At 54.6% G+C, this 72,089-nt stretch overlaps 1 protein-coding gene across 1 annotated transcript; it reads right to left on the reverse strand.

The window, feature by feature from the left end:
• Positions 1 to 1,248: 1,248 nt before the first annotated feature.
• Positions 1,249 to 48,368, reverse strand: LOC119103117 (monocarboxylate transporter 14). The gene is made up of 6 exons (XM_037226568.1): positions 48,277 to 48,368; positions 45,513 to 45,613; positions 13,211 to 13,281; positions 10,089 to 10,323; positions 1,986 to 2,154; positions 1,249 to 1,480 (listed from the first exon to the last, which is right to left on the reverse strand). Exons 4-6 carry the CDS (start codon positions 10,303 to 10,305, stop codon positions 1,249 to 1,251), a joined length of 618 nt encoding a protein of 205 aa, XP_037082463.1. The 5' UTR covers positions 10,306 to 10,323; positions 13,211 to 13,281; positions 45,513 to 45,613; positions 48,277 to 48,368.
• Positions 48,369 to 72,089: the final 23,721 nt, after the last annotated feature.

Raw genomic sequence — 72,089 nt, forward strand, 5'->3', positions numbered from 1 at the left:
CAGTCAAGAAAGGGCAATTTGTTGTGGTTTTATAATTGACTATTAAAATGGGATCTTCCAAGGAGTTCGTGCAACATCATTCAAGCCATTGCAGCTCCAAACAATATGTGTATTGCTCGATGGTTTGGGATGGGCGCAAAAAGTAATGAATTGTGATGAGGGACGGCTCCCCGGGTATATATGATGTGTGTTAGGCCCGCCTGATCCGAAGGCTGCCTCAGGAGGGATTTGGTCGGGTATGAGTGGGTCGGTGGATTGGGGTCAACTGCCCGAACCACGGCGTCTCCATCGTTTGCCTTCAGCGTTGTGCTCACGTTGGAGAGTTTGTAAATGTGTGACAATATTTCCTGGCGCTAAAATGTGTGTTATTTATAAGAGCCAAGGCGTTATGCAAGTATTTGTTATTTCACGGCTGGGGTGAGTTTGTGAAGTCTGTGCGAATGGGTGCGAGGCTGGCGGAACACTCATAACCAAAATTGTTCACAGAACGTGCGCCACATTGTAAATAAAAACGTAAAATCATAACCTCCAAATTTGTTGATATCTCAGGTCATGAACACTTTCTCCAATTGTGCCAAGGCTGTCAGTGCCAATTGCTTGCCTTTGGGTACGCCGATGACTGAACTTTGTGGCATTTTCAGAAATCCAAGTTTTATTGATTCCGAAGTGCCGATGACAGCTAAAAATCGTAAGTTACCCTGACACATTATAACGTTTCTTCGGCCATTGACAGTATAAAACAAATGCTACCCTTACAAGTAAAATTTCAAAATGAAAACTTATCTCACATATCTCACAACGTGCATCGAGTCGTGCTCCGTCGGCTAAATAATTGTTGCAGTTGTCTGACCGAAGGCAGATCGTCCAGTACAACAAGCAGCAAAGCACATCTTCGTAATGACGTACATGAAATCAAAAGCACGAAAATGAACACGCTCTAAAATTTGAGCACGTAATTAAAGCATACCTTGCTCGAACAAAGACGGAAGGCATAAGACGAGATCATATTTTGAAACTTCGAGGCGTTAGTAAAAATCACTGAAACAGCACTCACCGACTGTTAATATCGCGTTGCATACATGCATGCATGCTACTAGCTAATGATTGAAATATTATGCAGATTACTGAGCCAAAAACAGTGAACCGCTGGGAACTTGAGCTGGGACGCCAACCCATTCTGTGATGTACATCACTGAGGACAAATACAGCCTAAAAGGAGGACGAGGAACTGAGCGCCAGCATCAGACGTTAAGGTCCAGCGTACCCGCCCACTGCGTCAGCACCCAATGCTGATGTAGCAGCCAGGTCCACGTACCCCAAGCTGTACCGGAGGATGGTGGAGACCAGCGTGAGCCCGATGCCGGCGCCAGACTGGACGATGATCTCCACAAACTCGCGGCGCCGTTTGAAGTACTGGCCGGTCATCAGGTCAGACGTCTCCCGCGTCAGACCCACGCCGATGCCCATTACGACGCCGTAACTGGAACACAGCGCCGCGGGCTCAGCATCACTGACCGGCGGTACAGTATCACCCACTGCCGGCACAGCGTCACCCACCACGGCCAGGGCCCCTCACCGCGAATCACCGCGTGTTACTACGGTCACCGGTTGAACGGGGCCGGACCATGCTTAGACACCATCGCGCCGTCGAGCCTAACCGCAGCCCTATCCTGCCCAGCCGGTTTAGAGCCGCCTGATCTACTTTTCAAACTGATCACAGCGACTAACCAAGCGCAACCGCGGTTTTTTCGTCGCGTCTGTCTGTGTCCGTCGCCGGCAGCCATGACCGCCGGCAGTCATGAACGCTGGCAGCCATGGCCGCCGGCAGTCATGACCGCTGGCAGCCATGATCGCTGGCAGCCATGATCGCTGGCAGCCACGACCGCCGGCAGCCATGACCGCTGGCAGCCATGACCGCTGGCTGTCTCGGCCACCGGCTGACCTGAGGAAGACCCGACCACTGGCAGCCTCAGCCACCGGCTGACCTGAGGAAGACTTGATGCAGCTGCTGCGCGAACGAGGTGAAGAGACAAGCGAGGGCGGCCACCAGTCCGCCCAGCACGGCTGTCAGGCGGGTAGACTTGCGGCGGCACAAGCCGACCACGGCCGGCGTCACCAGCAGGCTGACGCTCAGGTTCAGACTGCCCAGCCAGACTGCGGGGCAGGGGAGGTGGAGTCAGACAACGGGGACACGGGGTCGGACCGACTAGCAACCCAGACCACTGTACGGGGTCGGACTGACTGGTCAGACTGCGGCGCACGGGAGACGGGGCCGGACTGGTCGGACTGCGGCGCGGGGGGCACAGAGACAGACTGCCCAGCCAAATTGCAGTGCATCGGAGACGGGGTCGGACCGGCCAGATAGACTGCGGCACATGGGCGTTCAAGATCATCGTGACGGGCCAGACTGCAGCACACGGACGTGCAGAGTTAGACTACCCCACCAGGATGCAACACAAAGGGTGCGAAGTCAGACCGCCCCGCCAGACTGGAACAAGACGCGCATACAGCTTAGCATGACGACACCGTGTAACAGGTGTAACAGGGCATCAAACATTCACGCACATTGCACCACAGGGATAAAGTGTCTCAGGGTACGTCCAACGCATCATAGTGTCAGACCACGCTGTCATGTGAGACGGGGAGCAGGATCACACAGAGTGACTTGGTGTTACAAACCACAGAGTTTTGAAGGAGGGTTTTCAGCTAGTCGGGAACGCTTTGTCTAGTCGCACATGTTAAACGGCGGGATATGGCGTTGGCTGTAATGCCAGGCCGCCATCGCTGTTGGACGGCGGCTGCGGATGGGGAGGGGAGGCATGTTTCCTCCGAGCTGGACTATTGCCACTTAGATTTCAGTGATAACATGCAGGAAGCTGATGCGACCTATCGATCGGCATTAACTTGTGTTATCCTAAGGGACCAAAATAGCTCGAAACACCGTAATGACGCATCGCATTGTTAATGCGGACTTACAGGATCGTGAGAAGCGTCATGAAATCGCCCATATGCACGGAGAGGCCTGCCCAGAGACAGGCGGCAATACAGAGCCGTAGGGCCGGCACTGCAGCGGGCTCGCGGTCGGCAAGAAAGGTCACGCAGTTGGCGAAGGTCACAAACTTGCTTCTCAATCCTAGCAATGCCACTAAACAACTGAATCATACCATACTCTCAATCATAGAGCGGTGTAGTTTCTGGATAACTGAACGTGTTCAAAATGTGGGACATCAACAACGAGGGTGTCGACAGTAGATGTTCAACAATACAGGTGTCGAAAAATGCTGCTCACGTGGGAGTAGATCTCGACACACTGTGCGGTTGAAAGCTGTCAAGTTTTGATGTTCGCAGGCCCCCAGGAACGTAGGCACTGTTATTGGCGTTCTGAATACGGCATTGAGGTCGAAGAAATGGGGTTGAACAAAGCGGAGTCAAATATGCCTGGTCCCCGAATAGCCGCGTTAGACGTTTCCAAAACGAGTCCAGGCTGTGGGCGTGCCTTTGGAATGGCCCATACAGCTTGACGGATGTCTCGTAATTGCAAAATTATGCGGGTCACAGTGTATCCGAGTCCTCGTCCGTTGATGTTGGTGATATACTGAGGATATAAAATGCAGACGATTCAGAAACGAGAACATTTTTGCAAAAATAAAGTGGCGCCGACCGACAATGGTGTCCAACTGTAATGCTGCAATATTTCACGCGATCACTTCAATCGCTTTCAACCGAACCACCGCACGCTATAAGCCCTGCCGAAATACCATAAAAAGAAAGGAGGTCAGATCTGCACCGTGCGGCAAGAGGGGCCCATGCTGCATTGGCGACGCTCTGCATATCAAGATGTGCGGCGGCAAGCGTGTCCTGATTGAACTCCTGATTCGTCTCCCGATTGGGCCCCTGATTTAACATTCAAAAACGCTTCGGTCGCCGATTCGGTCTCGTCACTTGCGCATAAGGACTCCGGGTGGTGCTTTTACTGCGCCCTGCGATTCCCTGAGCTCGGCGCACACGCTCACACGGCGCGCGCGCCCACACACGGGGGCGTAGTTTCGCCACATGAGTTAGGTGGCCAGCAGTGAAAAATGACCCAGTCTTCCCCAAAACATCCCAAAAACGGGTTTATTCCGGACTGTGCTTATTGTTTCCCAAGTGTTGGGGGGGGGGGGGGAATGAAACTCCCCAACTGAAAAAGAAACTACACCCCTGCCCAGACGAATGCCGTCGTGTGCATAGCGATCAAATTCCATCAGCCTATACCAGTGCTTCCCACGCACCTACCAAAGAGAGAATTCCCTAAATGAAGTCCGAGTACCAGCTACATTCTTCTGCTTTGCGGATTACTACCGCACTTGACGCTTCCTGGCCAATTGAATGACTGGTCCATCGATAGCTCTACAACGCCCGAAACTCCGGCGAAGCGGACTTCCTTTCGACGGACGGGACGGAGAAGAACAGTAGGCAGTGCTGACTGGCGGTTGACAGAGATGCGGGCAGTGTTGGGCGACGGCAGCTCGGCGCCGACGCTGCTGACGGTAACAGCGCCGAGCTCCACGCCGGGCTCGGGATCAGGCTCCCGGCCTGGCGCCACCCTCCAGCCGTCCGCCGAGCGTAACGTGACGTGGCGGGTGTTACGGAACCGGTCGGGTCCGCGTGCGAGTGTGGTCCGTCGAACCCGGCCCGGACTGACCCGGCCGCTGGGCCCTGAGGACCTCGACCGGCGGACGGGCCCTCACTGGACGGCACGCTTCCACGGACCGACTGATCCATGTGACGGACCACCGCCCGGTGAGTGATGCATGACGGCGGTTCGCACCGACGTGCGGGGACAACATCCAAACCCACATCCCATCAGCAGAATGACGGACGATCAAGACCAAAATGACTGCCGCTAAAATCATGTAACTGAAGGAATTCGGACAAATATCTTAGCGCATCCCAAGACATCCCTTCGACATGCCTCTGTTAAGTGGTGGTTGTCCATTTAAAACAACACAACTGCGCTGACCGTAAAATGAGCGGTGGTCAAACGGAGATTTTGAACGGCGCGCACTTCCGAACGTCTAAATCGAGTGGAAACTGCCGGAACCTCAGAAAGTCTGCACACCCTGTCGCGACTCTTTCAAGACTGCATGAGTTTGGAAGATCGATGTGGCGCAGGGAAGTGGAAACAAAGTGACATCTATCAGCGTCCTTTGGAGCCGTGGGCGCTGGTGAGTTACCGCCCGGCGCTTAACAGAGAGCTGGCTGCCGTTACTGGGGCGTGGACGCCGCGGCGTCCGACACGGTGTCGGCGCCTATGTACTGTCCAGACACACCCAGGGTGCCGCTGTCGTCCCACGCTGGAGCCACGGGAATGCTCGCAACGGCCTCAGCTCCGTCACGTAAACAACGGCCTCAGCTCCGTCACGTAAACCAACGGCCTCAGCTCCGTCACGTAAACCAACGGCCTACCGCCTCTGATCGGATGAGTCCAGCAAACCTGCAGCAAGCTTCAAGGAGATAAAAGAAGTCTTCAAAGACGTGGCGTAAACGCTCCATGAGTGCATCGCGGTGTCTGCTCACTGTTAGCCCGTGAGATAGCTTGTGGGACCCACACACATCCGGGTATTGGCAGCAGTTTTGAGTCAGGCGATACTCACCATCTGCACGTGACAGTTTTCTTCATCAGGGCTGAGAGCAAGCCTATTGCAACGGTCGCTTGGCATCGGCACGGCGCACCCGCACCATCCTTTCTCTGGGCTCGCACCATCGGCAGGGCGTGCGCGGTTTTACGCACGTCCTTCATTAATCTCGCGGGTAATGGTGACAGATTAATCAAGGCGCGCCCAGCCCAACAAAAAACCCACTGGCAATAACTCGGCGCTCATAAGCGCCACCGGGGACCCATGGGCGGCCTGGCGCGGAAGTCCCCGACACCCGCTGTTCCATCACGCGTCGGCCGGTGACACGAGCGGGCGCTGCAGAGGCGCGGGGCGCCGGGCGACACCAAGGCCCTGGAACAGGAGTGACACGGCCGCCGAGACCGGTCTGTCGGCGCCGCTCACCGGCCTCACGAGCCCGTCCCGGGCCGGCGTGCTGTAACCGAGAGCGGATTGTGGCATTCTGGGATGTGGACTCGAGCGAGTTGATTCAGTTTAGATCTAATCAGACTCGGAATCGGGTTCAGCAACAACAAATCGTGGACTCGGATTCACATTAAGTCTCAAGACATCAGGACTCGGACAATAACATGGGCTACTTGGTTCCAGAAGCCTTGGTCTCTGGTCGAATCTTCTATTTGAATTCAATTTCCAGACATAGGTTGAGGAAAAATTGGGTAATATCATGTTTACACAGCTGAAAATTCATAGAAGCATCACCAATGTGAAATATTAAAAAGCTTGTGGGACTAAAACTTAACGCAAACAACGGGATCAAAAGTAAGCAAATCAAGCAAAAAGCGTCCTCACTGGTAGCCACACGTACACCTACTACCCAGCATCACATGCGACAAAACAGATCAATGTTGTGAAAACGATGATCAAATTCGGCATATGGGCGCACACGACAGACTCGGCGTGCCTGCGGCCGGCGCCGTCAGAGCCGGCGGGCCGCGAACCAGCCGGTGGCGCCGCCCAGCGGCGTCGTGGTGTGAATAAGAAAGGCGCCGGGAGAGAGAAGGAGACCAGTGTCAGGACGGCGACGGTCTTTAACAGACATGGGTCAGACCCACAGCAGAAGGCAGAGTTTCATTACGGCACCTTTTGAGTCGTGCTGGCTTGGGCGCGTCAGGTTTATCTCGGTTTGCTTTCGGTTGGATGCAGCTCAGTCCGCGACTTAATTTTCTGTTTTTCTGTTGTTAATGTACGGTTCATTGCGTCGCTGGATGGCGGGAGGGGCACTCGTAGTTACCTGTTCTTGGGTAACGGTAAAGAAATAAACAAGGTTGGATAGGACTAATTAGGTTTGGCTAAGGTACGCAAGATTCCAGTTTTCTAGGCAACTTATATTTTTATACGCTGTGAACGTGGCGTGAGCCTTCTTTTCATGGTATTAATATACCCCTCAACTTCGATACGCATTCCAGTGGTGACCCGGCGCGGCGGCACGTGAGGTGACGGTCCAGTCAAGGTATGATCAGAAAGGGTCGAGATTCGTTTACCTTATTGCAATTACACCCGATGAGATTTCAGAATCTGACAGCTTGACATGAAGCTACCGTTATCTTGAGCGATCCCGTGACAAGCTATTGCACTTTGACTCTTACGTTTAAACTCAGACACGGACTCGGACTGAACATCGTACGACTCAAACTCGGACGCGGACGCATGAGCTCTGAAAATGATTGAACTCGCCCATAGATTCAAAAAAATGTGACAGATACGAACTAGGCTCTCGAGCCCGGCCCGAGGCTCGTAGCCAGGTCCTTGGACCCAGCCCAGACTCGTAGTCAGGTTACTGGTTTCGGCCCAGACTTGAAGTCAGTTTGCCGGACTCAGTCAGCTGCCTGACGCGGGCCGGCATCGGAGCCGTTTTTGCCGGCGGACCAGGAGAGCCGGCGGTGCACGTGCGGCCCGCTCCGGTGGCGACACCTGGTTTTGCCGCTTGGGTTGGCGGCTCGCCGCAGTCCAATTAGCGCGGTAATCGTGTTGGCATTAGGCGGAGCCCTACTGACAAAAAATGACGAGAGAGGGTGGCGAAGAGCGGTCGCGCTCAGCAGAAGTGCGGCGACGCCAGGTGCGTCATCACACAGAGTCCCAGCTGCCGTCGATTCATCACGCAGGCTCAGTACTGCTGAAGGATTAATCATAGAACAACATTATTTATGGGTTGCTTAATGGGGGGGATCTCCAAGGGCTTCTAGTGCTGTTGCCATGTAGCGATCACGCTATCCGAATGTCGCCCAAGTCAGAGAGTAGGGAAACTGTCCATTACGTTCAAGAAGTATTTCTTTGAAGATATATGCAATCAGCTGCTAGATAAAGATGTTGGGATACGATCAGGTATGACCTGTGCATAACTAGACGTCAACTAAATACCCTGCTAAGCATCTGACCTTAATAGAAATGTTGTTTGGTCCACGTATCTCAAGAGTGTTCTAACAGGATGCATCTAGGATCAGTGGTCAGTGACGACGATTCTACTGGATACAAAAATAGTTGCAAAGTTTATCGACGCTATCAGCATTTCCACATCCAGCTTCATTCTCAGAGTTGCACATTACCCGCTTGAACAGTGAGCCGACATCTATGTGTGCGGCATGAACGTTTGGAGCACGTTCTCGTCTTTACCCGGGACGACAAATAATTATCCGACCAGGGGTGGCCGGCTGGCCAGCCGCGAGCTATAATAATCAGTGGTGGCCGGCTGGCCAGCCGCGAGCTATCCTGATCAGTGGTGGCTGGCTGGCCAGCCGCGAGCTATCCTGATCAGGAGTGGCCGGCTGACCAGCGGGGCGGGCTCTCCTGATCGGTGGTGGCCGGCTGGCCAGCCGGAGACGCCTCAGCAGGGTCGGTCGCCGCCGGACCGGGTACCCCGTCAGCTCCCAGCCCGGGCATCTCTCAAGGACCGGGCCGGCGCTCCGGTCAGCAGCTGTCGCTCCGGTCAGCAGCTGGCGCTCCGGTCAGCAGCTGTCCACACCTGACGAGGCGGACCTATTCATTTGTCACTGCCAGATGTATTGACGCAACAGCTGGACGCGTCTATCTAAAGCGGCGACCGGCACGCCCGTCCGGTAAAAGCCCGCCACGAGCCGGCGCTCGATGCAGGGGCTGGCGCGCTCCCCGGCGGCTGTGATTGGTTGGCACCGGCTCGCCGGAGGGCCCGGATAGCTGGCCATCAGATCCAGCCTCTCACACGGTTCACCGAGTCATGATTGTGCTGGGCCTCGTTAACAAGCAACGCGTCGGGACTTTGGAGCAGCCAACTGATCTCGATACCATTGCTGGGGCTCATTAAAATCGGGGACGGAGTTTGACTGGCGCGTTGTTGACGACATGCTGACGCTGATAACAGACACGTGTGCTGCGGTCTGGGATAGAAGACTGAACCGCAGCGAAGTTCTCACATGAATAGGAGACGACGGAAACTCACTTATCTCTGCCCGTGACTTAAGTGCAACGTATAGCAAGCCAAGCAATTACTATGAATGAGAGAAAAGTACCCGATTTCGTATGAGTGCAACATCCACTTTGCAGCCCGCAGAGCCAACATCAGCAGCAGGAGGTAGCCTGCTTTTTCCTGCTGCTCTCAGCGCCGAGCCTCACGCCGGTGTACGCCCCGGCTGCAGCGTGCGCCACTTCCCGCCCGGCCCGGCGTCAGTGACCAATGACGGGTTCGTGACGACAGACCGAGCCGCAGATGGGAATCGACGATAGCCGGCGCCCCTGATGCGTGGTGGGCCGCGGCCCCGCCCCGCAGAGCTGACTCACCGACCCGGCTCCTCAAGCACGTCCCACGCCGCCGCCCGAGCCACGGGGAGCGGGCACGAGCAGCGACACGCGGAACGGACCGTGACCAGGCGTGTGCACAAAGAAACGGAGCGCGGCCGGGGTCAAGCGAAAACGGGCATCAGAGGAACACACGCGGGAACCGGACGTGACGCGGAACTGTAGGAATGAGGCATGACCAGCAGCACACAAGAGCGGTCATACCCTGACACTACAGGGGCGGAGCAGGAGCAACACAACAGAACACCATGAGCGGAGCAGGAGCCACAAAACAGAGCACCAGGAGCGGAGCAGGAGCCACGGAACAGAGCACCAGGAGCGGAGCAGAAGTCACAGAACAGAGCACCAGGAGCGGAGCAGGAGCCGCAGAATAAAGCACCAGGAGCGGAGTGGGAGCCACAGAACAGAGCACCAGGAGCGGAGCAGAAGCCACAGAACAGAGCACCAGGAACGGAGTAATAGCCACAGAACAGAGCACCAGGAGCGAACTGGGAGCCACAGAACACCACGCAACGAGACAGCGCCAAGGGACAAAATGTAACAGGACGACTCGGACATACAGGGACGGGGCGGGGTCAGAGGTCACGCCGGAGCGGCACAACGACCCGCTCACGTCCACGCCCCGACCGGGCACCGATCAGAGAACCAAGCGGCGTCACTCACCGGCCTTCATGTAGCTTTCGCGGCCCCAGGCGGCCAGCACGTGCAGCAGCAGGACGCCGTAGCTGAGCTGGAAGCCAGCGATCACCAGGTGGACGAGGAAGGCGCAGCCGCACACCACCCAGCCCCAGCCACCCTCCGGGTAGTAGTGTTGCCGGATGGTCGACGTCTTGGGGTCGTGCCGCCGCAGCCCAGGGATGCGCTTGTGTAGGCTGTTCATCTCGCGCTCGTTTATTCCCTGCGGGTGGTGGAAAGGTGAGTGGTGCGGAGGCTGCTGGGGGACCGGCAGGGCTGTCAGAAGGGAAGGCAGACGGCTTAGAGAGGCTGGCTGGGCCTAACGTGGTGGTCTACCCCTGTTGACGGAACAGTCAGGACGGCCAGGCGTAGCAGGTGGCGTTCCCAACCGTTGTACGGTCCAACGCCGGGGTGGTGTCAACGGCCAAGCGCTATAGCCAAATAGTCAGGGCCGGTTTCTGCATAGGAGTTCATTTACTTCCCGCGGAGCTGGGAATGTGTCGACCATCACTTCTGTCCCCGTGAGTCATCCTACAATATGTGCTGCATACGATAACACGACAAATAACACATGCCGTCATAGTACGTCTGCATGCTTCGCTGCAGCTATATATCATGTAAGTTTGAATTATATTATTTACGTCAGATCCCGATGCACGCAACAAGGTTACGTGCTATTTGCTGTTGCATGCTTTCTTGTGTGGCCACACAGTTATAAGAGATATATTACGCTATTTATACAAAGCTTTCTGCTGTGGATGAAGGGCAACAAGTATGGCTAATCTACCATACTATTTACCTGGGTTAAAACATAGCTCGCCATTTGAATCTTGTTATGAGAGCTGTTTCATTAATATATGACAGGCTCTCAGATAATATGGGTGGCCGTCGCTAGTTGAAAAGGCAACGGAACCCCATGGCTTTATCAGGCACTTTCCTGCAATGGACTTTCCATTTGTGGTAAAATCTGCGACCAGGTGCAGGCGACGAGCGGAATATATTGTTTTATGCAATGTATTTCCGCTGGGTGTTTGCATACATAATAATTGGCTAGCCTGCAAGACAATATGCAGATTTGTTGCAGAAAGACGCCGCGATGCCTGCTGACACCCTAAACCCTCACGAAAGACCATCATGCATCACGGTCAGATAATGTAGGCATCAGTAGCAACGTAATTGATTAGTAATCGGAAAGTCAGTCAATTGATAGGTATATATGCCAGGCATGCATTTATGAACACTTTTATCTCGAAACATGTGCTCACGGGGATGCACGTGAGTTGGTTCCATATGCAGCTAAAGCCAAAGCCAAGCCAAGCCAGAGCCAAAGCCAGCTAGGTGCAGGACAGCACCTGGAACAAACACATGCACCGTCTCCCATAAGTTGGCTATCTCACAGGTGATCCCATGGTGATTCGTCAGTGGAGCTATGAGCTACCCCTCTATATAGCTGCTTGGCACCTGTCCCTAAAAGTGCATGGTTAAGCAGTACCGCAGATTTATGGTTGAGAGCGCAAAAGTAGTCGTTTTGCCTTAACACAGAGCAGCTTGATGTTCCTCATGGTCCCCGGATGCCTTCTTCAAGTCCAGGAAAAGGTGTCGCACGCTCTGCCTTAGTCGTCGCATTTCAGCATGCCGATGGCAAAATCGCCAAAGATCGTGCCCGACAAGGCAGCCATTAGACGGTGCTTGTCAGCCGGTATGCGGGAAAATCGGACGGGTGGGTCACGCCACTTCGGAGCCACCACGAGCGAGCGAAGCGCGCACGTTAAAACAAGCCGGTGTGCGATTGGCGGGTATGCAATATATATATATATATATATATATATATATATATATATATATATATATATATATATATATATATATATATATATATATACCCCTGGGCTTGAAGCTGAAGGCGGGTCATTCCGTCCCACCCCGCGGTGATGACGGCAGTCAGCAGCGGCTGCAGGAGCTGAAGTCGGCGAGCCCAGCTCGTGACAGCGGCGGTGTGCGCGCTGGGGAGTCTGACGGCGGCGGCCCCCCGCGCGTCTGGCGCCCCCTGACCGGCGCGGCGGACGAGCCGGTACGGCAGTGATGGATGGGCCTCGGCCGGACCGCCGCCGCTGGCGGGGCCACACTGCCGGCAGCCGCAAAGGCCGCCGCCGCGACGCCAGTGCATGCCGGGCACGCGGCCCATGCAGCTGTCTCTCGAGCACGAACGGGGCACGATTAGCTATTCCATGAGCCAGCGAGCCTCTGCGATGTCAAGCTCGTCGACTGAGTAGGGAATCCCGACGGTTTAATAGAGGCCTCGGGTGCCAGCCAAGGGCTGGATAATTGTGCAATGTAAATCAGTACACAACATCAATAACACATATATGCTAATTTATTCGACATCTGCCTTAATGTGCTTCACCATAGGTTTATAGAAATAACACCGATAATGGGTGATTTTCTCAGAAGCTCAAGTGGAATCATCAAACTTAAAAAGTTGTTGCAGCTCGCACGTCACGTTGTTGATGCCTGCCAGTGGGGGGGGGAGGGGGGGGGGCGTCGTACTTTTCATGCAAAAACGGCCGTCATATCCTCGCAACGCAAATCACAAGACTGTGTGAAAAGCCAGTGGCGAGACTGCTGAGAAGTCCGGCCATGCGCCATCCGTCAGCGCTGAGTTAGGTGAAGTTAGCTTCTGTAACAGCCCATCCTGCCATCTTGGGCACCAATTAAGGCATGATAGCGCAATGAAGCATGCCATCAAAGCTTATGGAATACCAATCAATGTATTGGTACACGAAGACTGTGTGGCCTGGTAAGAACTGCGGCGTGGTTTAAGACAGAAGATTTGTCTACCATACCAGAAAATGCCATCAGTTCGTTCCGTTTGCCTTCCCGTTCTCTTCCTCTGCTTGCATATTTTACGCACCTCTCTCCTTGTCCCCCCCCCTCTCTCTCTCTCTCTCTCTCTCTCTCCTTCCCGTGCCTCTCCCCCTTCTCTCTCTCATCATCCTCTCCTCTGTCCTCCTCCTCTCCCCTCTCACTCTCCCTATACTTCTCCGTCCCCCTCCTCTCCATTCCTCTCCCTCGTTCCTATACCCTTCTATGCCGCTCCACCATCAACTGACCTGGTAGGCTTCGAAGCCGACGCTGTCTTCGCTCGGCTCATCGTAACGTCCCCGCGGAGGTGTCCGGACCTCTGTAACGAGAGAGACGGCGTTCAGGGGCGGGGCCGCACTCAGCGAGGAGGCCCCGAGGAGGATCTCAGGCAGCTTCGACCTCGGGCCCCCGCCGTTGGCCTGGCGCGGTCTGGGGGGTAGGACCCGCACTCAGCGTGGAGGCCTCGGAGGAGGCCTCCCAGCAGCTTCGACCTCGGGCCCCCCGCTGGCCTGACGCGTCTGGGTCGGACCGCTCTCAGTAAGGAGGCCCCGAGCGATACTGACGGTCCCAGCCAGGATCGATGAGGTGCACTGACTCAACAGGTGTTCATTAAGCCATAGCATGAGTCAAGCGGCACTACGTGGACTTGCTTGAATCGGACCAGATCAGGCCTGCTCAGGCCGGATCAGGCCTGCTCAGACCAGATCAGGCCTGCTCAGGCCGGATCAGGCCTGCTCAGGCCGGATCAGGTCTTGCTCTCTTGCTCTCAGATCTCTCTTGATCAGTTCTAATCAGAACAGGGCAGGGCCAAAGTTAAGGATAAGTGGTCAGGGGTCAGGGGTCAGGAGTCAGTGTCCAGCTCCGCTAGGCTGTGATGGCTCGACTGGACGGATCCCACCCTGTCAGCATGGGTCAAAACGTGTGAGCATGGGCCAGGCCATATCAGCATAGGCTAGGGCGTGTTTATATGGGTAAGGTCAGGTCAGTGAGGATCAGATCGTGTCAGTGTGGGTCAGGCCGCGTGAGTATGGACGAGGCCGTGTCAGTAAGGGTTTGCCGTGTCAGTATGGGTAAAGCCATGCCAGTACGGGTTAGATCGTGTCGACGTCGGTCAGGCCGTGTCAGTGCTAGTCAGGCTCCGTTAGGCACTAGAACTGGGATCTTGTAAAAGGCAAGTCCCCACCTCTTGACACAATCTTTCTGAAAGCATATGGCAGTCAAGTCAGTTTCCGACAGCGACTCGGTGCAGCCTCCATTACAAAGTGTCACCAACAGACTTTTCACTCTGCATCTCTTTCGCGAACGCGCCTCGAGTCATTTTGACTCTGTCTGGTCAAAATGCACTCGATTATTGATAATAAGCAAAAGATACAGCAGGTTTCAAATAGTGTTATTTTACCTCGATCTTGTTTTACTGTCTAGGTTCTGATGAAAGCATTTAGCGTGTATTCGTGGCGCACCAAGAATGATCTGTTCTACGTGACGTCACGTGTAATCTTCGCCAGGCGCGTTCGCAGCGCAACCCGTTTTTTGTTTTTGTTTTTTGTCTGTATCTTCGTAACTGTCGTGCCAATAACTGTGCAAAGACACAACATTTCCGTTTGTAGGTACTTTGAGCGCTTCTAAGAATTGATCTGCAAATCTGCTCTTTGCAACGTTGTGAACACCTTTACATCAGTCGTGGTCGGTCCTGGGCAGGCAATATTGATTTGGGCATCAACTTGTTTATAATTGAATGTGTTGCGCCATTTCTGTCTCACTCCCATCGAGTCACATCAAAATATTCTGCTCGTCCTGTAAAGACTACGTGACGTCGCATCGAATCCTTGTCGTCCGGGTCGCCGCGAACTCCAAACGGCGCAGAATCTATGGGGTATGACGTCACGAGTGACTGTGAGGTATAGATTTTGCGTCGTTCGGGCCGCTGCGAACACGCCCTTAGTGATTGCTGAGAAATAATTACTTTCCCGACAGGAGCACATCTGGCGCAGCATGAAGCTGGAGTCTGTGCACCTCTGGACGTCACGGTTCGGTGCAGGACAAGTGGCACCAAGTGTGTCAAGTCCACGAGCCCCGCGAGCGCCCGGCCCGCTCCAGTCGGGCCACGGGAGGCGGTGCATTTCACTGGCGACCGGAGCGATTTACGGCAGCTGACCGGCGCCTGACGCCGTGCGCTGATGAGATTTACAATGACAGCGGGACATGGGCTTGAGCCAAGGCGGTGATTGGTCGGTCGGTGGCGGTGTTTGACTCCAACCGTGGGATCGCATCTTATCACGCGGAACCCTGCGGCGTGACAACACGAGAATTTATGTCCGTGAATATAGATCCCTTCATCAGTGGATGTGTGATTATCAGGCAGCACGGCAAATCATGCCAGTGGCCCTGACCATACGGCATGGACACCGAACTGGGTCATGCTTTAAACGGGACCGATTACACCACGACGGTGCAGAAGTCCATGAAATGCAAATGGACCGTTCCGGCAGTCCAAGAAGACGCATTTTTCATGGGGAAGCCTATTCTGAAACGGCGGCAACCTATGCATCGAAGACCAACGCGCTCTGCCATTTTCCTAGATTATTCACGACCCAAGAGATCATGAATATCAGCCCAAGCTCCGCGAAAGGGCTACCCAAGCTCCGCGAAAGGGCCCCAGCCAACGGCGGCGGAATGTCCGTCGGCAAAACTGGACCTGGCACAGCATAGCAAACTATTGCTCTCCATCTCGCAAGGAAGCCACGCCTTTTCTAAGTGATCACCAAAAACTGTTGTGGTTTCCCCATTAGACGCGGCGTTTAAGGTGGGCTGAGGAAGAGAGCTTGGTGCGGCTCCGCCTAACGTCGACATGCATGCAGGGGTGCCGGTAGGCGTTAACCACTGCGCGTCTGGGAAACCGGAGGTACGGGGTTCGGTTCCCCGCGGTGCCCGTCCTTCCTGCCAGGGTGAGAGGCAGGAGACGTCATAAAGCCTCAGCAGCTGAGTGCGTCGTAGAGCCCCAATGACGCACACAACGTCGGCGTGCATTTACTTGGACCGCATATTGACTATGGTGTGGCATTGAGAGAAACCATTTTCAGACAGCGGCCCCGACTGGCCAGAGAGGTTCGTCGCCGTGGCTGATTGCCTTCCTTCCGCCCGTCCTGAGCTCGTTTCCGGGAGGCTCGGCTCTGGCTCTGGCTCTGGCTCTGGCTCTGGCTCTGGCTCTGGCTCTGGCTCTGACTCTGGCTCTGGCTCTGGCTCTGGCTCTGGCTCTGGCTCCGGCTCCGGCTCTGGTGCTGGCTCTGGTGCTGGCTCTGGCTCTGGCTCTGGCTCTGGCTCCGGCTCCGGCTCTGGTGCTGGCTCTGGCCCCGGCTCTGGCGCTGGCTCTGGCTCCAGCCCTGGCGCTGGCTCTGGCTCTGGGTCCGGCCCTGGCTCTGGCTCTGGCCCCGACACTGGCTCGGGTTTAGTCTGTGCTCGGGTCAGGCCGGTCCGATCGTGCCACACGCCACACCGCTGACGGCCGCCGCAGGAACGGACGGTCACGGCGCCGACGAGAGCCGGCCGGCGTGGTCTGAGGCGCCGCCAGCGCTCTCCGCTCCTGGGCTGTCGCCACGGTGACGCCTAACTCGGCCGGGGTCGCTGGCAGCAGAGGACACTAGAGCGGTGCCGCCGATGCCGCCGCGTCCCTGAGCCTCGGCGACGGCTCCTGTGGACGCCGGCCGGCAGCCGCCGGTGCCAGTGCCCCTCCCCGCAGAGGCGACAGGCGTCAGTGGGGCGTTCGGCGTGATCGGGCCGGCGCGCCCGACTGGTCCCGCCAGCGAGACCCGCTCCGCCCCGCCGCCGCATCTCCACGGCTGGCGCCGCTTCGCTGTGTTAACATGCGGAAACGTCACGCGACTGTGATCGATTCTGATTGATCCCAGCGGCTGACGTGACGGCATAGGCTCGTATCAGTGTGCTTTAACAAAATATGCAGACGCCGGCACCCCGGGCGTCTCGCGACACTACAAATACACGGGCTGTAGAGTCTGCCGGAGGACGCGCGTGATCGAAGTCAAACCACAGCTAAGTGCGTGCTTACCGTGTGCGAATCAGAGGCGTGGGATTGAACTTAAGCATCTTGGTGCCTCTAACCTGCACGACAGGAGGTTATCACAAACAACAGAGTTTGCCGTGGCACATTTCCGTATAATTTATCGCCTGAGATGCAATACGACGAATCCATTGAGAACGTGTGTAAATTGGTGCTTAGAAATGTCTGTAAGATGACATTACTATCAGAGACATTCGAAAAAGCATTGCAGTGCTTCAGTGAGCATGGACAGGAAAACTGGAATCTCCCAAGAAATGGGGTCCTCAAAACGGAACAAACAAATACCATATGAAGCACTTATCTAGCACACAACCCCTATGGAGTTCTACCGCAAACCGGAAGTCCTTGCAAGCACTGCAGAGGCTACATAAGGACATCTCCACCCGAGTGCCGCATAACTTTCCCAAGAATTCCGAAGGCAGCGGCTTTCACGGTGTCCACGATTCTCTCCGACCGCCTCGGCCAGGGAATACAGATAACGCAGTGACACAGTCCGTTAAACCTCCCCTCTCTGATTGTCATCAACTGCTAATCTCACCCGGCACCCAGCAAATTGGGTGACTGAGCGCTATTTGGGCAGAAGTATCATCCATCAGCACCACACAAGAGAGCCGGCGGCTCCGAAACTCCTCAACTTTGAACAACCTGGTAACATCCGGCCAGTGCAGTGTGTCCATCCGAGCCCACCGGCGTCGCCGGGCCGTCTCCGTCGTCAGCCTGGTCAGCCGTCACCCGCTACTGGCCCTCAGCCGGGGGTGCCGACTCGCTGCCCGCGCCCCGTCTCGCGGGCACCGCCCGGCCCGCCCGTCCCGTCCCGCGAGCACCGCCCGGCCCGTCCGTCCCGTCCCGCGAGCACCGGCCCGGCCCGTCCGTCCCGTCCCGCGAGGCACCGCCCGGTCCGTCCGTCCCGTCCCGCGGGCACCGGCCCGGCCCGCCCGTCCCGTCCCGAGAGCACCGCCCGGCCCGTCCGTCCCGTCCCGCGAGCACCGGCCCGGCCCGCCCGTCCCGTCCCGCGAGCACCGGCCCGGCCCGTCCGTCCCGTCCCGCGGGCACCGCCCGGCCCGCCGTCCCGTCCCGCGGGCACCGCCCGGCCCGTCCGTCCCGTCCCGCGAGCACCGCCCGGCCCGTCCGTCCCGTCCCGCGAGCACCGCCCGGCCCGCCCGTCCCGTCCCGCGAGCACCGCCCGGCCCGTCCGCCGAGTCGGCGTGACGGCATCGGAGGAGCACTGACTCGGCAAATCAGCTCGAGGGGTAATGGCGTGGTGCAAATCAGCGCCGCGCCGGCTGACCGATGGCAGCACGCGCTGTGACCTGATTGGCTGGGGCCGGCCGGCCAGCCGTGGACGTCACAGTGGCCGGCGATCGGCAGATCACACTGGCCCAGTTCGAGTCGTTTATCTGACATCGGTGGGTCAGTCATCCGGCCGCCGCCGCCGGCAGAGGTACCGGCGAAGGTGGCATCAAACGGCCGCCATATTGCAAAGGTTTGGTTGGTTTTTGTTATGGACGTCTCCAAGCCCATAGGGAAATGTTTGTAGAAGACCGCAAAGCTCTGTCCATAAACTGAGCCTATGGTATGAGATGAATCAGGGGTTTCTTCAAACACGACACAAGGCACGTTATGGACCACCAGCTCTGCTACAAAAACAAACCGTCGCCGACGTCTCGAAAACTCAAGGCACATATAGTTAGATGCATTGCTATGAAGTCCGAGAAGCTTGCAATGTGGTACCGGGAAGTTTCGCTGCTCCTCCCATTGGCGCAGTGATCGGCACATCTCCTGAGCTTTGTAGCACTGTCCAAATGACACCGAAACAGGCGTCCCAGAGAACTTTCAGCATCGGTTGCGACACCAATCCCATAAACCACTCTGCGGAGAGAGACCAATTTCATCCAGATGATCCACTCATCAGACCAGTGCCACGTCCTTAGATGTGATGATGTGTTTGAAGGAAGACTATCTCGACTGAAGACGTTAATATCTTCAATATCATGAATTCAGCACCCAGCTTTATGGTAACAGACATCTGCAAAAGTCATTTCGAGCCGTTTGCAATGATACCATTGCCCTTGCGCTAAGCTGTAAAGACCCAGTGGGGGTCTTCCGGGCAAGACCCCACAACAGCAGCCTGCGAGCAGCAACCTAGCGGCGGAGGCCTGACGGCGGAGGCCTGACGGCGGAGGCCTGACGGCGGAGGCCTGAAGGCGGAGGCCTGACGGCGGAGGCCCGGGAGTGTAAACCAGCAGCGGCCCGGAAACATAAACCCGTTAGTAGGGCTCCCGCAATGGTGTCAGGGGATCCACAGCTGTCATCCAAGACGGGGCGTCACTGGGGTCAGGCGGCGGGGTACGGACAGTAAAACACCAATAACAGGGAACCGACGGCAGAGACCCGTTAGCAGGGGTCAGGAGGGATACGAAGGTACCCGGTAGGCGACCGGTACCACCGCCCGTCGCGCTCTCGGCCGGTACCGCCGCCCGTCGGCCTCTCGGCCGGTACCGCCGCCCGTCGCCCTCTCAGCCGGTACCGTCGCCCTCTCAGCCGGTACCTTCGCCCTCCCGGCCGGAGCCGCCGGTGGCTGCGGCGCCGGCACCGAGTCAGTGCCATGCCGCGTTGGCTCGCGGCGTTTGATTAGCTGGCCGCTGATTGTGCCACCGAGTGTGTGTCGCGCAACGCAGTGATTGTGGCGCCAGCTGCGTGGAATGGTCACTAATGCGGCGTTAGTGACGCCGTGCCACCGCGTGGCTCCGACGGGAGAAAGGCGACAGAATGTCACCACAAAAAGACAACCCCACCACTGCTAACACCGGCCCGTCCACACAAAGTCGACGGGACCGATATGGCCGTGTCCGTCCTGTGGAAATTCTCAAAGATGTATCACCGGCCAAGCTCTCTGTGCCAAACATGCCAAGCGTATTCAGAACTACGTATCACAAAGAAGCCTGATCTTAGAGATATAATGAATAATTAAACTTCCCAATTGAGATGCACCGCATTAACTGCGAGGAAAACCCACGCATTACTTGACACTGACAACGTATCATTACCGCTCGAAATTATGCAAATGAGGAAAACCACGGGCCCGTGGCGCGAACTAGCCGGCACCCAAGCGGCGTGTGCCTCCTCCAATCGCCACGGCGTCGCGCCGGCGTGATGTCCGTCCTCCTGGAGGGGCTCTCGGCGGCGAGGGCGCTACCGCCAGCGCTCGCTGTCGGCTTCTCACAGCCGACGGCCCGGCGGCCGGAGGGTGATGAATCGGCTCCATTGTCGGAGCGCGTGTTCGCCTGAGAACGTGACGGAGGGCCCGCTGAGAGGCCACCGCGCAGATTAACAATTACGCGCTGGGCGACGCGGGAGTCGGAGTCCACCGCCGCGACCTCGGCCATCAGTTGACTCGATTGACGGGGCGCGGGTCAGCAGAATGTAGTCATGCTGAAGCTGATCATCGGACTGACTCCACACCGGGGCTGATCATCAGACTAACCCGTACCGGAGCTGATCTTCAGACTGACCCCGCACCGGAGCTAATCATCAGACTGATTCCACACCGGAGCTGATCATCAGACTGACCCCGCACCGGAGCTGATCATCAGACTGACCCCGCACCGGAGCTAATCATCAGACTGGCCCCGCACCGGAGCTGATCATCAGACTGACTCCATACCGGAGCTGATCATCAGACCGACCCCGCACCGGAGCTGATCATCAGACTGACCCCGCACCGGAGCTGATCGTCAGACTGACTCCCTACCGGAGCTGATCATCAGACTGACCCGCCAGTACACCTGATGAGAGATGCGTCGGCTGACCTGGTACACACAGTGATGTATGGTCGCCGGTGGGGAGCGCGCACAAACGCACGCCGTGGCCGCCTGTATGTTTTCCACGGTTTCGTCTGACTGACCCCTGAGCCGCGGCCGATACATCGTCTGACTGACCCCTGAGCCGCGGCCGATACATCATCTGACTGACCCCTGAGCCGCGGCCGATACATCGCCTGACTGACCTCTGAGCCGCGGCCGATACATCGTCTGACTGACCCCTGAGCCGCGGCCGATAGATCATCTGACTGACCCCTGAGCCGCGGCCGATAGATCATCTGACTGACCTCTGAGCCGCGGCCGATAGATCATCTGACTGACCCCTGAGCCGCGGCCGATAGATCATCCGGGTTTCATTAAGCTTTCCGGCCGATGGCTGCCGCTGTTATCACTGCCTGTGATTGGTGGGGCTCTAAAACTCGGCGCAGCAGTCGTCCGCTGAGTTACGACGGCCACGCGCTCTGTCTCGGTCGACTGGGCTCGTCTCATCGGGCGCTCACGCGGCTCGGGTCCCGCGGGAGCCGCGCACGACCGGCCGGGCCCGACGCCCCGCCGCCGGCCGGTCCGGCGCCCCGCCATCGGCCGGGCCCGACGCCCCACGACCGGCCGGGCCCGACGCCCCACGACCGGCCGGGCCCGACTCCCGCCATCGGCCGGGCCCGACGCCCCGCCGCCGGCCGACCGTCTCCCGGGCGGTGGTCGGCGCCGCTCCGGTCCCGGCTCGGGCGCCTCTCGAGCGGCGCGCGCGGTTGCGTCAGACGCGCTGCCAACAGGTCCTCCAGGTTGACATGAGATCACTTTCCCGGTAATGAGCGAAGGCCCGCGGCTCGGCCGCACAATGAATAAGAGGCCGGCGCAGGGCGCCGTGACCGGCGGGTCAACCAGTCATTAACCCGGCTGACTCGGGACGGCCCGAGGCTGACTGCCGGCTTCCGGATCCCAACCTCGGCTCCGGGTCAGGCCCAACCCCACGTCACGTCTCTGATAGGACTGGGGCGCCATGATCCAGCTGCAGCTGCTCCAGTCCTAGCGCAAGCCCGCGGCTTCATCTACGGTTTCTGCACGAGATTGGCCGGCAGCTCCAGCGGTACCTCTCGGAACTAGACTCCGGCTCCAGACCAAGCTGAGTATGACTGAGTCTATGACTCAGTTGCGCTGAGTATGACTCTGGATGCAGTCTCATGCAGAACATCTCATCATCATCATCATCATCTCCGACCTCCGTATCAGAGAAGCCTCCAGCTCCATCCCCGGCTTCCGCTGTGGCATCACCGCTCGCCGCTGACGGCCGGTTGGCGGGTCAGCAGCGCCTGCAGCGCCCCGACCCGAGCGGCGATTGGCTCCGCCGTCTGACCAGCACGCCCCGCCGAGCGCGTCGCTTCGACTGTTTAATGGCGGCGTCATCAGCCGGCTGACGGGCGGCGGCGTGCCGCTATCGCCCTGCCGATTGTGACGGCTGCCAGCCCGATAACGGCTCTAATAGGCAGGCGGTGAGCACGGCTCGGCCGGCATCGAATCCGGCTCGAGAGCCCATCACTCTGGCCAACAGCCGGCCAGGCAATCCACCGAACGACGGCTCCCAGCTTTCGCTGCCGCCGCCGACAGATCTGTGTTCGAGTGACGACGCCTCAAGAGCTTTCAATGGAACATCCGCGCTGGGAGTGGTGCTCGCGATGTGATGGAAGCCCCGCGGTGGAAGCTCCGGCCGTTGACATACATCAGCACTGACGACGGCCGTAGTTGCCTGGACGCCCTTTGAAATGCGGCACGACATTCAATTAATGTAGCAGTTATTCCAGTTTGCCATGTCATTAGGTTAGGGAGGGAGTTATGTCTTGTTTGCTGGTGTGTCAACTTTGCATTTTCTGTTACCACCACGTGATTACATTAGTTGGACTGTTTTCAAACACCATGTGTACACTTAGCCTCTAAGAAGATGTCTCGTCTTCCGCATTAACGATTAAGCACACGCGTAGGCATCCTGGACATCAATCGGACATGTCATTCGATGTTATTTTCGTCATGTTATTGCTATATCGTCATATTGTCGTATTTCGATTCGTACCGTTATTCCATATAGCCCGTCAGTACCAGGCATACTCAAGCAGTACAGTACAATTATTTCCATTGATAACCTACACGATATGTGTCGCCACGAACTCGGTTTAAGAATCGATGCCTATTTTAAGGTCAAGAGCACTGCAAGTGGGAAGCCCAGACAGGTTTTGTTTCGCAAGCCTTGCTGCATTTTATATACATTCACGGGGTTCCGAGCATGACTTGGTAGGGCTAAGCATTTGAATCACGCATGCCATATTGGCATCAATACTAGGTAATTGAAGAGCGCTCCACGTCTGCATAAAAACATCAGAAAGAAAGCATCAACCCAATTCCCAAACGCATAGCTTTTATGACTCAACTTAAACTACGAAGCGATCACTCTAAAGTAGGCCTATTGATATGAACGGCGTGGTTCGCGTTATGCCACTGTTTGCAGTTATGAGCTACTGTTTGCAGATTGTTACAAATGTCTGGTAACTTATCAAACTTTGCAGCCATGTCAAGATGGGTAAAGTTTGTCAGCAAATGTCTGCAAAGTTGGTCCCTCTGATGGGAACATTTCTGCCACCTTTCTATTGACAGACTGTAAACGCGGTCATCGCTGCTCATTCGCCACCTAGATTTCGAGTCCACACGTGCGGCAGAGTCGCCCGGTTGTCCCTGGCCCGGTTGTCCCTGGCTGGTCGCCACGAGCTGTTTCAGACTTTGCCTGCCAGTTTGGGTCCATGTGACCGATCTTTGTGGTCGGAGTCGGTTCAGAGTCCCTCGACTGTTTCGTCCGCGCGTTGACTATTTTCGAGACATTGCCTTCACATTGCTTTGATCGTACCGGCTCTATCACGCAGTCGTTGGCTGTCTGGCCGGCACCCTGTCTGCAACATGAGGTCACGGCTCATATCTCACCCTCTCGACTTTTTACGCACTCGATTGCCTGTTTGCTTTCGTCTGAACAGCCGCGAAGGTAATGGACAGCGCCCGTATCGGCGCAGGCTCGCCACCGCCTCGGAGGACTTCCAGCCGCTTCGGCGCCGACAAACGTCACGGCGTTACAAAGCGGCCCACGGCTATTGGACGGCGAGCTTCTGCAGATCCTATTGTCGGAGCCTGTTTTTGGCTGCGCCTTTAACCAGTGTCAGTCGTTTTACCAGCGCCGGTCTCACAGCGGTCTCATGAGGCCAAGTCTGCCACCCAGCAATAGGTGCGCCAGGCACAGCTCCTGGACAACTAGCTTCATAGACTGGCTGTAAGGGGGAGGAAGGCCCACTCGACCCCCTCCCCCTATATGCATAACCCAAGTATCTGTTGACTTGTCAAACATGGAAAGTGGGGTGCTCGCATGACGTTCATTTTGCATTTCTTCTGAAAACAGCGCTGGGAATCTGCGGGAATCTACAGTAAGCGGAGGATCCACAACTGGCGGAGCCTGTCGGCTAATATCTGATGGAAGCCGCACATCATCCCCAGCTGCACACGTCCACACGGGGGACCACGGCACTGTCTGATGGAGGCCGCACATCATCCCAGCTACACACGCCCACACGGGAGACCACGGCACTGTCTGATGGAGGCCGCACATCATCCTCAGCTGCACACATCCACACCACCGCGAATTAGCAAACGTGATTGGCAACTGGCTTGGAAAAGACACGCAGATTGTGTATTCCGCAAAAGCTAAGAAACCCCATCAGTTCTGGAGTTTTCTGATTACATTGCTGGAGACTTAGCTGACCAGATCAGCGGATCTCAAGACAATCCAGCGGTCAGCTGTTACGCCCATGTTCAATACACTTTAACGGATGTAATGCTTCCAAATCAACATCCACATCTGAACGGGCTATTCAGTTTCTTCGAGCCATTTCCAAGTCGTTCTACCGCATTACCTCATGTTGTTGATACATTACCCCCGTTATCATGGCCAATTACTAACGTCATTGAGGCGGAGCTATTTTAACAAGGTCTTAACTGCGGTGGTTTGGTAATGAAGCCCTTCTTCGATTAGAGAATCAATCACAGGTTATCGATCGCAGCTGCAGACCTTTTTTTGCTGGCATTCGTGCGAGTTCTAATGTATTGGTCTCGACACTCCACACACTTCTAATGTCGCTTCGTGGTGTAGCGGACTTTAAAATATTATCTCGCCTCTTAAGTGATACCGGAGGACGAACTACGCTGTCCCGCCTTCTCAGGGTGCCCACCTAAACATTCCGACTCCGTGAACTGGGCCTGTGAACTGGAATGTTGGCTGGAATGTGGGCTGGAGCCTCCACTGGCGTCCCAGTGTGGCCCGCGAGCTGGACCGGCGGCACGGGCCACTGTCCGGCACGTGCACTCTGCAGCGGGGCTTCTCCGGGCAGGCCGAGGCCGCCCGCGGGCCCGAGCCGCAGCTGGCCGCTCGGCCCACTTCATCGCACACTTATTCAAACGACGTTTATCTCGCTCAGCATCTGCACCGTTATTGGCACTGATTACACGTGTAGAGTGGCATCGTTATCGATACGATGGCAGTTTATGTTCGTCGATGCGCCAGCGGCCAGGTGCAGCGCTTCGTCAGGCGACGATAGCACGGAGACGGCGGGGCAGTACCTGGACAGTGGGCAGCAGCTGCCCACTACCCACTGCATGTGTCTGAAGACGGGCGCCACCGCGACGCGCAGCAGAGCGAGCTGCAGCCGCACAGAGATGTCAGCAGCAGGCAGCAGCGACGGCCGCGTAGCCGCGCTGTTTTACGACGCTTCTCCGCATGTGGTCAGCAGTTAATGTCTCCGGTGAGGAGCACTGGCAATTTTGTTGCGAAGTATTCGCACTTTTCCGGCGCGGGTTTCATTGATGTAAGCCAGTTGTGATGAGCCGGCAATCTTGATGTGGGGATCTAATTTTAATTACTGCAGCGTTTCGAAGAAGCAGTACATAATGGGCATCACATGGATTGATCAGCTGAGACAAAAGGTTGATGTTCCCGGCAGTTTTACATGAAAGCCAAATTTCCCCATGCACATCCATTCGCCTTGTTGATCCTATTAATACGTAAACATTTGTCCGAAACCATATCCTGGGCAAACAATGTGGACCATACTCAGCAGAAAGAACTGTACCGACACTGCCTGTCGTCCCTCTACAACGGCGAAAGATATCATATGCAGCGCATTCGCCCGACCTGGCGCCGGCTATGCAGAACAGACATGACTTGACGATCACACGCCCACGGATCAGCTGCGGGGTGTATATTCAGCGGGCGAAGACCAACAATCAGCGGCGCGTCGACGGGCCGCCGGCTCGAGCGCCGATGCAGATGAGGCCGCGATCAGATCGAGAACGCGGGAGCACTGGCGCACAAGTCACGGCCAGGAGCACTGGCGCACAAGTCACGGCCACCACTGAAAAATCCGTGCCAAGGGCCGGGGCGAAGACAAACCTGCCCTCTGGAGATGACGGATCCTCACGCTTTTCATGGCATGCCTTCGTTAGACGACAGCTTGGACTGTCAGCTCGAGCAAGGCTCTATAAGCACGGCCAAGCTCGTGACGAAAGAAAAGGTGCTCGTCAATAGGCTGAGAACCCATCCGTCGCCCTCGTTTCAAGCACAATAGGAATCATCGCGCCCAGACGTGACCTGGCCTGATTGGTACAATCTGAAAGCTTTTAGACAGGGCATGGTGAAGACGGGATACGGTGCGATCAGGAGCGCATCGAACACATGGTCAGGGCTCGTTCGTCTTACAGTTATGCTCGTCCGGACTGCCCCGGAAAAAGGGCTGCGATCCCCTGGCGCTCAGCTCGTCGATTTCGCTCAGTGTTAGCTGCCCTTTGCGACGCGGGGATTCGGACGGCATGGACTGTCCAACCATGACTCTGCACAAATTGGGGCTTTCAAAAGAAGGTTCCTCGCCTTATTGGTCCAGACTGGATTGAGTGTGTCATCTAATCAGCACTTGGTCAGTACCAACAAATCGTGAACAAATAAAACGTTGGTATTTTTCTGCATCAGCCATGACACCGCTGACTTTTGTCTGTTGACCGCTGGCTGACTGCAAAACTATCCTGAACGTGCCCCTTAAGTGACGTTTGCTCTCCCAACCAGTACTTGCTTCCCGTAAGGCCCATGTCAAAACTATTTGTGGGGTTATAAAATACGAAAGGGGAAGAAAACAAGCAGAAAGAAGACTGCATAGCTTGGACGGAAAAGCTTTCAACGAAGGGACTGATGACAAATAGATCAGAGACGTCACCCAAAATGTTTTATTTTTAGCTATACGCGCAACAAAGACAAGGGCACAAATTGCCGTGGCATCTGCACATACGACGGGCTCAGTGTTCGTGACCCGCTGTCAGTCACGGCGCACTTCAGCGAGCACAAAGTTTGACGTTTAGCAGGAGGCGTTTTTCGTGTAGATAGGAGAGACGAGATAAGACCTTGCGTCAAAAAAACGTCGCAAGCCTGGAGCAGCGATGAATGTGGTGCTCCCGCACTCAAGGAATGCCAGTTGACACTAGCATTGACGTTTTAGCAAACATTAATTCAGAACGGCTATGCACCGCTGAAACGAGAAACTATGCTGAAGGTGGAGGCATCAAGGTGCAAGCAGTGCTTTACCGACGGCAACAGCGTCGGTCCTTCGCCAAGCAATGCGAACGCAAACTACAACAAAATAATATCGATTTGATATCCGGATTGCACAGAGCAGCAGTTACACAGACAAAGGGTCCGAGGGATCCATGAGTGTTAGGCAGCTTACGAACGTCAACTCAGGAACCCAGCCAAAGGGGCCGCGGGCGCCATGGCTCTCTCGAACAATGAGACTTACACTAGATACTGGGTAAGTTGGCAAGGATGCGGTCCAAATTAGCAGGAGTTCGAAGAAAATTTCGCCTTCGTTTCTCCCTGAAAAATGTAACCTTGCGCCTGTATCAGCTGAGATCCATTTCATACCATTGAGAGCCGAGTCCACGCTATGTCGTTGGGATGGACTTATCTGTGCTGACAGCGCTACCTCTTCACACAGCAATCCATGACCTGCTGTTAATTACTTGGGCTCCCGCTAAAAAAGTACCCCTATGCTTCATTTGAACGGTGGCACCTGTTTTATGCCGTGCAGGCCTCTAAACATTGATGCAGCATGAATTAAGACACATTCAATGCACCAAAAATACTCAGCACAAAACATCGTTAACGCATTGGTGGGACAACAGTTTCAATGTAACCTCTGAAGCGGTGTCGTGGAGGTAATTCCAAGCCATGTGTAAACTGGACGTGTAAACTGTAATTAAGGACGAGGTGCCTTAACGTCTTGTGTCTGAAAATGCACGCATTAGTTATGGAGATGTATATAATTTACCGGCCTCAATAAATCTAAATCATATTGTGCATTTCAACGCCACTCAGACACAATGAGAGTTCGCAACATTCGTGCGTAGAGCAGCCGTCGACCCGGGCAATGTGGCGTGACTCTCGCACCGGGACAATAACGCGTCACGATCGCAAGACGCTGACAGCGTGCGTCTGTTACGTGCATTACTGGTTGATGCTTAAATGATGCCTGGCGGGAATTGCCGCGGTAGCAGGCAACTTCCAACCAGGCATGAATTTCGGCTGCGCCGCCGTGAGGTGCTTGGAGCCTTGTCGGCTACTCTGCCATCACGATCCCGTTTAATGCCGCTGCGACGGAGCTTCACACCACCGTTGCCTTGTCCACCGCAGTATTTTTCAGCCCACTCCGCTATAGTTCAATTATGAAAGATGCCGTCGCGTGTGGAGGCCTTTTTGGGATAAGCGCGATAACGTCTGAGACGGCCGAAAATGAAGAACATGCCCGCGATCCCCACGTCAATACGGATTTAGCCACACAGAAGCGACACACAGGTAAATGTGTGCACGAAAGACAAATGCAGGACGGTTGCGAAGATAAAAGGTCTTTTCGGTTCGGTATCCACGTACCCGAGCCAGGAACCACGCGCAGAGAATCGTGAAGTGCTGCTTAGTGCGATAGACTTGGACATCGCCCCAAATATCCGAATGCAGCCCATAAGCAAACGCATTCCGAGTTGGATCGACCTACCTCGGGACGCAGCTCTGGCGCGTAAGCCGCCACGTGACGCAACGTTCCTGTCACCTCGCCAGCCACCGTGAGACGACGGCCGTCCAGGCCTCCCTCACCGTCCTCACTAGTGCACGCCAGGTGACGTAGGTGACGCTCCCAATCGCCCCTCACAGCCCCCGACGGCGCACCGGTCACCTCGCTGGCCGAGTGCGGTGAGCCTCGGCCCGTGTCCCGCGCTCAAACGGGCGCCGTGCCGGTCCCGCCCTGCTGAGGCCGCTGACCAGCCGAGGCCGAGACGGCCTGCACGCGCTGGTCCGGCACTGCTGAGGGGACAGCTGACCAGCCGAGGTCGAGACGGCCTGCACGCGCTGGTCCGGCACTGCTGCGGGGACGGCTGACCAGCCGAGGCCGAGCTGCCCTGCACGCGCTGGTCCGGCACTGCTGAGGGGACAGCTGACCAGCCGAGGCCGAGCTGCACTGCACGCGCTGGTCCGGCACTGCTGGGGGTACAGCTGACCAGCCGAGGCCGAGCTGCACTGCACGCGCTGGCCCGACACTGCTGAGGGGACAGCTGACCAGCCGAGGCCGAGCTGCCCTGCACGCGCGCCGCGGCTGCTCAGTCCGGGGCGGCGCGGAGGGACCGACTGTCGGCGGTGGCGGCCGCCTCCGCCGCCGTCCGTCCGGTGACGCGGCGGCGGGAGCGGGAGCACAGTCTGCCGGCTCGCCGCCGAGTCGGGAGCGGGGGCGGCGGGAGCGGGAGCACAGTCTGCCGGCCCACCGCCGCGCCGGGAGCGGGGGCGGCGGGAGCGAGAGCACAGTCTGCTGGCCCGCCGTCGAGCCGGGAGCGGGGGCGGCGGGAGCGAGAGCACAGTCTGCCGAGCTGGGAGCGGGAGCACAGTCTGCCGGCCCGCCGCCGTGCCGGGAGCGGGGGCGGCGGGAGCGGGAGAGCAATTTTTCGGCCCGCCGCTGAGCCGGGAGCGGGGGTGGCGGGGGCGGGAGTGCAGCCTGCCGTGCCCGGTCACGGAAGCAGCGGCGGGTCCGGCCTCTGCGCAAGCCTCTAAGCGGCGGATGCGTGCCCGCAGCGCCATCAGAGGCGGCACCACACCACCTCCCTACACCGGACTGGCTAGCCTTTCTGGTAGGACTGGCGATGCACCAAATAAACTATGCGACATACAGTAAACTGCGCAGCCAAAGTAAAACGAATGTCAGATTGATTGCGCGAAAGATACGGTGTAGTAGCATAAGACCTGCTTTCCTACTGGGCACGGGGTCAACAGAAAACATACAAGGATGAAAGAGCCTGCTACCAAATGCGTAGACTTAAGCTTGACTTTAGACGATAAACTGATGACTCCACTGAGATGTAGTCATTAGGGTGCACATGTATTACGCCGCAGCAAAAAAAGAACAGGCGTGATATGGTGCGTTTCACTTGTTCGCTAATTTGTTCACGTTTCAACGCTATTTTGGTTGGCAGCTGAACTTTTCATTCCTGACTCTTGTCATCGTTTCGAATCATGCTCAGCGCAAAAGCCACATGATGGGACCAAACGCCTGAAAAGGTAGCAACTTACACTATATCTGCTTGATGCCATTCATCTTTCTTTCAGTCCCTCAAAAAGTCGCCGACACTGTCTTAAAATGTGGTTGCTTTGATTTGACATTAGACGTTTCCAAGTTTCGGATAGCCACATGGCTTGGCGATCTATATGTAATTTTGACTTTGAGTGGGCCTAGTATACACAAACCTGTGCAGATGTATGCAAACTGTGGGTAAATTGATCACGACTCTACCACAAAAACTGGATTGGCATCTGCAGACTGGTAGCCTAAAACCCATACATCTAAGTCTAGTTATACATCACGAACACGCCCGGCCCTCTTAATTAGAACCCTCGTTGCGAATCCCAGCACTGCACTTTTTTCTAGTTACCGGCATAATAACTGAGGACAACGTAAAACTTACGCAATGTTCATCTCTAGATAACGACACAGCCCAAAAGCGAGCTAAAAGGCTCGCTTTACATTCTGGAATGTTCCCTGCAAAAACGGCATCACATCCGTAATGGTCAGCAGAGGCTAGCGGCCATGCCGTTCAGCTCGCCTGCAGTTAACTCTCCGCATCATCAGCGTTGCCGTGACTATAGCCGGCGAGAAGCGATGTCCTCTTTGAGACACATCCGGCTTCAAGTCCGTCATTTGCCAAAAGGCTAACTGCTCGTCAGTGCTGATACCATACCAATGTGGCGACCTGGCCTTCACTTTGACATTCGGCGTGGTGGGCGCGGCAGAAACACAACACTTGTTTTTCACACGGATAGTTGAAACTAAAATGCGTGCTGCCAAGCGGCAAATGCTTGCTTATTTGGCCTCAGCGCGTCATGGAAAGTTTGAGCGGACAGTTTTTGCCGGCTGAAGCAGGCCTTTTAGCATGCTATCCGTTATCAGGGCCCGGCAAAACTTCGCCATCGAGGCCATCACGGCGTCGTAAAAATTCAAGCGTATCCGGGCCTTTCGCCAGGACCCGCTCAGCGCCTGGGCAGTCTACGACACCGTAAAGACCACTGGTAAATTAGCGGCGGGCCTGAGCGCGGCCTGAGGCGTTTCCTGTGAGCGGCGCCTGAGGGGCCCCGCCCTCGTCTCGCCCCGCTCCACACCGCCCACCGGCACGGACACCGGCCGCCCAGTCCTGACCGCCAGACCTGCCGCCAGTCGCGTCGGCGACGCTGCGGGGTCACGGATCACGAATCACGAACCACGGATCGCGATTCACGGATCACGCCTCTCGGATCAAGCCTCACGGATCACAGAACACGGATCACGCTGCCGCCCCTCTGTTCCCGGTGCCCCGCGCCAGCCGGCCGGTCGGCCCCGGCGGCGGGCCTAACGCGGCCGTGAGTCACGGGTCGCCGCCTCCCGAGCCGTGCAGTCCTCAGCCGGTGAAGCCGTCGGAGCCGTCGCAGTGCTAGGGCAGGACGTTAAACGCATTCCTGGCCGGCTTTTTGCTGCCGGGTCGGAGCTTCGCCAGTTCACGGCGCGCGCGCGCCCGAGCTTTTTGCCGGCGACAGCGGGCAGGGCGGCACGACCGCGCCTGTCGACGGACATGGATTCGCGACAGCGGACCATGAGCCGGTTTCTGACAGCCGAGCGATACACATGAATAAATTTTGCATTGTCCTAACATAACAAGCTCAGCTATGGAGCGCACACGTCGTTTGAAATATTGGACGTGTGCGACCCATGTCGTTCCAATTTGCCGGCGGAGCGTCGTCAGTTTTTGTGAAGACAGCGCTGGAAAAGCGAGTGCGGAGAGAGAGAGAGAGAGAGAGAGAGAGAGAGAGAGAGAGAGAGAGAGAGAGAGAGAGAGAGAGAGAGAGAGAGAGAGAGAGAGAGAGAGAGAGAGGGAGGGAGAGAGAGAGAGAGGGAGAGAGGGAATGAGGTGCACTCTTCAACCTTGCGCTCGTCGCCCCGTGTAAGCGTTAGACCTTGCTGACTGGGAGTGCTCAAATCACTTGCAATGTCCATCGCATTAACGCATAGTTGCCACCGCCACGCACCGTCACGCGGTTCCGGTCGCGTATTATGCTGCTGGTGAGCGCTGGTCTCAGACGAGCGCGTGCCATCGCCAGCTGACGCCACAGGGGGACCAGCCCTGTCCAAGATGACCGCGGGTCATTGTCAGCTGACACCCTGGTCAACGCCGGTCCAAGGCAAGCGTGTTTCATTATCTACTGACACTACACACGGGCCCACACTACTCAGACGAGCACGTGATAATGCCAAACGAAACATAAAAGGCTATCATGGCTTCATAAACGCAAACTTTAAAAGGTTATAGCTGTCGGGACAAATGGCCCTTGGTGCTAGTGAATAGTTACGACAAATCAAGACCATACATTTCAAACGGCAATAGTCTCCCTGTAGTTTCAGTGTAACGATTACCGAAGCGCATAATCAAGCACAGAATATCTTTACACATGCCAAATATGCACTTGTTAGTTACGAGCAAAGTATCCCGACTTCGATCTCCTTATAAACACATGCATGTCCTCGTAAGCAAATCAGCCGATCAGATACTTCTAGCCGCCGACATGATGTTGTTGGTCATATTCCTGCCGTCAGCTCTTCAGAAACAGCTGGACGTTGTGGGCGGGGAGATCCTATTCTGACAATAATCGACCTTAAACGTATCCGGAGGGCATGTGAAACCACTTGAGGCCAATGTCGGTTTAAACTTGACAAGAAGTACCACGCTCTTCGGCGAGCTGGCGGCAGTTCCAAGGAGCCTTCCTAAGAACGTGGGGACAAGTCATTAATTACCGAACCTTGGTTAGGTAATAAACTCGCCCTCCCGTAGAATGTGAAAACTAGCCAGCTGGATACTTTAACATTCGGGAAATGTAAGGATTGGGACACCTCCTGGCCAGTCAATCGTGCTTGAGCGCACTGGACACGTCCTGCATACAGAACAGGTTGAGGGACGGCCAAAGAGCTCCGATCTTCAACAGCAAAACCCGAAACAAGCAAGCATGTGAGTGATAGACGTAAGCAGGATGGGCACATTTAAAACAGGTTGTTATTATGCCATGCATGAGACGTGTTTATGCCAGGATGTCCGCCTCTACAAATATAAAACCATCTTTGGGATCCAGTCCCATCCCTCCAATAGCTTGTGATACTGACCAACCTCCAGTCTCATGTCGACGTGTTCTCTGCGACTATGGTATGCTACTACGGTATTCTGGACCTTGACTGTTAGTGTCGCCGTGCGGGCGTGTGAATTGCTAGCAGAGGAGCAGACCAGCAGGAGCTCGCCACTCCACGACAATGGCGCTGCCCCTGGCAATGTCAAAGGTCATAAATCCTTCATGCGGATGACCTTGGCAACCAATAACATCCCACAATAGCACGCGCAGGACGCGACGGTTTGAACTAGTCCGAGGGAGCCTGAGCTGATGTCGACCGCGGAAACGATGTGCAGCCGACGTTGGCTTTATCCACCGTTGTTGGCTCACACCAACTGTGGCTACCGTTGTCAGCCCACACCACACGGACCCAACGCCGCTGGCAGCCCACACCACCTGTACACACCGCTGTCAGCTCACACCGCCTGTACCCACCGTTGTCGGCCTACACCACCTGTATCCACCGCTGTCAGCCTACACTACCTGTACCCACCGTTGTCGGCCTGCACCACCTGTACCCACCGCTGTCAGCCTACACCACCTGCACCCACCGCTGTCACCCCACACCACCTGTACCTACCTCTCTCAGTCTACCCCACCTGCACCCACCGTTGTGGGCGCACACCGCCTGTACCCGCTGCTGTCAGCGAGGTCAGACAATCCGCGGTGTAAGTCAGCTCCCACTCCCGCGGCCCAGGTGTCGCTCCATCCCATCCCCCCCCCCCCCCCCTCCAGCACTGGCAAGTGTTGACCGGCGCCCAGCCGGGCTCGGCGACGACGGTGACGGCCCCGACAGAAGCCGGACCACCCAGCGGGGGGGGGGAGGGGGGGGGGAGCGCCTCGGCCGGCCGCCGCAGGCCGGGCTTGGCAGCGAACCGCGCCGCGCCTGTTGGCCGTAGGAACGAAGCGCCACGCGAATTACACGTGCGTCGTCGTCGCGTCACCCGCCGTCGGCCAGCGGCAGTCGGCCTCCACATGTCACCGATTACGGCGCGGCTGGCTGCGCCGCGTCGGCCGCGAGAAGTGGATCAGGCTCGGGTCGGCCGACGCCAGCGGCCGGCTCGCTGGCGGGTGGAGAGCAGCGCGCTGCTCACACCAGATGACGTCACCGTGAAGTGGATCAGGCTCGGGTCGGCCGACGCCAGCGGCCAGCTCGCTGCCGGGCGGAGAGCAGCGCGCTGCTCACACCAGATGACGTCACCGTGCGGTCATGCGACGGGATGGGGGTCAACCAGCAGGCCAGGCGCGCCGCGCGCCGCCGACGATGATTCGTTGCGACACGTGCCCGGCCAAGGGGCGCTCCCTCCCACACCGGCGCAAAACATCTCGCGTGCCCCCCGAGCCCGGGTCAAGGTGAGCGCTAACGTCGGCCGCCTGCCGGCTGATGATAAAACGCGGCGCACACTTTACGATCGGAAAAACGGCCGCGCCGTTCAGTCGAGGGAACATTGTTATTCGGCGGGAGATGAGTGAGTCCGCGACGCGGCGCGCCGGCGGGCCTTACCGATAGTCGCCGTCGCCTCGGCGGCAGGCGGATTCGTCTCGGCTGCCCGCGCGCTCGCAAAAAGATCGCGGTGGCGTGCGGCTGGACCCTCGCGGATGGACAGGTAGAGAAGCGTGCTACACGTTACCCGGTTGTGACGTGTGGGCGACGCAGCCGCGGTTCAGCTGTGCCGCGAGAGGCCGTGACTTCGACACTGCGGTCCGCGCTGTGCGGTCCGGGCCGAGCCCGAGGAACTGATTAACGAGGTTAAATTGACCCCTCCCCCGAAGGCTTTCCAGAATGGTATCCGAACAGCGTGGTGTAGCCGTGCCAAATTTTGCATAGCTATAGACAATTGAATAGCGGATCGTTTGGTTAAAAATTTGAACGTTTGGTGATCGTTTGGTGTATTTTGTAAGGTCGCTGACCTGTGCCAGATCAGAGTCAAGCCATGGTTTCAGCGAAGTCAATTCCTAAGGAATCGTTCAATCTGATGCAAAATCGGAGTATTAGACGAAGCCATACATCTCTGAAATGCTTTCTTAGACAACAAACAATTGAATGGGCAAATTGCACTGACCTGAGGTGAGGTATGAAGGTCAGACCAAGGTAAAAACAAACCGTTTTATTACTCTAGAGCTCACTGTATGATATCGTTTCTGGTGCTCATTTCGAATTTATTGATAGCAGGAACCGCATTCTACATCTTCCATGGACTACTTAGAGGTCAGAAAGGTCATTGACCTAAAATGACCCATGTCAACATTTGGTTTTAGGAGCATACTGCCTAGCGTAAGCTTTGCCGCTTGTTCAAATGTAACATTCACGGCAGTCTTGTATGATTTTGATCACCATGACCTTCAAAAGGTCAAACAAGGTCACTGGCCTTAAATGAGCACGTAGCCTTTTGCTTAGAAACAGTTTTCTAGGTTCTGGGGACACTTTGAAAATCAACCTGAATTTGACCTTTTTTTACCTTATTTGACCCGAAGGTCATGATCTAGAAACCTCAAACTTTGACCCAAGTGAGTTCACGTACAGTTCAACATACCCTGCGAATTTGGTGTCTCTAGCTCTCATAGTTCTCGAGATCTCAGAGAGGTTAAATTACCCTCCCCACACGCACCACCCGAGCGAAGGGAATCCAGTCGGCCATCCGGGAGCGTGTTAAGTGACGGTGCCGGGAAGAACAGCATTGGCCGGGCTCTCAGAACTGATCGGCAATATCCGCAGCTTTGGCCTGAGCTGGCGAATAAAGTCGACCCTACCACTGGAGCCGCCTCGCCGCTGACCGATCCGTTAAGAGCATGCCTTGAGTCGTCTGACCCTTGACGTGCCCACTCAGACGGCTCCGGGGGGCTTAAACAATGCCCGGGGACACCGTGCCGCGTTCGAGTTCTTCGCGGAGGCGTCGGCCGCTGCCACCCGGCTCCATTCTGTCGCTCTCGCCGGAGCTGGGTCAGAGCGAAGACCGATCTCAGCGGCCGTGTCGTTAGCCGCCGGAGAGCCAGGGCGTAGTCGGCACTCGGCTGTTTATCTCCGCGACGCTCTGCGGCCGGCATTGTTGTGCGTCGTGTAGGATCTATTGTTGGACAAAATAAATGATGCCGGTTCGGCGTCTCTCAAAGCATCGAACGAGCATGGGCACGATGAGGTGATTATTTGACCGAGGAGGCCGGAAAGCTGGCAGCTAGTGATTTTTTTTTTTTGCCGAGTCCGTTCGGAACTGCTGCTCACTCTCACGTGTTTTTGACAGCCGTCCTTTGAAGGCCCATGCGCCCGTGATAGAGATTGCAGCGGGTGGGCGATGTTTGTGAGTTCTCGCGACGCGACAGAGCCAACGACCGCCTCGTCCCCGGCTCTGTCTGTGTCCTCGGCGCCAGCGCCGTTTGCGCGCGAGCGGCAGCAATTACGAAGACTAACTCTCCACCACGCACGTCATAAATGACTCAGGTAATTGCCTAGCAATTGGCTATCGACAGTTGAGCCTGATTCATTAAAACGAATGGCCCCGTAATAGTTTGTTTGCTACTTAAGACCAACAGGTGACGATGACAAATGGTGGTGGATTCGCTGGGAAGGGCTGAGAGCAGGCCATGATGGGGCGAAGTTGCACTCGAAGTATATACCGACTGCACAACGACAGATCTCTTGCGCGGCGCACGCAGCAAACGAGCTGTAGACGTCGTCCATAGTGTGCACACCAGTGTGTGCTGCGGGCGGCACCACCCGTCTTCATTGACGGCGCCGGCCAGCGCGGCTCGCCAAGCGGAACACGGCAGCCTATCGGTTCGAGCGCCGGACAACTAGCAAGCGGCCCGAGAGGCAAACCCCTACCGGCCGGCAGCCGCCCGACGCGGGCGCCCCAGCGCCCTCTGGTGGCAGGGGCCTCCTCGGCCGGCCCGTCCCGGCCCACCGACCCAGCGCCCTCTGGTGCCAGGGGCCTCCGCGGCCGACCCGCCCCGGCCCACCGACCCAGCGCCCTCTGGTGGCAGGGGCCTCCTCGGCCGGCCTGCCCCGGCCCACTGACCCAGCGCCCTCTGGTGGCAGGGGCCTCCTCGGCCGGCCTGCCCCAGCTAGCCGACCGAGCACCCTCCGGTGGGGGAGGGGGACCTCATCTGCCGTCCCGCCCCAGCTAGCCGACCCAGCGCCCTCTGGTGGCAGGGGCCTCCGCGGCCGGCCGCTGTCGCCCGTGCGGTCCGATGCTCGGGGCCACAACATGGAAGGTCCGTCCCCGGCAACTGGCGAGAGCCTGGGTGGCGCCCCAGCGCCAGGCCGGGACGCCCCGACGCCGCTGGCCTCCCACGCACGCGGTCAGTGCACACAATGGATGGATCAGGGACTCCTTAGGAACATAACGCGCTTTGTGCGTGGAGCTGAAGGACGGCAAATGACGGCCGATCACCCAGACCTGGACAGCGTCTGCCGTTCGCTTTCAAGGGTCGGCTATTGATACGCGCCAGCGAGAGGTCTACCATCAATCGCACGCCTGTGCTAAAGGACATCCAAGCGTTCGACCCGGAGCATGAAACGTGAAAATGTGCTTAGTAATTGCATCATATTCACAGCCAGTACCGAACGGATGCAAGAAAAGAAAAGCATGCCGAAGGGATGAAGAGCACGTGTAAGTGCCATGATGCATCTTGCACAGATGTCACTGATGTTAGACCTGGCATCGCAGCCTAAAACAAAAACAACAAATCTAAAAGGCGACGCTCACTCTGAACCACCGTTCCCTTTTGTGGATTCTCAGCTAGTCGGACGACGTATTTGATGACCAATCTTTGGAGGCAGCATCCGGGACATGCTGGCGCTCCGGCTGTTTGTCGGTCACAGCAAATCAAAGGGACGGAGCTGCTGTCCTAAAAACCGAAAAGATTCCCTCAAATTACGATGACGCAAATGATGGACGAAACCTGAAGCTTAAGCTTCATTTAGAACGAGTGCGGTCTGTTCTACATGCCATACCTATCATACCTACACCTTCCCGACTCGAGACCGGCTGTTGGGGCCGCTGTGCTCAGGGGCGTCATCGTCTCGCCTCTTCAGGCTGGGCAGCAGCAGAGCGGTCTCGGACGCGCCGGCGACGGGGCAGACACGTCCATCGCCGCCAGCAGACTCGCGCCGGGCGGTGGCTCACCACGGCCGCCGGCTCCGCGGGGGGCGGCGGCGGCGGCGGCGGCGACGGCGCAGGCGGCCCCGCCCGCGTGTCAGGCGCTGATCTCCCTCATAAACCTCCGCCGGCTCAAGCTCGCACGTAAACTTCCCAAACTCAGGAAAACAAGCCCTCTGGGCTGTCGGTGCCCGACTTAGACACACTTTTTTAGGTGGGTTAAAATGGCTGGTGTTTGCTTGTGCCTCTGTTGGTTTTCGACTAACTTGTGCGCCTCTGAAGGGATTCTCGCCGTTATCAGCGTTCTTCAAGATAAACAGTAAAAAGCAAGAACATTGCCAAGAAAGCCTAAGTGAATCTAAGATTTACCAACATCATCAATCCCACAGCTTTTTATGTCACAGTACCCGGGCCTACAATAACACAAATTGAACGCAGGTAAAACAAGATTGGTAACCGTGCTCAGGTACCGCACGGTTAATTGGCCGCGCCGCGGCCTGGCCACCCGGCTGACCCCTGCGACCTCGCATGATAAAGCGTCGTACACACCTTACCTCTCGAATTATGAACGGCTGTCAGAGCACGGCTGCGCACGGAGCCACCCTGCATGACGGAATCACGCCTCGTAACGAGCCGGGGCTGCAGAAGAGCATTACATGTTCGTGCGTAGGCATGTGCATTGCAGAAAATCGCAACGATAACTGTGTGGAGGCAGCGGCCAGAGCAGGTCCCGCCCACCCTGACACATTTCTCCACTCCACGGACTTGTCCGTGCCGCCGCATAATGTCAGTGTTTATAAAGACTCTGAGATCCACGCTGGATCCGCACGCGGCCACGGCTCGCTCGGCCGCCTGCATGCTTGGTGTCCTGCCGCCAGCCCGTGCCGGCCGTCCCCGAGTGGCTCGCGCTGGATCCGCACGCGGCCACGGCTCGCTCGGCCGCCTGCATGCTTGGTGTCCTGCCGCCAGCCCGTGCCGGCCGTCCCCGAGTAGCTCGCGCTGGATCCGCACGCGGCCGCGGCTCGCTCGGCCGCCTATATGCTTGGTGTACGGCCGTCGGGCCGTGCCGGCCGTCCCTGAGTGGCTCGCCCTGGATCCGCACGCGGCCGCGGCTCGCTCGGCCGCCTATATGCTTGGTGCCCGGCCGTCGGGCCGTGCCGGCCGTCTCTGAGTAGCTCGCGCTCGTCCGCCGCGGGACGCGACGGCGCGGACCTTTGGTCTCCGGTCACAATGGGCGCGCGACGCGGCGGTGCTCGCCGCTCTATTGACATGGGCGTGTCCCCGTGGAGAGACGAGCGGCCACAAAGCGCTCTGGGGGCAGGCTAGTGAGCCGCCGTCCATACACGGACCGCCCCCGGGGAGCGGGGCACGGCCGCCGCCGGGGAGCGGGGCACGGACCGCCCCCGGGGAGCGGGGCACGGACCGCCGCCGGGGAGCGGGGCACGGACCGCCCCCGGGGAGCGGGGCACGGACCGCCCCCGGGGAGCGGGGCACGGACCGCCCCCGGGGAGCGGGGCACGGCCGCCCCCGGGGAGCGGGGCACGGACCGCCCCCGGGGAGCGGGGCACGGACCGCCCCCGGGGAGCGGGGCACGGCCGCCGCCGGGGAGCGGGGCACGGACCAGCCGCCGGGGAGCGGGGCACGGACCGCCCCCGGGGAGCGGGGCACGGACCGCCCCCGGGGAGCGGGGCACGGACCGCCCCCGGGGAGCGGGGCACGGACCGCCCCCGGGGAGCGGGGCACGGCCGCCCCCGGGGAGCGGGGCAACGGACCGCCCCCGGGGAGCGGGGCACGGCCGCCGCGGGGAGCGGGGGCACGGACCGCCCCCGAGGAGCGAGGCACGGACCGCCCCCGGGGAGCGGGGAACGGCCGCCGCGGGGAGCGGGGCACGGACCGCCCCCGGGGAGCGAGGCACGGACCGCCCCCGGGGAGCGAGGCACGGACCGCCCCCGGGGAGCGGGGCACGGACCGCTCCGCCACGGCCGGGAGCGAGGCACGGACCGCTCCGCCATGGCCGGGAGCGAGGCACGGACCGCCCCCGGGGAGCGGAGGCACGGACCGCCCCCGGGGAGCGGGGCACGGACCGCCCCCGGGGAGCGAGGCACGGACCACCCCCTGGGAGCGGGGCACGGCCGCCGCCGGGGAGCGGGGCACGGACCGCCCCCGGGGAGCGAGGCACGGACCGCCCCCGGGGAGCGGGGCACGGCCGCCGCGGGGACGGATCGCCAAGACGGCCGTCTCCAGACGACACCCGATCCACCAACCCCCGCCTCGGCGGCCGGTCCACGCAGACGGACGTCTTAGAGCACGAGGTTTTCCACCCTCATCGGATCACTGGCCCGCACGGATGGCCGGCAGGGGGTGGATTTACAGCGGCGCCGTCTCAGCCTGCCCGACAAACTGCGCCTTCACCGCTAACCTCGCGTGTTTAGGCACAGCTGTGCGTGTCTAACAGAGTCGGCGACTTTTCTGCTGGCGAACTCCGCCTTGTCAGTCTGACCCGTGACCGTTCCGCGCGGTCGTCGGCTGTGACCATGTAATCCAACCAAAACCAGGCACAGCCGCACGGTGGCCGCGGTCAATAGGGCGCAGCATTAGCACGTTGGTGCTGAGAATTGTATGAACAAAGAGCAGACGGTTTGGCATTCAAGGCATGTTTAAACTGTTAGTTCTAAGCCACATCATGCGGCCAAATCTGCTGTCAGTGAGCTGCTGCAGACGGCCGAATGACGCGTCCGGTCATGGTCGCGTTCATCATCGCCCATCACTGGTCTCAGTCATCATCAGCTTCTACGGTAGCCAGCAAACAAACTCATGGATGTGATTAAAAGCAAACAAGGGTTAAAAGACTCGTGTCACGATGATCTTGCATAGAAGCTATCACCCGTCCGAGCCGATCGGACCAGCTGTCAGCAGTCTGAAGAGGGTTCTGAAACCGAGTGCTGGGTTCGAGAACGCCGACATCGCTCACAACTTCCAGCATCTTGAGGCGGAGTCTGGCCAGGCTGGCGGCAGCCCGATGGGGAGTCCAAGTTCTGTATGACCTCTCTACACAAGATGAACAGGCAACTAGTGGCAGGCATAAATAGTGTAAACAACCGGCCAATGCCTTCCTATCCTCGGGCAAACTGCCGGCAGCGCCCATCTTGCCTACGCCGTTGGCTTTCAAGCCGCGCTTTCAGCCAACGCCGTTGTCCGCCACACCGTGCCCACCTCGCCGTCATGAAGATACGGAAGAACAAATGTCTTAACTTGAGAGAGAGAGAGAGAGAGAGAGAGCCAGAGAGAGAGAGAGAGAGAGAGAGAGAGAGAGAGAGAGAGAGAGAGAGAGAGAGAGAGAGAGAGAGAGAGAGAGAGAGAGAGAGAGAGAGAGAGAGAGAGAGAGAGAGAGAGAGAGAGAGAGAGAGAGAGAGAGAGAGAGAGAGAGAGAGAGAGAGAGAGAGAGAGAGAGAGAGAGAGAGAGAGAGAGAGAGAGAGAGAGAGAGAGAGAGAACCGATACGCTCTGTGAATAATAATAAAAGCCTGACAGAAATCGCTAACAGGTGCCGTAATTCTCGCACGTCATCCACTTTGCACCTGTACAGATCAGCACCGTCATTTGCATACCGAGCATCAAGCATCGATCATGCCTGACCAGACTGGGGCGCCGCTGCAGCACAATGAGCGTCAGGCGACGCCGGAGCGCCCGGGGCTCGAGCCCGCGCCGCCGGCACCGTCCACCTCCCGAGCTCCTCCGCCCTTGCCAGGTGATCACATGCTGCCCGCGGTCGCTGCGACGGCCTGCTACTGCCGGCCGTGTCCACGCGCGCGCCGCGTCCGCTAACGAGACAAGCTGGGGTGCTGTGTGGCCGACTGGACTGGGCAGTGTCCTTCCCTGGTGTCCGACATTGGTGTGTGCTGCCCACGTGCCCGCCGCGTCCGCTGACGAGACACGCTGGGGTGCTGTGTGGCCGACTGGACCGGGCAGTGTCCTTCTCTGGCGTCCGACATTGGTGTGTGCTGTCCACGTGCCCGCCGCGTCCGCTGACGAGACACGCTGGGGTGCTGTGTGGCCGACTGGACCGGGCAGTGTCCTTCCCTGGTGTCCGACATTGGTGTGTGCTGCCCACGTGCCCGCCGCGTCCGCTGACGAGACACGCTGGGGTGCTGTGTGGCCGACTGGACCGGGCAGTGTCCTTCCCTGGTGTCCGACGTTGGTGTGTGCTGTCCACGTGCCCGCCGCGTCCGCTGACGAGACACGCTGGGGTGCTGTGTGGCCGACTGGACCGGGCAGTGTCCTTCCCTGGTGTCCGACGTTGGTGTGTGCTGTCCACGTGCCCGCCATGAACATCCAACATGCATAAGAGCGCCTGTGGCAAATGTCCACGTGCCCACGTGAGTCGGGTGTGCCGCGGCCGTCAGCGGCCGTCGCCGTAGCACCGGCAGCAGAGGTGCCGTCTGGAGCAGCCCGGTGGCGGCTGACAGCGACCCGTCTCCATGGTGACGGCTCTGTTGTGCGGACGGCGGGGGATCAGGCTGGCGTCGACTGAAACAACGCCACCAAAGTGGCCCTCTCAGAGGTGGGGCGTCTTTTCGGCCGGTCCCCCGCTGCCCCTGTAAACAGCAACTGGCGAGACGGCACGGCTCGTACCTGGAGGTGCCAGCTTTCACACTCTGAATACCAGCCCGCGCCGAAGCCGACTTTGAAAACCCGTCCAACTCCGTAGTTTTGTCGTGCAAAATGGCTGTGCGTTGGGGCCCAAGATTGCGACCCTCATCATCTACAGGCCGCAACTCCTCAATGCATCCGAGGCGCCGAATCACTTACACGGTGAAATGGCGGCCACACGAGCATGACATAAACCTTCCTCTGTTCTGCATACGCGGGAGTTTAAAGGCCAAGTAGGAGAAAATCACGAGTAAGTATGTATATTCAGGATAGAAGATTTCAAAATTATTCCATCGTTTGAAGCACTCTCAAATGATGGCAGATTTTCAGGCTCATTTCAGAGCTTGTTTTAAACAACGGCAAAACAATGAAGCTTATTTGAAGACGCAGCTATTTATTGGTTTTCGTCTTTTCATCATTTTGGTGAACACCAATACAATCCTGAACAATACGCATGAGCCCATATTGCTAGAAGACCTATTTCTGTGTAACTGCGTACCTACACCCCTGGTATCAGCCGGAGTGATTACAGTATATCTATTTACCGCACAGACATTTTGGTCATTGCTGCCAGCTGGTGCACGTTATTTTTCATTAACTATTTCTTAGTTCATTGTCCTAGTGTCTCTGGTCATCCCATACATTGCTTACCATACCTTTATTTTTTGAAGCGGAAATAAGAAATTCATTTAACCAAAGGTAACTTTTAGCAGTAATAAACCGATAAGCAATTAGGCAGTGATAAACAGATAAACAGTTAAGCAGTGATAAACAGATAAACAGTTATGCAGTGATAAACAGTGATTGTAAGCTGCACATACATAGCCTGCTAAAATGGCGGTAATACACATGGCAAGAAGGGGGTTTAATAGTTGGCTGGCAAGTAAACAGTGCATAATGCGTTGCAGCTTACTGATCAATGCATGCATTTTGATATAAAAAGATGCGATTTCTTGTGGAAAATTGTACGGATCGTGCGCAACAAATTGTTGCTCCTTAATACAACACCAAATCATATCGACACCTTCAGTTATGAGAACACACCGCAACTCGCACATTGTCCCCGCAAGTCACGCTGGGCGCCGGTTTTCCCGTATTTTGCGGGCCCGCGGGCTGACGGACGGCAGCTCTACCGGTGGCGCGTCCCACCAGCGCCGGCAGCGGCGGCGCGGGGAGGCGGACGAGTCGCCAAACATCGGCGCCACCGTCGCGTCGTGACGCCCCGGCGCGGTGAACGCCCGCGCCTCGCCGTCTCGCGGATTGGCCAAATGTTGTTGGCAGAGAAAGCTGGCTCATTCTCGAGGACACAAGCCGCGACGAACGTCATTTCCGCGTTGTAGGTTATGGTGCAGTACATTTTCACTGTTTTCGCCGGACCTGGTCCATGTGGTGCCGCCTTTGGGACAAGGATATGATGTGTTCTTGATCGACACCAGGAAGTGGGTTTATTGGACGATGCAATGGAGCAATATCTCCTTACAACTATCCCATCACAACCCGAAGTCGGACATTGGGGAACAGTTCTTCTTTCCGAAGAATTGGCTCTTGAAGTTTTCCCATCGTTGTGAAGAAACGCATGGGAGGATGACAAGTTATTTCCCATATCGGTGACTTGCGAGATTCAATCATTTGAAAACGCTTTCCTATATCCTACAGATAGATTATGAGATGGCTGGGAGCCGCCTCCAGCTTAACGGGGATTCTGACACGGAAATTGCTGCCACTGAATGGAGACGAAGCCATCAAAGCGAGCGCGGCCCTGTGGAGAAACCGGGAAGGACGGATTTTTAAAAAAACCAAACCCACTCTCAGTCGCTATTCAGTCCACATACGTACTGCATTCCACATGTTTAACTTTCCGTACCCTAGGCGCTAATGAACACGTTAGCCTATGATAGCGGTTCACGTGCCGCAGGTAAAACCACGCCATCATAACTTTGATATCGGCCTGGGATTCGATCATGACAGCACAGAAGCGATGTCGTAAATGTCCCTTGTCGATGACGTTACACCCCCGCTGTACGCCACGATGGGATGGTCTTTGACGGCAGCCTGCGATCAGCGACAACAAAGGCGGAGGATGCTTTACAGGTCTACCCCCAGGGCGACGAATCTGCCTGCTTACCCCGGACCTGCTGGCAGCTGGTGCTGAGGCTGAATGTGCCGGTCCCGGCGCTCTGGTTGCTGTTGTTTCGGCTCAGCGACGAGTGCGACAGCTGACTGCGTCTGGAATCAGGCCCGATGCGATGACGCACAGAACGGACTCACATCGAGTCTCCGAGAGTCACACAGAGGAAGACAACATCGAATGGGACGGAGTCCGATCGGTGATCTGAAGTGTTCTCGTGAAACGAGCTCTACATGGACGTCACAAATAGGCACGGGTCAAAAATTACACCCGGGTTCCGCACCGTACCTTCAAGGGCTGATATCTTCTCCACGGAAACTGATCTCAACTGAAAGTGTACTGCGGAAGTTGTGCCGGCTGCCAAACACGACCGACTGAATTTTGGCTGCGTTGACTTTAAATATTTGGCTCTGAACCATACGTGCAGCGGAGAGGGAGCGAGAGTTCCAAGCAACCAGCCAATGCATCTATAGATGTCTTGATGACATATGTAACATATTTTCGGCCGAACACCCAAATCTACGCAGCATCGGTGCATTGGACGAGATAAGCATCGCGCGCAAAGTAGGCCAAATTCACATTGCTGGCGAACGCGCTGTAAAGCAATGACCCAAGGCCAGAGCCTTGGGAAACACCAGTGGTGTTCTACAGGGCCGAGGCAGGAACTTGCGCTCAGAAGAGGGATGATTGGCGTTGGGGCGCTTTTGCTATGGCTACTGAGGTCAGAGGGAATCATTCAGTGTCGTCTTAATGCGGCTGTTATTTGGTCAGCAGTAATAATTTACGTCGAAGCATTTGCTCAAGTCGATCAGACAGAGGGGACTGAGCTCTCCTCAGGGTGCGGAGGGGAGGGTATAGCCAGACACAATGATCAGCGTGATTTTAGGCGCATGACGTGGCCTGGAGCCCAGGGATGTGGTTTCGGGGGCTTCATTAGGTCATACGGTATAGGAGCACACCGCTGTCGACAGATCTTAGCTGCTAGATCCGGCTGCAGTTTGGTTGCATACCCCTGCCACCCACGGTGTCGCCCCGCCCGCCCCGCCCCGCCCCGCCCCGCCCCGCTGCGTCCCACGCCCGCCGGCCCTGCGGCGAGGGCAGGGCTGGCGCAACGTGTGGCGTCGCAGAGCCCCGGCTCCCCGCAGCCCCACCCTGAACACGGCACTGACCTCCGCCGCCGACCTCGCTTGACACAGGCGACGGGCATCCCAGGTCAGGCGCCTCGGGGCGGCCGGCTGAGGCCGGGGATGGCCGGCCTGTCCGGCACGGGCCGACAGGCCGGCCCCGAGGCAGTGCCAGCGCCGCAGGCTCTAATTAATGACAGGGCGTCGCGCTCCGCTTGCGTCGCCGGCGCGGCTGGGGCGTGCCAGCTCGTTCAGCCAGAGGTTAAATGTCACACAAACAGCGCGCACAACAGATTGTCGCGGCGCCCGCCGGCTCCCAATCGCCGCCGCCTGCACGCGCCGTGACGTCACAGGCGGCCCGGCTCGCCATTGATCAGTGGAAGAGTTATTCAACGGTGATTTACCGATTGTTACGGTCTTCTCGCCTACTGCACGGCGCCCGACCGCGTGCGAAGGGCGTGCCGAGTCGTGTCGCAGGCAGTTTACGACCGGAAACACCGCGGGAAGTTACGAGAATGGAACGAAGGAGGGCTATTTACCGCGCGGCCCTAACCAGTTTCGCCTATGACGCTGCCTTCCGTAAGTACGGTCCGGGGAGGGGGGGGGGGGGGGGGGGGGGGGGGGGGGGTGGGGGGGGGGGAGGGGGGGGGGGAGGGGAGGGGAGAGGACGCCTGCTAATTCCACACCAGACGTAAACGAGTACATATTAAAGGGAAAGCGTTGTGGTAACGCATTTTGTTTTCAGTTGTTGGAGAATTCTACACCTTTTGTTCGAGTTTGCCTGCCAGGTGTGCCCACAGCTGGTTCACGCCAATGTATTTATGTCCAAGTCGTCAAAGCTTCACTTAAGGCTGTGACATGACTTTCCACGAGTTTGACCTCTCATGAAATTTCCGTTATGCTCCCAATGTGCAATGATTACAAAGATACACAACAGAATAATCCCCAGCTTTACTCTGCACGGTTTGTAAGATATGTCCTAGCATCGGCTTGACCTCGAATGTTCATTCAACACCAAAAGCCTGCTACTCGTGTTGGTTCGTGATAACTCAGTTTGGTGGGCTAGTTTAAAGTTATCTGCAGATTTCATCAGACGTGAACGCTACCTCGACTTACACGTTCAAAAGCAGCGGGGATTGGCCATTCTCACTTATCCATCTTAAACCTCTAAAACCGCAGGACGAAAATATCCGTTGCATGCAGAACAGTTTTCAGCGAGGAGCTGGCTTTGAAAACGAGATTTCAGTTCCTGACCGCGCATGGTAGACAGCTGAAACCTGCAGACCAGTGTCAAATGGCTCAAAACTTGGCCAACCAAAGGTCCACCACGATGCACTGAAAGCTTCCACAGACACCATCCATAGGCCACAGGGGATCGCTCCGACCAACCACTCTCAGAATAACGTTTGAAAATAGCCCATTTAGTGGCCGGCGGTGTGGTAAGTGGCTTAAGTAACGGCATGTTGAGCACAGTCCTGGCCACTGGTCGAGCTCGACTTACCCGCAGCGTTAGGTGGTGGTCGAGCTCGACTTACCCGCAGCGTTAGGTGGTGGCCGTGCTCGACTTACCCGGAGCGGTAGGTGGTGGCCGAGCTCGACTTACCCGGAAGGATAGGTGGTGGCCAAGCTCGACTTACCCGGAGCGGTAGGTAGTGGCCGAGCCACTGCTGCGCTCCTCACTGACCGGGCGTGCCCGGAGCGCGAGGAGCCGGAGCCGCGGTGGCCCGGTGCCGGTCGGCGGCGGCGGCGGCGTCGGCACCGGCGAGCCACGCCGGAAGAATCGCATCGCTGCCGACTCAGCACTCGCGCATCACCCACGTACCACGTCTACCACCACTGCACCGCGCCTCCAGGCCTGGAACCAGAGCAGGAGGTCAGGGGGACAGGACACGGACGAGGGCGCCAGTCGGCCCCCAGCGCCCCCGCCGCCAATCCCCAGGCCAGGTCGTGACCTCTGGACCGGGCCGCGTGCGGTCAGAGGGGCCCGGTCGCCGGTGGAGGCGCACCTCGACGTCGCGTCGTTAGCGGGACGATTAACTGTCGTCGGGCCGACGGCGGGCGGGCGCCGGCCGGCCCCGGCGCGCCCGGCACGCGCGCCGAGGCCATCGACAGCTGCCTGCCGGCCAAAACGCGGACGGACCCGGCGTGCCGAGGCGTTTGGTTACCGCCGGCATAAGGCCGCCGCTGTGGCCGCGGCGCGCGTGTCAGCCGGCTGCGGGCCGGGGCGCTTCCGACAGGTGCAAGTGAGGAGACCGGCAGGACTGGTGAGCGCGAGGGACGAGGAAGCTTTAGGGAGCCGACGGAGCTGTAGGGAGCGCTGTCGCCAGAGGGCGCGACCCGCGGACAGAGTTGGTGTCATGTGTGTCGGGGGTGTTGTCTCGCCAGACAGAGGCCGTGGCCAGTGAATAGAGTTGGTGTCCTGGGTGTCGCGGGTGCTGTCTCTCCAGAGGCCGTGACCCGCGGACAGAGTTGGTGTCCTGGGTGTCGGGGTCCTGTCTCTGCAGACAGAGGCCGTGACCCACGGACAGAGTTGGTGTCCTGGGTGTCGGGGGCGCTGTCTCGCCAGACAGAGGCCGTTACACGCGCTCAGAATGCTGGGTGTCGGGCGGCAGAGCAAGCTGTGCTGCGTCAGTTGCCAAGGTTTGTGCGTTGCATACACCAATTGTGCGATGCTGGCTATGGAGGGCAATAAACATCGTACTAAATAAGCAAAGTAGAATCAGCCGCATACCCAGCTGAAATACCATGCTTTGTGTCTGGACATTGCACAGTGTACAAAAAGAAAGCGATGCAAATATTGGCCATGTCAAAATAAAAAAGTAAATGTATTGATTAAGATTGCTGTGATACTAGCTTCAAGGAATTTTGTGGGTTTCCTTCCAGAAATGCATTATGCCCTTGCGCATTTGCTTCAACTGCAAATCAGTGAGATGGGCGCAAGAGCTACGCCACTTCTTGAAATGCGACATCTTTATTATTGTCAGTCAGAGCGTGGCCAGAATTCAATAGTTGTCGAAGACAAACTATTATTAATGACGTCATTTGCCTACATTTTAAAACGAACTGCATAGCTTCAGCATTAATATTTAGAACAAAATATTTATTCTTGGTGCCCACTGATCTTATGTTGTTGTCATAAAAGGTATGTGTTTATATCACAATAATTGACGCTGTAAGACTATTTGCGGTCGATGCGCCTCAGGTTCCAAATCGTCACCATCATCATTTACACCATGATAGTGAAAATAGCTAATTATCTTTACATGTTAGATTCTGTAAATAAAAATTTTTGTTGGCATCTTAGAGATGCGCTGCATTTAATCAACTGCCTGTGGACAGTGCGTGGTGTCATCATCGCACACTTTGCAACACCATTTCATGCGGATGAAACCGACTCCAGAAAGTTGCTGCTGCTATTGAACTTCCCGATCACCTTTACCCACCTGCTGCTGAGAATAATCCTCAGGTTTTGTATAGAAACGGATAATGACTTCAACGTTAACTTTCGCTGACATTGTATGCGAAGACGAAGCCTTGAACTTAGGAAGTTCGACATTTGGGTATCATTTCATATATCTCCATTCAGCCTCAACTGCGCTCAACCATCCTAACACAAGGTTTGGCCACCTCACGCATTCTTTGCACACTGGCTCCATTATCTGTGTTAGAGTAACTTGGCGCCATTATCTGTTTCATAGTAACTTGGCGCCATTTGAACGGGAATTGTGATTCTCAGACAGAATGGGTGAATCGAATACCAAGTTACTTTTGTTTAGCCCGTGCTGAGAAAAGGCAACGTGACTTACAGATGAAAACAAGATGTATACGACTGGTGGAACATGTTCTGGGGGCTTATATTGGCAAAACGACATATGCAATGGATTCTCTCTTGACGTATTTATTAAGTTGACGCAGAAATGTCAAACAAATGCATTGGTTCGCTCAAAGATGTGTTGCGAGCCGAGATGAAGACATGCAAAAATTGTTGTTTTTTTTTGGTTCCAAGCAAAACTTGTAAATCATATCAGAAACTGTATTTCTTGAGTAAGGCCATCCTAAACAAACTGATTGAAATAAAGCTTACTCCTGCCTGATTTACCACATAATTGGAATGTTTTAAATAAGACAAAATTTGCTCAAGAAAAATATTTCCTCGGGATCTTCTTCGAACTGCAGTACCTTTGCGTACGCGTGTGCTTACCTCAGAAATAAATTTGGCGTTGGATTCCCTGCTTGCAGGTTTTCTTGCCTGGTTGACAAAGACCCAGGATCTATATAGAGGTTTTTGAGCATTGATTTTCTGGGATCCATAGGCCAGTTCAAAATTTTCCCGTACAGTCTGTCGTGGTCCTGAATTTGCGCTGGAAATTGGCAAATGATCCTTTGGTGTGTAACATGCTATTCATGACTTTATTGAAGGCTTCTTTAGTATCCAGAGCCCTTTGGGTTCCACGCATGTATCTGCAGGTATGTACACCGTACATGGGAAACCTTTAAGGGAAAAATGTGATCTTCGAGCATTTTGATTACGTTGCACATGTTTACCCTCATATTATTTTCAGCCATCAACGACAAAAGCATCGTAAGGGATCAGCCGTTCTTAAAATATTAATTCGAGACAGTTCCTAACCAAGGGGGAGGGGGGTTAATGGGGCTTTAGCTCCCCTCCCACGTCAGGTTTGAAAGCAGTGTTTCACCACGATTCCACTGAAGATGATTCAGGAACCTATTGGTCGCTAAAATTTGCCCAGGTTTAAATCTCATAGATACTACCATGGGTAGCACCAAATAGAGCCCAGCAGCCGTAATTTAGTAGCAAGCCTAACAGGTGGCCGAGCGGACATGCACGCTACGCAGCTGAAACAATCGTATGAGGCACCAGCGCAAGCCAACACAGCTCACTGATACACTAGTTATTGTGTCTAATAGACTTCGTGGTGTCTGTTAGCCTGCTGACATTACGTAGGTGCGGTCAATGGGGCAGGGACTCGTCCGTAAAAAGCCCACTACATCGCAGGTCATGTCAGCCCCTCCTGTCGCGAATTAGCTGCACTGCTCATTCGAGACAGCAACAGGTCAGATCCCCAGAACCGTCGAAAAACCCGGAGACAGTCACTGGATCATGAAATCATTTTGCAATTAAACAATGCCGAAGAACCCATCAGGCATTTGCACATTGAAGAGCCTTCGCCTGGCCAGCAAGGCCTTAATGTCATCGAAAGATTCCTCAGAAAGGCGGCAGGTGCTCAAACGGAGCGGGAACCTTTGAGACAGCACGGTACTCAACTGAGGTATCATGGTCTGTGACACGCCAAGGGCCCACGAACATCTGGGAAGTTCTCGGAGAAGAAAGTCCTTGGACGAGACAGCATGGAACCCCTAATTTGCGGTAATCTGCGCAGTAGTGTCGCGCGGTGGACTAGCATGACGCTCGATCGCAGAGGTTCCGTCTCTCGCCGAAAGAAGCCTCACTCAACAGGACTCTACACTGCCGGTCCCTTCGAGACGCAGAGCAATGACGAGCAGAACTACAACCATTAGGCCAGCGCCGACGCTCAGTCCCATATCCAAGAGAGCGGATCTATTCGTCTGTATGCTCATCGCCGCATCACACAATCGTCACCCGTCGCGTAATCAAAACTGTTTAGTCATGTTCCCGGATACAACGCACATGAACAGCCACGCCGGTCACTCGCCTGACCCGCCGCCCGCCGTTCCGGGCAGTGGTGGTCGACTGGAGCCGTGAGCCTGTCGCCAGCCGCCCGCTCAGGTCTAAACTAGCCCGACTTTGGCATGTGGTCCCGAATCGGACGGCGGCGCGGGCCCGGTGGCGTCCCACGGGTGTTTGGAGTTGTTCACCAGACCACACTGCAAACTTTCCACCACCCGGGAGTGCGAGCCAGCGCTACGTGATTCGAAAGCACATATTCCTTTTTATGATATACTGGGTGGCATGTTGTCACATTCAAAGTTTTCCAGAGAGTAACTGCTTGAATTCGTCCATAAATCCAAACGACTAGTCTCCGGGTAGGCCAATGTCAGGAGTTCGCCATTCGGTAGGCAGTAAAATGGTTTCCGCACGCCCCGACACGCGATTCACCGGCTTCAGACGTGCTACTTCCTTGGAGAGCACACCTTCCTTACTCTCCAGGGAAGTGTAAGGAATTTTTTGTCGCACGCAAGCCAGAGTAGATTGCCGCGATGTTTAGAGGCGCCCCGAGCTGACTGAGAACCCGGTACGCACCGCGGACGCGGACCAATCCCTGTGTCCAATGTCGCTGCTGGCGAGACAGACACGTTAAGAACCTGACACGGGCGCGGGGTCCGATGTGTGCCAGCTGCCCGCCGATACACTGGGTCTTCAGACGGCCTGAAGTCTGGCGAGCCTTACATACCCACAGCGAGACAAAGACCTCGAACGACAAAATGGTCATGATAAATTATTTAAAAGGATGGCAACTGGACGTGCAGGCATGCTTTTTTTACATTACCGAACCGACATCTTCATAAGTTTGGGAAGTGCGTTGGTGTGACATTAAAAAGGAGCCACACATCCTTGGTTCTTAATGTTTTTACTGCACGGAAAAAGGTGGCCAGGGGTGACAAAAGCGTACTTTTTTTCGCCGACCAAATTTCTGGGGGAAAATTGCCGCCAGTAGCGTAATGCACTATCATATCACAAAATGCTCATTAAGTCCACACCCAGTAGCGCCATCAGTAATCCGCCTATCACTGGAAGTCTCTTTCATCACTGCAATTTTCAATATCATGCACATAACAGAAACGCTTAATCATATACCGCCCTTCAACAAATGTCAGGATAAGCGCTGCTGCTAGGAAAGCAGGCGCACCTGACCTAGACTAATGATATTTGTCGCTGAACTATCACCGAGTCGGCCAACCAACTTAAAATCATAGGATATTTTGTCGCCAGGTTGGAATGAAGCCTAGAAAAAATACCATGATGCCAACGAGTACGGCAGAGTCTTTACGGAGGAGTTTGCTGGTGTCATGTGACGAAATGTATAATCATGGAGCATAATATTTAAGCATGCATACCTCATGTTATGTTTTGCATGGTGTGCTGCATTTTTTCGTCTTGGCGGCCACCAAAACTTGCTGACCAAAAACATGTTTTGGCACCAAGCTTTACGTGAATATGCTTTTTTTGTCGCGACCTGATCTACCAAGTCGGCAGGTTTTACCACGCCTGAAGATGACGCACAAAGGGCATTTGCGGACCGACATAATGCGTCATATACATAGACTTCTGAAGTAAATCTGTTACATTGGAAGGCACGGCGAAAGGCCGTCATCATGAATCAAGTGTCCCTAAACCCAGTTCGCCGCCAATTTGTAACAATAGGTGGTGTTGTTTAGAAGATTTTAATTACTGAATGACCTCACATTTTTCACGTTTTTAACTGTAAATGCTAATTTAAACATCTCTCTTAGAGATGACCCAGAGCCCACCAGATGGCTTAGATACTTTCAAGAAAAACGACCTTCGGTGTTCACACATTCTCGAACCCGTCGGCCGCCCTAAATGCGGTAGGAAAGCGAAAGATCCCTTGGAGTGCTCCAAAACGGCCGGAACTGACGGGCGACCGGCTGACATCCAATATTGGATAAGTGCCCCGCAAATAGCCCGGGTGCCTCTCGGAGAGTGGTGATTCTCCAGCAATAGTCGGGGAGCACCAGAGAGCACACGACTCCACTGCAATCATAGAACAAGGGCACGAAATGACGTCAGAGGCCTTCGGCTCGGTTGTTGTTCCCCGAATCGAACGCTGGGTTCGGCGCTACGACAGAACAAACCCAGTGCTGCTGATTGCAGTATTTGAGGTCGCCTTACCACGCAGAGCAGGACTGTCTCGACAGTGAGACCGCTGGGCCACCATAGCGGACCATCGGAGGGGCTTCCAAGAAGCGTGGTACCGCAGGGCGGGCAGGCCCAACATCATCGTTGTCATTGGTGGGTAACGGAGGCTCAATGCCGCAGGTGAGAAAAGGGCAAAAGCTGCTTTTACGGAAGAGTTATACGTAGATGGCACTTCGATGCATTTTAGGAAAGTACGCAGCATCGTGCAAAGTTCAAAGGAGTTTTAGGCTTTTTCAACACAGGTTTCTCTGACTCAGGCATGTTATGGAAGGCAGAAATAACAGTTTGAAGCTGATAGAATGTTCCTTTTCGCACAGTTAACATAATATTTTTTTTAAAAAGCTTTAGGTCAGCCATTGTCAGCTGTCAGGCGACCCATGCCAGCCTCGGTCGAGAACAGGAGAGCCGCCCTGTACATGGGGCGATCGGCAGTCATTCACCCCTTTTAGATGAGTACGCTAACCCAGAAATAGGTTGTGTGGCAAAGTAACGTATGGAAAGCATTCTGTGCAAAATACGGTATGTGAAAAGGGTGTACAAATATATATATATATATATATATATATATATATATATATATATATATATATATATATATACATATATATATATATATATATATATATATATATATATATATACATATATCGTAGTGACAAACGATCGTATAGCATAAAGATCGCATGAATGCAGACAGCATGGATGCAGATCATACGAATGTAAATCATAGGAATCAAGATAGCACGAGTTGAGATCGTACGGATATAGATCGGATCAGATGGCACAAAATCGCACGGGTTATAAATCGTGCACTGTGATGGTAGCAGTGAAAGCAGTCAGGGGATACATATCGCATATCATACAAATAATTGCCCCCCCCCCCAAAAAAAAGTTCGAGATAGGGCCGAGCAACGGCAAGCGTTTTTATGCGCCTGACTGCACGGAAAGGAAACAGACACGAGCCAACAACATCGCGTGCGTCGCCGACTTTGTTTTTTCAGGTACAACTTCATAGAAAGCCACACCTTGCAGTCAGCAGTGGACCTGCAAACGAGGGCACTTCAGGATTGACAACTCCGCTGCGGGGACATCCGACCAATGACGGGATTTTGGCAGAACCTCTGGGAATGTGCGCCGGTTTGAAAAGCCAGTTGCTTTCTTCACAGAAAACTAGGAAGCACAGGACATCATGATACATGAATTTACTAAGCTGCCGGATATCACATCCGCCAGTCAGGGCCCAACAGAGATCCGTAAGCAAATCCGTTTATCATGCTATCAGTTATCTCACAAATCAAGTGCGATGCCGCCTCTCAGATTTCGGCCACGGAGCGCGAAGCTGAATGATGGGAGGAGAACGGAAACAGATTCGGAGCTTTACAACTGAATACACGGAAGCAACCAGAGCTCTGGATTTTCTGGAGGATTGCAGCTACCATGGTTTCGCCCACTGTAGGTAAACTCGCTACCTCCGTTCCTGTAAACCTTTACCATATGTTGCGTTGCTAGCTTTCACAATACAAGTCCATTTCCCTGCGCGATCTGAAGCTTGCAACATTTTACATGTATATTTGTTTGCTTACGGTGCTTGGCACTGCCATCATTACCCCTGGTGATATTTCTGTTCACGATTCTTCCCCTGACGACATTTTCCTCACAATATTTTGGATGAAGCTTTTTGCTACGATCTTTCATAATATAATATCTACCAGTAACGACCTGTCCGCCCATATTGTTTATTCCCAGCGCGGCCTTTTCCAACTGATTTTGTTCCCAAGACTACTTGCGCACCGTTTTGTCAACACCGCGTTAAATGTCATGTAATCCATTCTTGCTCTATTTTCGTTCTGGCATTCTCTTTGCGATCATTCATCGTGCAATATTTTACCGTACAATCGTTGGATACAGATAAGCCACCACGCCAGTCCGTACTATTGTTATTACTGATGAGGGCGTACGTCTAGCGGGTGTCTTTTCATTACTAAGATGCTTTGGAAGAGGGCGGAATATGAGCGACTCTGTAGGTCACAACGAATAAGATGCAGACAGGATTGTTTTATTCTGACCGATTTATGTCAACACGTCTCCGCCATCCACAGAAAGGTGTGCTATTTCTCCTCTCGCTACATGCTATGAGCATTCTTTTTGTTACGAGAGAATCTGGTACGGGTGTGACTCACTGACCTGTCCTGACCTGCCGGTTACGATACCCGTCCCTGCTGCGTGCGAGGTCAGCAGGGTCGCATTGCTCGGGACCAGTGGCCAGTCCACCGGCAGCCACTGCTACCCATCGCACGCAGATAATCCGCCAGGAAATCGATGCCTTATCTTTTTCTCCTTCCGGTCCAAATATGTTGAAGTATGCTTTATAACGACCATCATGTTCAGTCTTCCAGCCTTCGTGATATATATTCACTCTTCTTTCATTGATTCCCGAGCCAATGCAATGGTTTTGAAATTGGTTTGTCTTTTTTATTTGTTGGCAAAGACTGCAACCAAAAATTCATACGGATGCATTATAAAGCATACTATAAGCTGCTATCCGAATCTGATATGGCCCGTCAAACTTCAACAGCATGCACATAATATGAGTGATTTTGATAGCATCAGTGATACTGATCAGTGATCAACTGATGGTATCAGTGACACAAAAACGTTCGGTCAAATTCTCCAGTGACTTCCGGGTCATCGAAACCTAATATAGTATGGAGCTTCTCCAAGTCCGTGCGTTTCCACAGCACAAATTAAAAGTGCACACACCTCTAGCTGTATTGTCATGAAAAGGCGGAGCTCGTGTTGCCCCATCGCCTGTCAAATTTTGGCATGCGTTGGCTCCAAAAAAACGCAGCCACAACGGCTGTGGCCCACAAACTATGCCGCCGTGGCGAAGTCACCGTCACCAATTAAAACGCCGGGCCTCAGCCCCCTTCTGCTCCCTCACCACCAGCAAAAACCGAGAACAAGCCCGAACACTGATAACAGGATCAGAGACAGTATTCGAAAAACCAAGCAGAAACGTCCTCAGTCACTCGCCTCTACACGTCCTAAACACAGCCTGGCTGAACGGTAGTGTCGCCATCTAGCACAAACTGCTAAAAACACATATTATAGCTCTGCCCGCTGCGGCGCCCTTGGCGCACAGGCTGTTTTCTGAAACCAATCGGCATTGGAAACCAGGGAGCAAATAAATCCAGGCGATTCGAATAAATCCTGAATCCTAATGCAGCTCTGACAGCTAGACTTTCCCTCCACTTTAACTGCAGTACTAAACCAACAATAGGGCCACATCAAGTCGTCAGTCGTGTTTGCGTTATTCGGACTTTCTCCTTCTGGCGAGGGCCACGGTCCGCCGGCGATGCAAGCCCAGGGACAGTAACACTTATGCCTACTGTTCACGCACGGGCCACGCCACTGATCACAGGTGCTGGCAGGGGCTATTTACCATGCTCGTTGTGATTCTTCATCATCGTGGCGATTAATCTTTTTTCGAGATCGATCGCGATATCTGGTGATAAGTAGTAGCATACTTGGGTAGGCGACAGCGTGCAGTAAATAGTTGGCTAAAAGTAGGTAACTTGTGGGGTTGAGCTGGGTAATCAGATAATTATACCCATCCACTACCCCTCTAGGCAAGAGCAAGCTCAATGTGTACGGCAAAGTCATGGTTGTGAGCAGTCCTAGGTGACTGACTGACACGATGCGACAGCCACCAGCCGCTGTACTTCGGTATGTGCTGCGTGTCCAGTCAAGGGCTTGTCGGTCAACCTCAAGCGAGAACAAAAAACAAAGACACCCCAAAAGTTCATATCATTTCAGGTGATAACATGCATGGTTAAAGTTTCGCAAAATGCGTTTGGGGGGGGGGGATGAACAGTGAAAAATAAAAGAATGTGCTTTGCGAATGCACCAACAAACTAGTTTCCTCCAAGATTTGGCCAACGTTCTTCTCAAAGTTGGAGGGGGAGCGGGGGAGGGGCTGGAGACCAAGTTGGAGGGACTGAAGCCCCCAACTAAACAGGAAGCTTCACCCCTGGTTCGTCGTTATCTTTCAAAGGGCACACGTATTTTACGTCCTTTGTGCGTCCAAAGCAATACGCCACTAACACCGATGTTTAACACTTGGTGGGCTCACATTCTTCCCATTGTCGCCGGCAAAAGAATCAAAAGACACCCTGCAATCTAAAAATTAAACATGCTGGAACCTACTGGGAGAAAGCAACACCCGGTAGCTCAAAAAAAGCCCCAGCAAATTTGCGTAATTTCTCAACAAAGCAAGTGATCTACGATGTCTGAAATCTGATTAAAGAGACAAAATTTGTCAATTCAGCCTCCTCTCAAAACTCAAAACGATGAGTGAAATGAGGAGGTGCCTACATTATTCTATGACAGGGGTGGAACATATCATTTAACTCTTGGCACACTAAACATAGACCGATCGCAGGGCTTTAGTGGGCGTAGCAGACCAGTCGTCAGATCCGGTGCTGTACGTCAAGCCTTGCGTGCTTACAAACCACGACGGGTCCTTAAGTTCCAGAGAATGTGCTACACCCTGATAACTCAGCCGCTGATAATTCCAACCGCATGCATCCCGCAGCTCGAAGAGAGCCCACAAGAAGGTTGGGGCTTCGGGGGACCCTCTCACCCTCCGAGGAAAAGATAAGTTCAATGAGCCACCATAAACATGCCCTGCTGTAGATGCATTCAACAGACATCGCTGGCCAGCTGTCAGCGGCATGCATTATGCAGCATTCACTATGCACACTGTGAGGCGATGGAAACCGGGTCATGGAGGTAAAACATCTTAGGCTTCGAGAGGCGGTAATACTCTTGCTGCCAGTTGTTCTCTGCGCTCATCTGAATTGAGCCCGGTCACCTGAGGCACTGCTACTGAATATGCAGATGCTCCCCAATCTCTGGCAACGAACCCGTGCCGGCGGGCTGAAGGACGGCGGGCGAATAACTCAGCCGGCCCCCGTCCGCCGAACTATTGCAGGATTCATGCTATGCGGCGCGGGCCACGGGCGCATGCATTGTACCCGCACTGAAGCACGCATGGGCGACTCGCCATCTGCAGCGGTGTCAAGGCGACCGATGGGACGGGAGGCACTATGCACGCGCCATACGTCCGATGGGTACGGCAGTCTTGTGCAGGCCGCGAAAGGCGCCTTGGCGCTGTTAGATGCATATGTCATGCGAGTCATGAATGACATAATGCATTCAAATGTCAGCCAAGCAAGATGAGGCCGAGGCAGTCGCTGAGACGCACGCGATGTCCAACAGGTGTTGCTGCTGGACAATTCAGAAGTTCGAATATCTTTAACCTTGAACCATCGGCAAACCCAGGCCGGCCAGTGGTCGTGGGCTAATGCACAGATCGAACAAAATTTGAAGACAACGCCATGTATTCAAGAGTGAAAAAATGTATGGCCATAAAAACGTAATTGCATTACAAAATATGCATGCAAATGCGATTTATCATGCCGCGTTGCAGACCAATGCCAAACTCATCCAAAACTGATGGCCAACTTTCGGATTCATGTTTTCTTTGCAAAATCACCCTTACCGAGCCTGGCAGGAAGCTGTGCATAGGACGTGTCATAAACCAAATACATTTGCATTCTTTCGTCTGGCCGTACTCCAGCTAAAAAAATCGCTTTGCAGCGGCAATATTGTAATGGAGATTTGCTTTTCTCAAATGTCATTTTCATCTCCGCGTACAATTTCTGCTAACAGAGATGAACGAAAGAAATATGGTGGAGAGAAAAACAGGAATATGAATTCTCGCGATTCAACAATTTCGCAAACCCATCAAACACTGCACGGGAAGTGAGGCACACGAAAGCATCCTTTCATCACAGGACTTGCTGCATCACAGGAAAAGGGAAGCCCAACGCGAGCACCACAGCAGCGCAACCGCAATATCGCAAGAAAAGTGAAGGCAACAAAGTCCACACCGTAAACAAGAAGGCCTCACTTCATCACAATATTCGCTACATCACAGGACATTTCGAAGCTCAACGCGCGCTGCAGCGGTGCGCCCGAATATCACAAGAAGCATCCCAAGCAGAGAAGATATCAAGTTCCAAACTAGGAACAACCCTGATCATGATCCTCCCTACAAGACCGCATCTTAAGGGCAAATCACAGGAGGCGCGGATGTCCCCACGCCCTAGATGCTACTACTGCCCATTTGTGTCCTGCTGAATTTTACATGGTCCAGACACAAAACTAATCTAATCTGCTAAAACGTCCCAAGGGTCCAGAACCCACCGACCCAATGGTGGTCACGCCCATGACTGGGGTTGGGGGGGGATCGATTGCATCCATATTACAGCGACATTAAAATACTGACACACTGAACTAAAACTGCCGACACACCAATAAACATCTTACTATACTGCAATCTTTGTAATGTACACCGTTCGGCTCAGTGCAGTCGACTTACCGGAGGCAAACAAGTCATAAACGTCGACACCCACGGTCAACAAGGTACCCCAAGGATTGGCTCCTCCTTGAATCGCCACCGCAGCCTCCCGGAGCCGTGCTGTGTTTATATCTAGGCTTGGCCTATGTTACGTAGAGAATAGCGTCGGATCTCGTGCGATCTTTTACGTGTTTGGCAGGGTCCCGGAGCCGTGCTGTGTTTATATCTAGGCTTGGCCTATGTTACATAGAGAATAGCGTCGGATCTCGTGCGATCTTTTACGTGTTTGGCAGGGCTTCACCAATGTTGAATCCTAATTTTTATAACAAACATGCACCGTGTCGATTTGAATCAAACACTTTTTGCACGAGCAGTTGATTTACACCGCAACAAAGACGTCTTCATGCTTTTCAAAAGAGCATACAAAGGAACTTAGTCCGACAGTTATGCCAGAACTACGTTGCTATGAGTGATACCGATATGAATGGCATGAATGCGCGTATGAGACTGTAGACAGAGCAGCAATTAGACATGCAAAGGAAACATTCCAATTTTCCCTTCTATGCAGTCAACAGCCTGAGGGGTTTGTCAGGGCCAAGCCCAGGAACAGCAGTAGGGGGGGGGGGGGGGGACAAGGAAGCACATGGAGATTGTGGTCAATAACGCCGGACCATCAACTGGCGGCGGAGATGATAAGCCATTTACGCGCCCCAACCCAATTGCGTGTCCTGACTACTACACGTTTCGAAAATTGGATACGCCAATGGAACATGCTCGCACATTTTATTAACACTGTGATTTATTTATGTAGAATACCGACACTGTGACCGACAGCCAATGCCTACCCATTTGTATCCCCCATTTGGCGATGTCGATAAATACTCGGGCCCCGTCCGCACCAAAATTTTGTTTTACTGGTTATCTACTTGCAGACTAAGGCATTGCTTCATTTGCACCAAATTCACTCACTGAAAACTCCATGTCGTTGCCCATATTTGCTTGCAACCCGCTTACACCCTCGGATAGTCCATGCATTTTCTAATTTAAAATGGCATCATAATATATCGAGCTTGAAATGATTACATCGATCTTCATGGGTTAGGCCGAAATCGGTGGATTATAACGTAACAACGGTGGGAAATTGGCATCTCGGCATCCTTAAAATGTATGGATTATTATAGGTAAAAAAGTAATTGAGACTCATTTTTGGCATTACGAGTTCAGAGGGCTTATGCGGTTGATAAACTACTTCTAATAAATCACTTCATATTCATATAGTTCTATAAATCACGTTATATCACTCGTGACCGCTAGCACGGCTTCGAAACATTTAGTGTTGGCAATATACCTAATATTCGCTTGATAACGTCGTCTAGTCAGTGTCTCCTGGTATATTAAATGTCCATAATGGTCAGCATAAAAGCTTAAACTCATACTTCGTGATGTAGCTTCACGGAAGGATTAGGCAGAGCTCTTCGTGTCACAGAATAGACAGTTTTTCGTACTATCGTCCTCGTCTGTCGTCAGTATGAAAACCACGTTTTGGCCAGTTTAACTCCCTGGACATCGTCAGGTTTTATGGCACCCTGAGAAGTACCGGATGATGTCTGGCTTTCAGCCATGCACGCGTTACGACACGAGTTCCCTTCTGGCATTTTCTGGACTTTGAGCCAGGGCCTTCCGATTACGAGTCCAGTACTATACTGAACGAGCTGACCAGGTCTTAGCCAGTTGCTGACTGGGTCCTTCCCGGTTAGCTTGGTCAGCAGTGCACTGGATTTGGAATCGGCTAGGTTAGCGGTGCACTGGACTTGCAATCGGCTTGGTTAGCGGCGCACTGGACTTGCAATCGGTTTGGTTAGCAGCGCACTGGACTTGCAATCGGCTTGCAACTGGCTTGAATCCCAGAATCAAAAGTCCCTGCTTCGACTTGAGGCCATCACAAGGAGATAAATCAGGTTGTGACGCGTGCGTGGCTGAAAGCCAAACATTGTTCAGTCCTTCTAATAACTCCATAATGCCCGGCAACGGTAATTATAATTATTGACTACATTGCCTGACGGCGCCGGACAGTTACCCGACCATCACTCTCTTCCCGGACCTAGGGTGCCCCACTCACTCAGCACGGGGCGCCCGTCTCAGCTAGGCCTCCCAGGGCGGCCATCCTCTGCCTGAGCCTAGTGTGCCGCTCTGACTCGGCACGGGGCGCTTGTCTCAGCTCCGTACTCGGTGCTCTGCGCGCTCAGCTCGCCAGACAACAGCTCGAAAATTGTCGCCCATAGAGACGCGCTAATTTACGCCACAAGAAAATATTCAAGACAAGGCCGGCCGCCGTTGGTTTCAGACACGAAAGTGCTCATTAATACGTGGCGTAAGTTGGCATTTGTGCTTTCAAAAACTGTTCACAGACATAGTACTCACGTTCTTCTCGACCCTTGTCAGTAACAGAACTTTGACGAGTTAATACCGCGTAAACGCACCATGTATGTCTGTCCATGATCGGACACGCAATCAAATGATTGATTATTCCAGGGGCTTCAAGCTGGTGCGCGGTGACCCTCAAATCAATGTCCGACCTTAGCAATCACTAACTCATTCTCCAATAGGGCACTCTTGTCTCAGGATCGGTATGCTAATGACACAATCTGGCGCAATCTGAAACATCCGCTATTGTTCAAGGAATGGTCAGATTATCGTCATTTTTAATGAGGTGCTTTGGAAGGATAATTCCGGGTAATTCATGCCTATTGCCGACCTGTAATATGCATGTTGAGATGAATAGATCATGATTAGTAAAACAGTTCAGACTCATTTGGGGTCATAGATCTGTGGGTGATGCGTATAGCCTTCGCGGGGAAACGACAGCAGGCGACGTCTTGGGTCACAAATTGGGATCGCTCACAACCTGCTGGTCTTTCAAAACTGCGCGTTTTCTGAGGCAAAACAAAGCTCTATTTCAGAGAAACTGAACTGCATTATTCAGGTTATGCCTTCGACGCACAAATGCCGTTGTTATTGCATAACACACCCACCCACTCACACCCAAATCCACACCCACACCCACACCCACACCCACACCCACACACCCACACACACACCCACACACACACACACACACACACACACACACATGTATATATATATATATATATATATATATATATATTATGTCATTTATATATGTCTACACATCTCGCTTCAAATATGCATGTAAGCATGACTACAAAATAGCGCATAGTTTCACAAAATGATGGGGGATAAAAGGTGGGGGGCGGGTGAACTGTGAAAAATGACCTACCCCACCTTGAAAAACAGCAAACGGGCTTTTTCTTCGAATTTGGTCGTTTTCTTTTCTAGTTTGAGAGTCTGGAGCCCAAGTTGAGGTTGGGGAGGGGGAAGACTAAGGCCCCCAACTTGATAGGGAACTAGACCCCTGCTACAATGTTAGGATTGCAATGCGCCTTAAGTCGACTGTGGGCATACGGCTTCAATATACAGTCGACTGTGCAACTCAACCCTTGGCGTCCTTCGCACTGCTCGGTTCGGAAAGGGCTGACTTCAAAATACCTTTAAAACGGAATCAGTCTCACACCATACACAAACCTGTTTGAGAGTGGGGACAGAGATGAAAAAGCTTCTGATTTTCCGGATATGATCAGTGACAAAAATGAAGACTTTTGCGAGCCAATCGGTGACAAAATTGCGAAAATGGGAACAAATTACAGCAGACTAGGCCGTATTACAACAGACCATCCCAGCCAGTAGAACCTCAAAGCTTACTATTGGTCCGTACTTGCTAACGCTCGCAACGTGAGCATGTGTTGAGCACATATTGAAACGTGGACGTTTTGCTGTATGAGCGAGCCCCTAGATATTGTCGGACATGGTAGCTTTAATCAGGGTGGTTTTTAGCATTTGACAGAAATATACTACAGATTACACTATATCAGTGCTGACGTCACAGGTACGTGGTTACACGGTACTTTTTCAATGCCCTCAGGTCAGTGTTTTTCACAGATTTTAAAACCCCGATTCACTTCACATACTAAAAAACATCAAACACCGAATAACTAGACTTATAACTGCCCACAAAGCATCTTGCGACGAACATGATCAGTTTGCTACGCGGCGTTTTAAAGCCTTGTGCCATTTGAAGCGGGTGGGGTCGAATGCTCGGCACGCGGTAATGAATTAGGTTCCATGCAAGGCTGTGTGCTGCTGTTAGTTGTATTCATGTGAGAAGCTAACTGGCTTGATAAACGTAGCCAATCGTCAGTTTGTTTAAGGCGCTGTGCTACTTTTTTAAGGTCCCACCATGGAGCGCGTGCCTAGTAATAACATTAAACAACCCTGCGGATCTAGGAGATTTGTTGTCTGTGGACACCCGCGCTGTCACTTCAGAGGTCAACGGAGGACGTTCAAGCGACGCATGCCAAGGATTAACCGGGGACTTTTGCTGCTGGGAGGAACAGCAGTTTTGAGGTAGGATCAAGCGTCGCTGGTGTTGGCCTCTCACATTGCCCGTCACACCTCAGGCTCTGACCGGTGGACAGACATGAGCCAAAACGCTTTTACCATCATGTTGCATCGACAATTATTTAGGTGCTAGAGTATACATCGTATTACATGCTCTGGCACCTACATGAAGGCGCTGGAGTTGTTCAAAAATGCCGTTTGCGTCTGTTGATACCAATATTGCAAGAGTTTCACACTAATTAGCGGGACCATACTAGGAAGTACGAGTTCTGCGCCGGTTAAGATTATGTGAAGATAGTGAAGGCCACCTAAGTCTCCAGCTGATTGTTTGATGACGTAACAAAACCAAAAGGGATATTATTTTCAGGTGCTTGTAAAACCATGTTACCTATAAATGTGAGGGCTAAAGGGGGTGCAGTTTTGCGAAATACGTATGGTCAAAGGAGGGGGAGGGGGGGGGGCGAGTGCAGGAAAATTAAAATAGCTGAGCCGGCCTCCGAAACACACTTAAAACTTTTCTCAAGATTTGACGCACATTTTTTTCAGAGTTGGAAGTAGCGGTGTAGTTTCTCAAAGTTACCTTTTGGCGGGCTGAGCCAAAAAAAATGTTCGGGAAAAATAAAGGATAAAAAATGATGACTGAAAATCGCAAACTATACCCCGGTTAAAAGGCACAATCCTAGGTGGGGAAGTAATTTCTAGTTCGCAACATATGTTGTGCCATTCGGTAGTCCATGATGTGCGGTTTCTCATCAAAAATCTGCGTGGGTATGCTGTATGCAATATTTGCTTTAATCTAATGTAAGCTGAAAGTATCTCTTCGTAATGCCTCTGAAAACGTCAAGGAGTTATGTGGTGGAAGCATGCTCTACCTCCGCCAATTACGAGTGACATTTTGTCATGTTCCAAGGTAAAATGTCTGCTTGATATGGGTGGTAACATACAGCGGTCAAAAACACCACTCGGTTTTAAATGGACGTAAAATTATCATTTACTGACAGCTAGACGCTAGATTAACACTAGATTTTGTGAGAAACGCTTAAATGTCAAGTGTTGCAAATGCGTATGGCTACAGCAACAAATCTCAAGACATTCGGAATGATGCAAAAAAATAACAAATGGAATTTCCGTCCCGGTGGCTCAGTTGGTTGGAGCGCCTACCTTCCGATCCAACCAACCGTGGCGCGGTGTGTTCGAGTCGCTTTAGGGTACTCGCTGTTTGCCCTTGACAGGTATGGCTCGCGGCCGGTGGCAGCGGTTGCACTGAAGGTCAGCTGACGTCAGAGGGCAGGACGGACCGCGCCGGCCATTGCGGCACGTTAAGCTTTCGCCACCAAATTCTGCCGTTGACATGGAATTGCGGGACCAGGTGGTAGGGGTCAGAGCTCACACAACAAGCACTGCTTAGCGTGAGCTCTGATCCCAGAAATCCATCCATTCAAAAGGGTTCGGATCAAATCTTTAACAAAAAAGTGCGCAGCCAGCGGAGAGGTTTTGCATCACAGAAACAGCGCTTGTCGCAGTTATGTCACTCGGTTTGATAGTCGTTTGGAAACTAGGCAAATATTTCTCGTAAAATTGAAGACAACATTCCTACAACGCATTCCTTCAAAATGCCTTCGAATAGCACTTGATATTAAAAGGGACGTAGCATACGGTAGTCACTGAGCGATAGTGGAACAAACACGAGCCGCTCTTTTGGCTCTACGATGAGCACCCAGACCAAACCTGAGCAATTTTATACATCGGCGCTATCCTGGTCCCGTCGCGGCCGCCCACCGTGGGCCAACGCGGCGGCACTCGCGGGCCGATGTGTACCTCGCCAGCGGCCACCACCCCTGCCAGGGCGGCGTGACCCTGCCGCTGAGCAACACATCGCAGGCGCGGCGGGGGTCGACCCCAAGCAGCCTGTAACTGATCGCTGGGGAGTTCGCTCATAACACCCAAGGGTGGAAAACGATGATATATTGTATTAATCTTCAACACAAAATTACGCTTGAAGTTCAAACTGGTCCACGATGTTGCTTTATGGGGGCGATTCAAGCGATGTGAACTTAATTAAAATGGGGCTCCATCATGCCTTCTCAACAGCGCTCTGGGGGGACAGGAGAGAACAACGCTACGTAGTCTAGCAGTTGTTGTACCTTGTGTTCGCTACAGCAGGGGTTCTTATTTGACACACATGTAGAATTTCCTGCATGTTGTCACGTGCACATTTCGAGCTCGTGCAGGCCGGCGCTAATCGTAAGCTTTGTGACCAGTTCAACAAAAAGTCACAATTATGTTATGAAGCTTCAGGAAACAGCACAAAGTTACAATGCCGAATATCAACTTCCGGTATTCCGCGGGGTGAACGGCAGGCTTTTCACGGTTGTCCGAATTTTACAATATATGAGCTTGATTCATTGTGAACATACATGTCTTAAAACGTCCGCCTTCCAAGCACGGCTGCAGGGGACAACCTGCAAAGTCCAATGATCTCTAAGACTGATACAAATGGCCTGGCCATGCTCAGGCTTGCTTATGGAATCTTAGGTTCTCAGCCAACGCGCTTATCAATTTTCGAGGCAGCCTTTGTCATGACGGTGTAATATGTGGGCCTGGCTTGCAGGTTTGCCGCAGCAAGCTCCACCCATCATTTTATTGGCATATAATTTATAGTTAGCCGGGCGCTGTACTCTTTTTGTAAATGATGCATTAGATACTCGTGTCAAGTAGTCCCCCCCCCCAAAAAAAAACAAATACCAGAAGCTGTGTTATGAATGCATTTTAAGTCAACCAAAATGGGAGAAAATTTGGCTGATGTTCTAAGTCATGCTTTAAAACAAACTCCGAGGGGAGTGTAGCAGCAAAACACCATGTCCTTTGATCAGACCTGGCACGCTTGATATAGAGTTCCGCGCTGGTCGGAATTCGGCACATTAGACACGAAAGGCACATTAGACACGAAAGGCACAATAGACACGAAAGCTAGGCGTGACGCAGCACCGCGGGCAATCAAGGGTGGGGAACTGTGGAAAGCTGGCAAGAGAAAGAAAAAGTGATTTATGAAACAATTCCGGCAATGTTGCGTGATCTCAAAAAAAAAAAACACGGAGCGGCTGCTGAAACGGACGCCAGATACCACCGTCACCGCCCCCGTTAGCAATGGCCCAAACGTCACGGTAGCAGCCCCTCACATCAAGAACCCACTCAAGCTCTGGACAAAAGGCTCCTGGAGTTGACGCTCGCACTCCCGGTGAGGCGGCACCTCCGTCGTTCTCAGCAGCTCAGGATTTACGGCCGGTCATGGCCGCCGGCGTTCGACCCGCTGACCTGGCGTCGGCGGCGGACGTGCGTGACGCGGGAGCGAGCCGGCAGGTGGCGGCCCGCCCGAGCGATCATGAGCAATGACCGCGGTCTAGGCCGCCCGGGTCCCGGCGGCGACCAGAGGTAGTCATCGACCGGCGCCGGCACCACTGGCCCGGCCGGGCGGGATGGGCCGCCGCCGACGGGCCGGCACAGCTGGTGCTGGACGGCGTGGCGGCGGCCAGCGGGCTGATGAGCGGGCGGCTGGGGAGGCGCGGGGCCGCCGAGGAGCGGCGTGGCCTCGACTGACCGACACGGCAAGGGATCGGGGCGGAGGTGCCGATAGCATTCCAAATTTCGAGAATTACAAAAATGTACCGGGCCTAACTCGGAAAATTGACGGACAGGGTAAAAAATATTCGCAATTTTTCGAACAGCTAATAACATTTTGCCGCGTCGCAAATTGGAATGTACCGCAACGTATCTGACGCTGGGCGTTTTCAAAATAATTGGATTTTCGAACATGAACCAGTTGTTGATAGAGCACTCCACAAAATACTGCGTTTTGAAAATCAGAAGCAAGGCTCGACAAGAAAGGTCATCTATAGAGAGGGCATCAATGTAAACATGCTTTGGAGAGCCCATGATACTCGTTACGTATTTAGTTACAATGCATTAGCACTCACCATCCGACTAAGCTGCCGCCGCCGAGCTTAGTGATAGTCAAACTTAGCAAACACCAATGTGAGTTGCAAACTGTGAATGTTCTCACGAAAGCCCGCGATAAATTCTTCTCACCCGATCGTGATACACATTATTCACCCTCTCCTGATGTATATCACTCACCTGATTCTGATCCACATTACTCACCCGATCCTGACATACATTACTTACCCGATCATGACACACATTGCTCACTCAATCCTGATGCACATTACGCGATCATTTTCTTTGTTTTCATTCCATTCAACTGAAAGAATGCAGCGGCACGAATGGTGACTAGGGTTATTGGTTGTTTGGAGAAACTGTTTGGTGATTCCAAAAAAATGGAAATTTTTGGACAACCTGATTTCTTGGAGACTTTTTGGGCGGACAGCTGGTCCGTGCTTATTTGAATTGGACTTAAGACGAGAACTTCTAGATAAAGGCACCTCTAACCGGGAACCGCACGGCGGAACACTCAAGCATTTTCTGTGAACGCTGACAGGACTAGATCACGTAAAGGAAGCGGCTGTCAAGTAGTTGTTCAGATCTCCGAGAAGGACCAAGGATGCTATGTCAAACGGACTCTGGGATCGCGCTTGTGCGTTTAGAGACCCATCGACAAAACGCGTTTTTCAGTTGAATGCGTAAAAAGTTGCCGCGCCAGTCCTATCCTGTCCAGAACCATTTTGTGTCTTTCGTTTTGTCTTTTAAAATAAAACACCAATCAAATAATCAGTTGATCTGACGTAATCTCTTTGACGGTTTATCCGGAGACGGCGGATGCACTTGCGGCCGAGCGGAGGCAGCCGACATCAGGAGGGGAGCCGCCTCACTCTGGCAAAAACAAGACGATCACGCTGACGCTGCAAGAGTATGGTAACAATGCGTGTACCTCTCCCCTCCACGCAACCCGAAGATGAAGCTCCATCTCATTGACTCATGGGGAGGCTACCAATAACGCCGCCACCCCGAAACTGGGAGACGCTCGTCCGAGACGATCCACAGCGCCCCCTGAAAGGTACGGAGCGAAGCCCCGCGGGAGCACTGCCAGCCGAGCGGCGCGCTGGCACCGCCGGCGTCTCACATGTCGCGTCATCACGAGTGTCCAGCGGCCCGGCGGACAGCCGAGCGGCGCGCTGGCACCGCCGGCGTCTCACATGTCGCGTCATCACGAGTGTCCAGCGGCCGGGCGGGCAGCCGAGCGGCGCGCTGGCACCGCCGGCGTCTCACATGTCGCGTCATCACGGGTGTCCAGCGGCCGGGCGGGCAGCCGAGCGGCGCGCTGGCACCGCCGGCGTCTCATATGACGCGTCATCACGAGTGTCCAGCGCCGGGCCAGCGCGCCCGCCGCACCGGCAATCGGCAGAATAGATGAAAGACGGATGGAGCGGCAATCAATCAAAATGTGTCGCCCGGTACGCCGGCGGTAAATGGCGAGGGGAGAGAGTCGGCGGCCCGGTGCCAGCCCGCGCCGCCAGCTGATGAAGCGGCCGCTTCGCTCCGCCGACCCGCCGCGCCCGCCACGTGTCAGCTGCGGCGCCACGTGATGCCTGTGAGGCTGCTGCGGACAGCACGTGGTCTGCGAACCGCCGGGTTGTGTTGACCCGGTGCCGAGAGATCCGGACCGCTGCGGGGAACGGGACGGAGGCCGTGAGGGCGTGTTCTTGAGGGGAGGGGTGGGGGGAGGGGGAGAAGGGAGTGTTTGCTCACTGGTGAGCACCACGGACCATCACGGCTACGTGGCAACAGAACAACAGACCAAGCTTGATGGCCTCATACCAGTGTTTGACGCGTGGCAACAAGGTGTCCGGGAACGGAAGAATTAATTCACATCATGTACCCTGAAGATCGGTAAAGACTGATAAGCGTTCGCGTCGGGTGAGAAATAGTTGTCCAGGGCACAGGGTCCGAGCAATATTTCAAGGAATGATAAGAAAGCGGCATGAGCTGAATTGGACCGAGTGGCCGGAAAGCGATCGCTGATGCATTATTGTGACCAATTTCACTCTTGTCCTGCTAAGCCATCACGCCCCATACAAGCTGAGTGCCCGGGACGCCAGACAAACGTTTACAATGTGTTTTAAAATACATGGTCCGAACATTTCGGATGGATGGATTTATGGAATCAGGGCTCGCGCTACGTAGTGCTTGTGTGACCCCAGATCTCTATCATCCGATCGTAGGATTTCAGGTCAACAACAGAATTTGGGTAAAAGTTTACCTTGCCGTAGTGCTCAGCTTGGTGCACCCTGACCCCAAACGTCACCTGACCTGCAGCACGGCCGCTGCCACCACCCGGAGACCGTACCTGTCAAGGCCAAATAACGAGCGGCTGCAGCGACTCGAACCCACCTCGCCACGGGTGGGTGGACCGGAAGAAAGACGCTCTGTTCAACTGAGCTATCGCGGTGAACAAACCCTCACAAGCATGGGACCTTGAATTTGGTTCTCAGCTCGCGCATCATCTCGTCGCTAGCGCAAGAGTGACTGTCCCTGAGGTTCGCCAAATGAGTGAGTAATCTCCTCTCGGCATCAGCAACCCTCAGATGTTGCCGGCTCGCTGAGCCTGTAAACCAGAACGCGAGCTTAACCGGGCGCACTCTCAACACGACAGCCGTCCCGGAGTTTCCCCGACTCAGCAGAAATCTGGAGGAGAACTATGGATCTTCTGATTA

This window comes from Pollicipes pollicipes, unplaced genomic scaffold, assembly GCF_011947565.3.
Source record: "Pollicipes pollicipes isolate AB1234 unplaced genomic scaffold, Ppol_2.1 Scaffold_5724;HRSCAF=6776_pilon_pilon_pilon, whole genome shotgun sequence".
In the NCBI taxonomy this organism is placed as follows: Eukaryota; Metazoa; Arthropoda; class Thecostraca; order Pollicipedomorpha; family Pollicipedidae; genus Pollicipes; species Pollicipes pollicipes.

Coding starts and splice junctions, on each gene's coding strand:
- LOC119103117 (XM_037226568.1), bottom strand. CDS start 10,305: ATGAACAGCCTACACAAGCGCATCCCTGGGCTGCGGCGGCACGACCCC. Junction 2,155..10,088: donor CGAAAGCTACATGAAGGCCG/GTGAGTGACGCC, acceptor CCTGCCCCGCAG/TCTGGCTGGGCAGTCTGAAC. Junction 1,481..1,985: donor CTGCATCAAGTCTTCCTCAG/GTCAGCCGGTGG, acceptor GCTGTGTTCCAG/TTACGGCGTCGTAATGGGCA.